We start from the raw sequence: 53244 nt of genomic DNA, 5'->3' as shown, positions 1-53244 counted from the left end.
TGCCTTTTTTTTCTTACAATGTTAAGATCATTTAGATTTGAATATGACCTAAATGTATTTTCCTGCTAGGGACTGACATTTTCAATTTGGCTTCTATTTATTTTTTTCTTTCCAAACAAGAGAGATTCTAAATTCTTAACAGAAGGCTCTGAAGACAGAAACAGCTTATCTTCCCTTCTGTTTATGAAACTTTTTGAGAAATATATTCATGAGTTGGCAGAGACAAAGCCCACACAGCCTGGCATAGCTGATTATCATGTCTTAGCAAATGAAGAGAGCCCTAAGGCATTAAGGACTCTCAAAACCATTAATAGTGGTTTTCCCGCAAGGTAGTTACATAAAATGATAGTTTGGCAAAGGTAGCACATCTTGCTTATCCCTCCACTGATTGACTCTGAAATTTAATTAAAAGTATAAAGTATTTTCATTTACCCACTGTTACACTTAAAGTTCCAGGATTTCATTTTATGTATAAAAAACATAGTTTGGATTGATGATAACATGTTCTTTATTACATTGCAACATAAAATTGTATACTCTGGTTCCTAGCTGTGAAAATATTGTGAAATTGGTGGTTTTGTTTCATAAAAGTATCAGCCATTCAGATGACTATAATTTTTCTTATAAAATGTCTTATAATTAATATGAAGTAAATTTTAGCATTCATCAATATTATAGGGCAGGTGTTCCAAATTGTCTACAGCCTCATTGTATAGTGACTACAAATATTTCTCAGTGATTGTGTATATGATTCTCACAGAAAATGAAACTATTGCTTGAGAAGCACTATAATGACTCTGATATAGAAGCTGGGATTTGAGTATTAGCCAGTACAGGAAAACTGGTTCAGGGTTTGGGTGACATACCCTTTTTAAATTATTTGACTCAGGAACATTTTTGGACAGACCTAATAATTTTTTTTTTTATTAGAGACAGAGGGCTAGTGGGGGAGAAGGGGCAAAGGGAGAGGGAGAGAGTAGGCTCCATGCTCAGGGTGGAGGCTGACATGGTGCTTGGTCTCATGACCCTGAGATCATGACCTGAGCTGAAATCAAGAGTTGGACACTTAACCAAATGAACCATCAAGGCACCCCTTGGACAGACCTAATATTCTTATGGCATATGAATATATCTCAATGCTTTTATCCATCATATGTTTATAAGTTCAAAGATTTTTTGGAATGGCTTTGGACATAGAAACCAAAAACAACTGACAACATCATTCCCACAGTTGGATGGATAGGTTGGATAACAGAATTGGATTTTTTTTTTAATTTTTAATTATTTATGATAGTCACACACAGAGAGAGAGAGAGAGAGAGAGAGAGGCAGAGACACAGGCAGAGGGAGAAGCAGGCTCCATGCACTGGGAGCCCGACGTGGGATTCGATCCTGGGTCTCCAGGATCACGCCCTGGGCCAAAGGCAGGCACTAAACCGCTGCACCACCCAGGGATCCTGGATTTTTTTTTAAGAAATCCAAAGTTGCAAAAAAAAAAAAAAAAAAAAAAAAAAGAAATCCAAAGTTGCTTTTATTTCTTTGCTAATGTAAGAGCAGAATCGAGACAGCAGCTCAGTTCTATAACCCACCCACCCCAAGATTGTTCTACTGGTGGAGCCAAGAACAGGTAGGAGATCTTCCTCCATCAGTGACCTCTTTTATTTTTTAAGATTTTATTTATTTATTCATCAGAGAGAGAGGGAGGGAGAGTGGGAAAGAGAGAGAGAGAGAGAGACAGAGAGAGGCAGGCAGAGACACAGGCAGAAGGAGAAGCAGGCTTCATGCAGGGAGCCTGATGTGGGACTTGTCTTTGGGATCAGGCCCTGGGCTGAAGGCTGCGCTAAACCGCTGAGCCACCTGGGCTGCCCAGTGACCTCTTCTTTTTTTTTTTTTTTTTTTTTTTTTTATAATCAAACTTGATAGACCTCTTTTTTTTTTTAATTTTTTATTTATTTATGATAGTCACAGAGAGAGAGAGAGGCAGAGACACAGGCAGAGGGAGAAGCAGGCTCCATGCACCGGGAGCCCGACGTGGGATTCGATCCCGGGTCTCCAGGATCGCGCCCTGGGCCAAAGGCAGGCGCCAAACCGCTGCGCCACCCAGGGATCCCCCAGTGACCTCTTCTTAAAGCACAAGGACATCTTCCATAGGGCATCGACATGCACCTGTCATGTTGAATGTCAAGAATTTAACTAAAGCTTTCTTGATCCTTCTACATTCTCAGCCAGTAGTATTGCCATCTGAGGTTATGGACTCCAGGTCTGACTCATGATAGGTAGAAGAAAGAGCTTCTTCTGGGTGCAGAAGTGTGGCATTGAAGAATATGACTTATGGACTTCAGCCATCTCCCCTTTTAGCCTGTCCCTCCAAGGTGAACAAGAGTCAATGTTCTCACAACTCCCCTTTACAGGTTTGGCTTTCTTCAAGGTGTACAACTCAAGCCTCATCCATGGGAAGCATACTAGGGTTTACACAAACACAGGACGATGCATTAGTTTCTCCTTGGGCCCCAGCATAGACTAGGCCAGTATCTTTTAGGAGCAACCACTCTAGCACTGTCTAGGCCATACTCCTAAGTCATGAATGAGTTGTTCAGGACCCTCTGCCTGTCCTAAATGATTCCTAAAAGCTTCACAAAGTCTCAGTCTTATTGTCTTTGGTTTCTATTGATGTATAATCCTACCTGTAAAGTTACTAAACCCCTGACCCATGGATGTCACTTTCAGATTTAATATCTTCCTCAAACTTACTAAATGAATTTCTGAGAGCAGTTACCTACCAGCTAATGAGAGAACAAAGCCTAATTTTGTGCAAACCACTGCTGAGATCAGCTCTGCAAGAGGTTAGGGAGGGAGGGCCTGGTGTTCAGGATGTTCTTTCTATTCTATCACACATACCACCCCCCTGCCCACAGTACCCCTTTCTGCCATGTTTCAGACTCCTACACAAGAGGTTCTCTCTCCTGGCTTCCAGTTAGACAGGCAGGTAAAGCTCCTGGACTAAAGACAGACAGCCTGGTTTGCATATATGTTACACCACAGGTCAAGACCCTGGACCACTGCCATGGCATGCTGTGGACCTTCCTGCCTACAGATACTGAACAGAGTTAGAGTCACACCTGGGTTGCTCTATTTATTATCACCTTGGCTGGAAACATTGTAGAGTAGGGAAGGGCAGGCAACCTGATCTAGAGGACAGGTATGACACCAAATCTAAAACTTCTTTGGTGTGCAAGTATCGTGAGGACGTAAGGAGGGGCTCAGAGCTCCATCTTCAGTGATCACTTCTCCAGGGCTCAGGCTGGTACCAGGAGCCCCACACAGTAGAGTCAATACCAATAACCTTCTCACTTCTAAGCAAGAAGACAAGAAGGTGCATGGAATGGAAACAAACACTAAAACGTGGCCTTGGTCATCCTAATGCTGAACTTCCTGGGACAGCCAAGATGTTAACTTAGCTGTTTCCATTTCACTTCCAAGCACTGGAGATGGCATTTTCAGGGGTTGGGGTTTCTTCCCTGTAACTTGGCAAATTTTCCTCATCTCCATGTCGAATCAACAGTTCCTCAGGTACTAGGTGCAAAGCCTCATACCCCAAGTTTTCTCCACAGAACTTACTGGCACAGCCTTTAAGCCACTTCATTTGTCCCATTCCTATTCTTCAGCCTTTTTAGCCCTGTAAGTTTTCTGGATACAGGAAATCCCTGAAGCATGATGAAAAAAAGGGGCCAGGCCATCTTTTACTTCCTGGCAATAGCTGTTCCCCATCTATAGTGACCAAAGGAATTAAAAGATAACAGCCCAGTCCTCTTTACTTTATCATGGATTTGAACTTAGGAGTGCCCAGGTCTCAGCAGGTTACTCAATATCTGATATGGTTCTTAAGAGGGAGAAGCTGCATGGGGCACGTTCTCACATGGCTGCTCAGGGAAAGCAACAGTGATGTCCAAAACCAGCCTTCTGGTACTGCACAACTGTCGGTAGGCCAGGATGATCCAGTTTTCAGCAAAGGGCTCTCAATTCTAACTCCATAAAAGCCCCAGAGCATGTGGATGTCTCCAACCAACTTGGCATGGGGGCGGCACAGACTTCCAAAAGGATCTCCTTCATTAAATGTCGCGAGCAGTCCAACACTGCTACTTAGGTCAAGTCACAGCTAATGCTGGAGAAGAAGTGCCTCTGACTCATGCACAGCCAGATCTGCAGAGGAACCTGGTGATTCTGGGATATAGACCCATAGGTGCCAGTGGACAATGTTTCCCTTGCTGCTAGCCTAATGGTTTCATGAGACCCTGAGGCCCATTCTGAAGACAGATGGCAGGGAGGCAAAAATGGAGGTCTTAAGAGGTCTTCAGACGAGTGGACAGCTCAGCAAGACAGCACGTGTGCCCAGGGCTCACTGCACGGTAGCCATCACCAATCTGGTAAAGGAGGCTATATCGCACAGCAGCTTCAAGTGCTGGAGGCAGGCGCTGCAAGCTGGAGGGCAGAGCCTGGGAGCTGGGCTCTTCTGTTGGGGCTGCTCTCGAGCCCATGGGGCTCAGTGTAGTGATTCGGCTCAGTTGGCCATGCAGTGTCAGAGTAATGGTGGTAGGGACCTTCAAGCCTGATGCTTGGTTAGAGATCTGAGCCAGGCCGGGGAGGCTGCTTGCCAACTTAGCAAGGCCCCCATTGGTCAGCAGCTGGTGGATGGCTGTGGGCTTCCCACCAGGAGTGGCTCCCAAGGAGGAGAGAGTGGTGGCCACAGGAATGGTATGAACAATGGTTCTGGTGCCCATGGTGATGGCATCCAGGCTCTGCATGGGGGTGGGCAACTTCACACTGGTGGCCTGTGGGGCTGGCCCTGGGGAAGGATTTGTTGGGAGGCCAGAGGTCTTGCTGCTGATATCCTGCAAGCTGAAGCTGAGGCTTTGAAGAGGCTGCTGGCTGATGTGGGAGGGAGGGAGCTCCCAGGAGAGGTGGCCACCAGGCAGCTCTGGAGTGTGTGGAAGGCACCAGGTGCTGTGCTGCTGGACACTGAGGAGGCTGGGCTGGCTGAGACTTCCCCTTCAGAAGCACTTGACTTGGTGGTGAGAAGTCCTGTGAGATCCTTGGCCCCAGCTGAAGCCTGCCCCCAGCATCATGGTGATGGGCTTCCCTCCCTCAGCTTCTGGAACTCCTCTTTGGGAAGGAGTACAAGGCCCTCCAGCTGTGTCCCCTTGAGAGATAAGGGACACCTTAATGTTAGGTCGCTTGGAGGTCTTACTGCCAGGAAGAGGACTAGAGGGATGATGGCGCTTCAGCTGGACCCTAAGATCTTCTTTCTCTGCCTCTTCTGTTTGTTCTGATGAAATGGGAACTTGAGCTTGTTTGTGAGTCAGCACAGCTTCTGTCTGCTGCACATGTCTCTTCAGGAGCTGAGAGCTCCCGATCTGACTGGACTTCTGGGCAGAGGTCATTGCGGTCACTTTGGTCTTGGGACTTGAGGTGGGGCTGCTAGATACACTGGAAAGATCCTCCAAGCCTGAGGGTGAGGCAGGCAGCTTGGCAGCTAGCTGGTGAGGCAGGCCGACTGCCCCACTCAGGGACCTCAAAGGCCAAGTGTCTGTGGGCTGCATCCTGAGGCTTCTTCTTAGCATCCTGATCGTGGGGTCAGAGCCCATATGCCCCTCGGTGCAAGTCAGCACTCCAGTCAGAAAGTCCACGATCTCATCCTGAATACACCTGTCCACCATGCTCTGAGTCAGCCCCTCTGATTCCTGCTTTGCTTTATGTATTCTGAGATTATCATCAGCTCCTCCAACCACCGCCAAGCTGTTCTCAGACTGAATCTTCTCCCGGAGATCCTCCATGGCTTCGGGATAACACTGCAAGGAATTCTGCCCAATGGCAAAGAGGACTGAAGTCTTCATATCCACACGGGGATCATCCACATCCCCTCTGGGGCCATCCACGTTAAGTAAAGGGAACCCAAGGAAGACAGCCACAGTGACGTACTCCATTTCTGACACGTGACAGGCCACCAAAGCTCCTGTACTCCAACTAATCAAGATAATAGGTTTGTGGGGGAAATGGCTGTGAATCTCCAGCACTCTGCTTCTCACTGCCGCAATCATATGCTCCAGAGACTGCAGAACTCCTACCCCACTACCATTGTTCAGCAGATGGGTGGCTACAGGGATGACATTGCCTCAGCAGGAGAGCTGAGACTGCCAGAAGCGGTGGCGGCGTGAGGTGGGAAACACGGAGCTAGAAGGCCCGTTCAACCCCAGCTGCCCAGGCCCGGGGCTCTAGCCCCCAGCTCCTGTACGCCCTGGGAGTCCTCCTGAAGCCCTTGCCAAAACTCCTGCTCTCCCACACCAGACCCGCCGGACCCACCACCCTGCAGGAGCTGGCCTTTCCTTCACCCGTAATCCGGAATTGGGTTTCAAGTTAATGTCTGTTGCTTAGGATAAATTGAAGGCTGGCCCCAAACATAAAATACTTATGTATAAGATGGTATAAATACAGCAATTCGTAGCGGTATATTTGTGTATATTGAAATACTCTGTGTATTAACTGAAATGTAGAATAAAACTGTAAGGTAGAAACAAAATTTTTTGTTGTTTGCTTTCACTTTTTAATTAATTATTTCTGTAGATCTTTAATCCTTATTTCCTTAGTCCTAGAAGAAGGCATAAGTAATTTCTATAGGATTCTGTGCAGGTGATATGGTGTCCACATATGCTGCCCTGACTCTCCCATGAAATGCAAAACTAAAATCTGGACAGGATGCATAGGAAAGGTATCTAAGGACTGAAAAATAGATAGAAACTTCTGGGCCAGAGAAGAATGCCAAAATTCGAAGCACTATTAAACCTACATGAGCTTATTTTTAATTTTCCTCACAAATGCCTTTAGTCCACCACATAAATTTAACTGAGCTGGAAGTCTGGTTTGAGTATCAGGATAGAGATAGCTAGAAGTGAATCTTCTTACATATGGCTTAAGGAACAGGAAATGTCTAATGCTCAGAGTGAGGAGAGAAAATCCCATGTAGTTTTTTTAAACCTTTTTCTTTTTCCTCATACCCCAGATCACAGTTTCATGGCATTGAGAGCTGCATTGGTAGCAAGGAAAGAAACATTAGCTTAAGAGGATAAGAATTAAAATTTTTCTCATTAGAAACCATGAAGTCCAAGAGGGAACTGGTGTGCATATTTAAAGTATTAGGAAAAAAATAAAACTGTCAATGTTAAATCCTATACCCAGTGAAAATATGCTTCAGAAATGAAGGTGAAATAAAGATATTCTCAGATGAAGAAAAACTGAGACAATTCATAGCTAGCAAGTATGTTTTAAAATTGTTGGTAAAGAAAGTCTTAAGACCGAAGGGAAATTATATCAGTAGGCAACTTAAAACACTAGAACATCCAGAAGGAGAGGTTAGCAACAGAAATGATATATTTGAGTAAATGAAATAACTATTCTCCTCAAGAGTTCTTTTTTTAAACTCTAAGCTATTTTTTTAATTTGACATGCATTTGATCTATAACATTATTGAATTCCATTTCTAACATGGTGTTTAGACATTGATATACATGGCGAAATTATTATTGTTCCATGTCCAGCCATCATCTGCCACCACACAAAGTTACATATTTTTTTCTTCTGATGAGAACCCTCAAGATCCACTGTCTCAACAACTTTCCAGTATGCTATATGATATTACTGATTGTACTTACTTTGTTGTATACTACACCCTATACTTTATTTTGTAAATGGAAATATAACTCCCTCACCCATTTCATCCACTCCACAACCCCCATTCAGTTTGGCAAACACCAGTTCTTTTCTATGTATCTATGAGTTTTGTTTTGTTTGTTCCATTATATTTTTAGATTACACATTTTTTTTTTAAGATCTGACTGCAAATACTTTCTCCCATTCAGTATGTTGCATTTTTTTGTGCTGTGCAGAAACTTTAGTATCATGTAGTCCCACTTGCTTAAATTTGCTTTTGTTCCCTTTGCTTTTGGAGTCAGAGCTAAAAAATCTACCAACACTGATATCAAGTTGCTACTGCCTATTTTTATCTAAGAGTTTTATAACTTCAAGTCTTACATTCAAGGTTTTAGCCCATTTTGAGTTAATTTTTGTGTCTGGTGTAAGATAGTGGTTTAGTTTCATTCTTTTGCATATGACTATCCAGTTCTCCCAGCACCATTTATTGAAGGGACCATCATTTCCCCACTGGCTATATATTTGGATCCTTGCCATTTGGCTCCTGTGACCATTTTACACATGAGTTTATTTCTGGGCTTTCTATACTGTTTCATTGATCTATGTTGCTGTTTTTATGCCAATGTCATACTGTTTTAATTATTATGCCTTTGTATTATAGCTTAAGTCAGGAAGAGTCATTCCTTCAGCTTTTTTCTTTTTTTTTTCCCCTCAAGATTGCTTTGGGTGAAAAAAAAAAGGAGGCTTTGGGTATTCAGGGTCAGTTATAGTTTCATACAAATTTTAGGGCTCTGTGCTCTATTTCTGTGAAAATGCCATTGGCATTTTGATAGAGATTCCATCAAATCTGTAGATTTCTCTGGGTAATAGTTGCTCATCAACTTAACAATATTAATTCTTCAAATCTGTGAGCATGGTATATCTTTTCAGGTATTTTATTATCTTCAATTTCTTTCACTAATATAGTTTTCAGAGCACAGATCTTTCACCTCTTTGATTAGATTTATTTCCAGGTATTTTATTCTTTTTGAGGCAATTGTAAATGAGATTATTTACTTAATTTCCCTTTCTGGTAGTTCACTGTTAGTGTATAAAAATGTAAAAATTTTTGTATGTTGATTTTGGACCCTGAAAATTTGCTGAATTCATGTATCAGTTCTAACAACTTTTTGGAGGACACACACACACTATATATATATACACACATATATATATATAAAAACATATATATAGTTACATATATCATATATAGATAACTTATTTAGATAATTTATGTACATAAATCTATATATTTATATACAATTATGTTGTGTACATATAGTGAGAATTTTACCTCTTTTTTTCCAATTTGGATATGTTATTTTCTTTTTTTTTCTTAATTGCTTTGACTAGAACTTCAAATACTGTGTTGAATAAAAGTGGCCATGGTGGCCATTCTTGTCTTATTTCTAATCCTAGAAGAAAACTATTCAGCTTTTTTACTTATTGAGTATGATGTTAGGTGTGGGCTTGTTATATATGGTCTTTATTATGTTGAGATATGTTCCTTCTAAACCAACTTTGTTAAAAGTTTTTATCATGAATGAATATTATATTTTGTCAAATGCATTTTCAGTATCCTTTAAGATGGGATTTGTTCCTCTTTTGCTATTTCCTTTAGGTATAAGGTTAAATTGTATGTTTAAGATGTTTCTTATATTCTGAAGTAGGCCTGTATTGCTATATATTTCTCTATCAAAACTACCTTTTGCTTGGTCCTAAAGATTTTTGACTTTTTTGTTTTCATTTTCATTTATCTCCATGTATTATTAAAATTTCTCTTTGATTTCTTTTTGACCCATTGTTGTTTGGTAGCATGTTGTTTAGCCTCATACTATTTGCTCTTTTTCCAATTTACTTTCTTTAATTGACTGCTAGTTTTGTATTGTGGTCAGAAAAAAAATGCTTTGATATGACTTCAGTCTTCTTAAATTTATTGGGAAATGTGTTTTGAACTAACATGTGAACTATTCTGGAGAATATTTCATGTGCACTTGAAAAGAATGTGTATTCTATTTTGTTTTGTTTTGCTTTGTTTTGTTGAATGGAATGTTCTATATATACCTGTTAAGTCATCTGGCTTAATGTGCTGATCAAAGCCACTGCTTCCTAGTTGATTTTCTGCCTAGGTGATCTATTCATTGAAGTAAATGGGTGTTAAAGTTCCTACTATTATTATATTACTGTTAATTTCTCCCTTTATGTTTGCTAAAATTTTCTTTATGTATTTAGATATTCCAACGTACCAACATAGATATTTACAATTGTTATATCCTCCTGTTTGATTGATCCTGTTATCCTTATGTAGTGCCTTTCTTTGTCTCTTGCTATGGTCTTTGTTTTAAAGGTTATTTGTGTTTCTACAAAATATTTTTTCTTTGTGAGTTACTTTGAAGTTCACATGTAACAATCTGTATGTATAACAGGCTATCTCAAAGCAAGTTTGAAAGCATTTTAAAGCTGCATTTTTACTCCCACAGAAAAAGTGTTTTTTTATGTCACATTTTAAATCATTTTGTCAATTATAGTTGTCATTAGTTTTTACTATTTTCCTCTTTTAACCTTCATACTAGCTTTATAGGTGATTAATTTATTATCTTTACTATATATTTGCATTACCAGTGAGATTTTTACTTTTATAAGTTTTTGTGTAATTAGTGCCATTTATTTTCAGCTTAACCAAGTCCCTTTAGCATTTCTCATGAGGCCAGTTTAATGGTGATGAACTCCTTTAATTTTGTTTGTCTGGAAAACTCTGGAGGAGATTTCAGTTCTCAGTGATAACTTGCCAGGTAGAGTATTTTTGTTTGGAGGATTTTGGCTACTCTCTCCATTACCACCACCACTTTGAGTAAATCATCGCCCTTCCCTCTAGCCTATAAAGTTTCCGCTGAGAAATCTGCTGATAGTTTCATGAAGGTTCCCATGTATGTAATAAGCTGTTCTTGTTGCTTTTTTTTTCTCTCTCTTTTTTTTTTTTTTTTTTGTTGCTTGTTGCTTTTAAGATTCTCTCTTTATCTTAAAATGTTTACATTTTAATTATAATACATTTTAGTGTGGATCTCTTTGGGATCATCTTAATTAGAACTCTCTAGGTTTCCTGGATCTGGATGTCAATTCTCAGATTTGGAAAGTTTTCAGCCATTATTTCTTCAAATCATTTTTTTTTCTTTTTGTTAAGATTTATTTATGTATTTTAGAGAGAGAAAGAGAGAGAGTGAGTGTGATCCAGAGGATGGAGAGGGGAAGAAGGAGAGAAACTCAACTGTCTAGTGAGTGGGAAGCCTGACCTGGGACTTGACATGGGGCTTGATCACACAACCCTGAGCTCATGACCTGAGCCAAAACCAAGAGTTGGGCACTTAACCACCTGAGGCAACCACGTGCCCCTCAAGTAAGTTTTCTGCAACTTTATCTTTCTCCTTCTGGACTACTATTATACCAATGTTATTTTTGCTTTTTGTTGTCTCATAGTTCCTTAGGCTATCTTTAAAAAAAAATATTTTTGACACTCTGGGTCAGTTTTACTGCTTTGTGTTCCAGAACACTGAATCTTTCTTCTGTCTAATATAGTCTGCTATTGAACCTGTCCAGTGTACTTTTCAGGCAGTTATTGTATTCTTTAGTTCTGTACTAGTTTGGTACTTATATTTCCTGTCTCTTTTTTGAAGTGCTCACTGTGTTCACCCATTCTTCTCCTGAGTTCTGTGCGCATCCTTGTGACCATTACTTTGAACTCTTTATCATGTAAAATACTTCTCTCCCTCTTTATTAAATTTCTTTTTTTTTCTTTTTTCTTAAGTTTTATTTTATTTTTTCATTTGGAACATATTCCTCTGTTTTCTTATTTTGCTTGATTCTCTGTTTCCTTTTTTTCCCCCTTGTCTTTCCAAGTGTTTATTTAAATTCCAGGTAGTTAACATATTGTGTAATATAGGTTTCAGTGTTTTACAATTTATTAGGTGAAAGAGCTACCTCTCTCAGTCTTGAAGAAGTGGTCTTATGTCAGAGATAAACCTCTTGTTCCATATTGCCATAGTTCTTGGTTGTCTCTCACACCGTTGTGATTATGTAAGAGCCTGATTTATTCTTGATGCATCCCAGTTGTTGGGGGTGTGCCAAGATCTGTCAGAACCTAGCTTCAGAATGATTGAAAGCCAGACCCACAAACAGCAATTTTTAAAGTGTGCAAATTTATGCAGTCTGTGGGACCATGTGCTAATCTCTGCTGGCCTCCAGACCAGGTTCCTGGTGTGACAGTTGCAGAAATCAGGGCTCTGGATATGTGTATAGGCTCCTTTCTGTGAAGTACGAATGAGCTCCAAAAAGGCCAAGATAGAGGGCAAAGATGGCATTCCTAGCCATTATTCCCTGAAAGCACCTTTGAAACCTCTAGATATGTGGCAAACATGAGGTCCAACCCTCAGAGTATAGCCTCAAGACAAGTAAACAGACCTCTTTCACAGAAATACCAGGAGTGTGTTTTAGGCTGCTTTCTGGGCAATGCTCTGAGACTAGTAGCCTGCTAAGAAATGTCTTTTCAATTTTATAATCCCATAGAGCCAGAAATGCAAGCTAGAACCATGTGATCAAAGGACACTCTTGTGTGGACTGCATGTACCCTGTAGTTTTAGCAATGCAGCTGGAGAACGTAGGGCATGGCATGCTTGCCAGCCTTAACATTTCAGCAAGAGAGCACAAGGTTAAGCCTTGCCTGCCAGCTTTTTTGAGACAGCAGAAGGGTGTTATGTACACCCACTGGTGCTAGCAAGGTAGAAGGAGAATGCAAAAATGGTGCCCACCAGTGCCTCCATCCCTGGAGAGAGTTCTAACAGACCTCTGCCTGTGTTTCAGGCACTTTAAGATTAGAAAATGACTCTCTTTTGTATTAGTCAAGGTCCTTTCAAACTGCTGTTCTTGTACTGGGTCCCAGGTTGATTGAGTCTACATGCAATCCATTAAAGAGAAGTATCTCAGTTCTTTAGGTGTAATCCCCATTGATTTGCAAAGCCAGACATTTTGGGGGTTTAATCTCTCTGGTACAAGTCCCAAGGGTTGGTGTGTCTCATGTGGAGCACAAACCCCTTGCTCCTTAAGGAAAAGCTCCATATTTGTGAGTTCCCTCTTTATTAGGGGTAAAGTTTTTGACAAGGTTGTATATCTGCCTCTCCTAATCATCTTCATTTGGCCCTTTTGTCTTTTGTTTCGGAGGGACTGTTCAGCTAGTTTTCAGGTATTTTTAAGAAGGAATTGTTCCATATGTGTGTCCATGGAAAGAGGTAAGTTCAGTGTCTTTCTATGCTTCCACCTCAAACTTCAGCCTGTCCTCTAGAGTTCTTAAAATTTGGTAAGTTGTGTGTGTGTGTATGTGTGTCTGTGTCTGTGTCTGTGTGTGTCTGTGTATGTATGTATGTATGTATGTATATTTATATAGTTGCAAACATGTTTTAAGGACTCTAGAAGAGGGCAGTTAATATATGCATACATACATACAGTATATATATATATATATATATATATATATATATACACACACACACACACGCACACACACACAGACATATATAAAGCATTAATAGGGTTTTCAGTGTATGTAGATATAATCTATAATTTGAATATATCTTTCTTAAAGTGGGGAAGGTAAAGGGAACTGTGAAATTTCTAAACTTTAACCTGGAGTAAAAAATACTGATTTTAAATGGTTTATGAAAAATTAAGTATAAATTTTAAATCCTGGGTAACAACTAAAACATTATTGAAAGAGTCAAAATTATCTTTAACATTTTCCTGTCACCAATAGAACTAGTAAATTAAAGATCAAAAAGGATATAGAGAATTGAGGGGGAAAAACCCAAACACCATCAAGCAACTGTACCTAATTGACGTTTATAAATAATAAATTTCACCTATTAATAGCAAAACACATATTCTTTTTTCTCAAGTGTGCATAGAATGCTTATCTTGGTCCATGAAATAAAACTTAGACACATTTAAAAGATTTGGAATATTACAAAATATGTTCTTTTACCATAATGAAATTAAAGTAGGAATCAGTAATAAAATACAATAGAAAACTTAATGAATACTTCAAAATATACAAAGCAAAACTGAAAGAACTGAAAGTAGAAATAAATGAGTCCACAATTATAGTTGGGTCTTCAACATTTCTCAATAAGTTAAAAGAACTAGTAGAGAGAAAATCAGATTATTCTGCTTGACTTAAGCATATGAGCACAGGATCTCACCTCTATCTACCACCTCTCTCTCTCTCATAATGTCACATCATTTTTTAAAACTTAAATTTCTACTCCATTATTTCTATCACTATCCAAATAAGCTATATAAGTCCCAGCTCAGTTAAAAAAAGTATTGTCCTCAATTCACTCTACAAACTATCATGTTTTTCCTTTTTACAGTAAAATCCCAGAAAGAGTTGTCTATGTTCCTTGCCTTTATTAGTACTCCTATAATTGCATATCAAACACACTTTAGTCAGGCTTAAATCCCCATAATTCCCCCAAAATTGCAGTTCTCAAGGTCAGCATAGGCCTTGACACCACCTAATCCAATAGTGATTCTTACTTGCTTATCTCCCTTTCCTGTTGGAAGCATTTGACAATATCGATCATTTTCTTCATGTGTTTTCTAACTCTCCATCCTCCCATCTCACTTGGCTGCTGCTTCTCTTCCCCCTTGTCTGTTCCATGTCAGATGACTAACCTGTGAAAAAGGAAAGATTCTCCTCACTCAATTTCTACTTTTTCTAAATTTGCTCAATTTGGTGCAGATTCTAATTGCTGTGGCCAAAAAAACAAACAACCATGGTTTCATCTTGAATATCTCTATCTCATCTTTCACATGAAATTCATTAGCAAATCTAGTTTGAAACACATTCTGAATTAGATAATGGTTGTTTAGCCTATGTTCATGTGTTCATGGCACCATAATCTTTTTTTTTTAAGATCTTATTTATTTATTCATGAGAGACACACAGAGAGAGGCAGAGACCTAGGCAGAGGGAGAAGCAGGCTCCTCCTAAGAGCCCAATGTAGGACTCGATCCCAGGACAAAGATCACGCCCTGAAACAAAGGCAGATGCTCAACGGCTGAGTCAAGCAGGCATCCTGGCACCATCATCTTCACTTAGAATTTTGCATTAGCTTGCTGAAAGTTCCTTTCTTTTACCCTTGTTTCTATATCCACCCACTATATTTTCCACATTTTACCCTAAGAATGATCTTTCAAAAACTGAAGTTAGATAGTGTCATGTCTCTGTATTTCTCTTCTTACAATAAAAACAAAGAACTTCCATGTCAAGCAGGTCTCTACATAATTCTTCCCCTACTGACAGTCTATCCTCAGTTTCTCCAATACCATTCCAGCCACACTGGTTATACTCTGCTTTCAATGCATCAAGAATGTTCCAGTCTCAGGTCCTTTGTAACTACTCATCTTTCATCCCACTGTGCTATTCCACATTTGTATCTGTGGCTTTCACTTGCAATCTTATTAAAAATACTATATCTGTCATCACTTTATGACCCTTAACCTTTAACCTATTTTTTCTTTCTTCTAGTGTTTTATACCACTTGCCATATTATGCATTTGGCATAAAATGCCATTCTCATTTTCCTCCAGTAAAATAAAGCATTAATAAAAACAAAGAATTTTTCTTTTATTCTGTTTTACTTATTTTTTCATTGAAATGAAATTGGTATACAGAATTATATTATGTTCAGGTATACAACATAATTATTCCATATTTTTATTATTACAAAATGATCATAATGAATATAGTTAACATCCATCACTGTACATAGTTACAATTTTTTTCTTCCTGATAACTTTTAAGATCTATTCAACATCTTTCAAATATGCAATGCCATACTATATTACTAACTATAATCACTATGGTGTGAATTACATTTTTGCAGCTTACTTGTTTTATAACTGGAAGTTTATATTTTTGACCATCTGTCTTTTTTGTTGTTGTTATCTGTAGTATCCCCATTACTGAAAGTGAAGACTGGCAAGTAGCAAATATTTGACAAATGAATAACAAAATATAAAGGTAACCAATGTTTTTGAAACTTAGAGAATGAAGATCAGAAGGAATAGTGGGATACATATGGAAGAAGAACAAAGGCAATGAGAAGCCACTCCATGACTTGAAGAAGACATATGACATTAACTGAGTTAGAGTGGTAAGTGATCACCTTGTGTGCTATGAGAAGAGTGGATTTTAGGAGAAACAAATTAGAGAAAAGTGAAGAGACTAGTAAATAGTTTAAGAGAGAGCTTTTGGCCAAATATGCATAATAGTGGATTCCAACATTGGCAACAAAGTGAGTGGAGGTTCAATTCACTGAAAACAGAGAAGTCCTCAATAATCCAAGAAGGCAGATTAACATGGGCATCGGAAGATCAGTGCTGGAGATATCTCTGTGGGAATCTCCAGCATGGTGTCTAAAAGCAAAGGATCAGGTGAGATTATTTAGATAAGTAAGGTAAGTGCTTGAGCTAGTACAACAAATGAACTTAGGTATTTGAACACAGCCCAGAAAACAACAACAGGAACAACAAAAGGGGTAGCCCAAAGTGTAAAACTCTAAGCCAATGGTATAATGGCATTAGCTAGAGGAAACTGGTAAGTCAGTAGAAACCAATGGAAATAAAGTGTTTCAAGATGGAGAAGAGCCGTTCCAGAGAGAAAGTATGTTGGTTAAGAATATAGAATCAGCTATTAGATAAACAATGTGAAATTTCATAAAGTTTTCATTGACACAGTGCAAAACAGTGTATTATTATACTTTGGAGTGCACTAAATTTTATGAAAGAAGATAAAGTTACCAAGCTAATATATTCTAGTGGGCAACACAGACATTAAGTAATTGATTCCAGATAAGTCATTTTATAATTTATATTTTTCAAATATACCATTATATAATCATTTGAACTGACCATTTTAATTCAAGGAATTGATTCTACAGATGCATTTGGACACACAAAATATATGCAGGTTATTTATTGTACCATCACTGATTGCATCATTATGTCTGATAGCAAAATAATGTTGAAACAAGAGGCTCTTCCCCAGGAGACTGAGTAAATGTTATGTCAGGAAAGTTTCTATGTGGCTGAAATATGAATGAGGACTGTGTTTATGCACTAATATTAATCGACCACTATGATACATACACAGGCATAAAATATGTATGGATATAAAATGGCTGAGTACGGAATATTGCCAATAATATGATAGCATTAGAATTCCCACATAAGGCTGTGGGGACCTGAGAAATTTCTAGGAATTTCACCATTTACTTGATAAAAACTGGATATAATAGTAATAATATGGCACCCTTGGTGTAAAAAGCAGAAAAAAGAGTACACATTTTGACTTGAATATATATAACATATTTTTAGAATTTTATTCAAAACACTGTGTGTTTTTAAATTTGCATCTAGATACAGGACTAATTATTTGAGGGCACAAGTATGGGACTAGACTTTTACAAGTGTATTGTTTTACAAATTTTAAGTTTGATAACATGAAATATATCACAATATACATACAAAATAGGCATTTAAAATTATAATTTTAATGGGGTGCAGAGTACTATGTGTTCATTTCTTTTTAAAATTGTTGTTTGTTTTGTTTTTATTTCTTTTATCAGTGGTCTAAAACATTGGAGACAATACAAGGCAGCATACCTTTGTGAGAGGTAGGAGGAAAACCCCCTGTCATGAATCCTTCTAATTATATCTCTTCCCCTACCTCATCTTTACAGATTGTTTATAGTGAATCTCTTGTCACTGATACTGATAGAACTGTATCATATCCTTATGTTAAAAAATGATTGGCTCAGAAACATCTTTAGAATAAAATACAAATCACTTATTAAAAAGAAGTCAATATTAGTAACTGTTAGATAAATGATATATTCCAAAGATCTTTGCTTTGTACTGAACTCTATCTTTAGCCAATGTAAGTCTTAGAATTTTTTCACCTGTTAATAATTTAATACCTGATATCAGTTTGTTATTAAATATGTAGATAAGTAAATTCAAAAGAATTAATTATAACATAAACCTAGTAGCTATACACTTTTAGCAAATTTTAAATGTTATCTCCAGGATTCAGAAAACCATCTTACATTTAAAGCATATATTTTCTAAATGAGTGCAGTTTTCCTGCTTGATCTATGAGCAATCAATAGTTGATCAGCTCTCTTCACAGAGAAGATTTCTTCCAATCTTATGTTGGAAGAAACATAAGATTAAGTTTTGAGCTTCTGGGTGCGGAAGTGGCCAATTAGGACAAGGACCCCCAACTGAAAGTAACAATCAAATCTTCATTCATTTACTGCAGTAATGTAAGAGGCCAATTAAGGGAGGTAGGTAGGAATGTTTCATTTTCCCCCATAGACTAGTATAGGGAGAGTGTCAGTCAGATGACAAGTAGTACAAATGGGGGTAATCCTCTCACTGCTGAAGAGCCTTGAATAAAAAGCTCCTGCCATTTCATGGATCTAGGGAGTCTGAAGGAGGGAGAGAGAAAAGAGCTAGTAGTGGAAAAGTCCTGAGTCAGTATGGAGAAATATTTTAGTCAAGACTCCACCACCAAAAGTCTAAGCAGAGCTAGCAATAAAGACATGTTTATGAGCTTGGCAGGCCATGGAAGGAGTGACTTGGTAGAGGGTGTTTGGGCTGGGTCCTAGTCTCCTCCTCCCTCTAAAAAAACTGTAATGCACTGGTTGGACACTCAGTCTAATGTGGGGAAGTTTGCCCCTTTAAGACTTGCCAGGAAAAGCCTTGTGATTGCCTATGGTTAGCCTTGAAAAATTGTACTATGATTTGGCCTAGAACTGGACTCTTTAATAAGTTATATATAGCCATATTTCTGAAACTGTAAAACATTATTTTTATTTCAGTCATACATATTAATAATGCAATTAAAAGCATGAGTATCCAACCAGTATTTCCTTATACAGAGAAAATAATCTATAAAATATTTAAACCTAAAAAATTGTTATTTTATCCTTGGTTTAATCTCCTTTTATATACAAGTACTGGAATGATTTTAATATTAACCAGAAAATAAATTGTCATTATGGTAATAATGGAAAATAGTTAGAAATGATACTTATGCTGAGTAAAATGCAGAGGAAACTTTTCTTTATTGGGAACAATGAGTATTGGTAGGTGGAAATATGATTTGACATCCAAATTTCCTGGAAAATTTGAAGTGATTCTCTGAGCAGGTTATACACAATATTTAAATTTTAAATATTTCTAATATAATTTGATTTCGATTGATTTAATCTGTGTTGTATTATGGTTGTCCGATTCTAGTTGGAAATAGTCTTTGGCCTCCTCAAACAGCAGCAGATGCACTATTTGCATAAGTAGGATGCTTTATGTAGGCTTGTATTTTTTGATGCCTCTAGATTTATGACACCAAATAATGTTGTATGTAAATGGAAGAAAATATGATGATGTAATGGATGTCAGTTTAAAAAAATAATTAAGTTTCCTTTAAAAATAGTAAATGTTTTTACAATTACTCTGGAATATATTTGGATATATGAATTGATTGCTTCATTCGTGGGTGTATGATCTCAAGTAGAAAAATTTTTAAGGAAACAACTGTCTTTAATTTTTAAAAATAGTTTGCTTCCTTGTTCCTAATTTTATTCAATTTTTATATGTTTGAGCTCTTTAGTACCTATGTATTAGTTTTCACTATAAGTTATGGATGTTATCTGCAAACTATAATTATATATCAATTTTAATAATTTAAGGTAAACATAATGACATTTAATTTTTAGAATATATAATTATATATCTTGTGGTATAAAAATGCTTTCAGAGTGAAAAAATTGGGAAAATGAGTTTCCATTTAAAATATGATACACATATATTTTATGAATGTTCAACTCATTTAATTCTAATATTATCAATTAGAGACATGAAGCATAGGGAAATGAGCATTAGCTTTGACTCAAGAATTCTTGGGCTCAAATCTGTGTCCTATACGTATATTGATAAAGCTCAGTGGCATTTAAATGACTAATAAAATCACCACACAATATTATATATTAATATTATATATTTATGTATGTATGTGCCTTTTATGCAGTTATACACATATATACATATATATGATATGTGTGTATATGTGTGTATATACATCGCTAGTACTGAAGATACAAATAAAACTAGCACCCCTTTTACAGAAGGTGATGGAGACAGAGATAAAATGGGGTATTATGGAGAACCAATGAGAGGCAATCTGAGCAGAGTAAAGTGTTTGGGGAAAAATGTGAGGATTGGGTATGACTAAAATCCAGTAGAATTTATAGAAATTTCTGGAAGAAGTAGCATTTCTGGAAATAAGTGACAACATAAGAATAAAATTAAAAATAAAGACTGTGTCAAAGGGGAATATAGTCCACTCATGTAGGAAGCATAAAGAGACAGAAGAATGAAACAAGATTGTGTAAATGGGAAAGAAGTTTTTCTTTATTGTTGTCCATGATTAAGCAAGAGAGAAGGAGGTAAGATGAGGGTGTAGATGAGTAGGAGATTTTGTGTGTCATGGAAGATACTTTGGATTTGGTTTGGTGGGACAATGACTAATATTAATCTTTTTTTTTTTTTCTCAAAAAGTTCTTGTGGAAGCTAGGTGGATACTGGATTTGATGGTTTAAGTTTTGAAGCAGGAAAATAAATTAGTTGATTATTGTCATTTTTAGCAGAGAGGTGATAGAATTCTAAATAAAATATAATGTAAATAGGAAAAATAGGAAACATAAAAATATTTATAAAGTATCTTAAAATTGTTTTTTAAAATATGTATCCCTTAGTGCATTTTAAAATTTCACATTCTATATATTTTTTATACTCTAAACAGCAAGTGCAGTGATGTTTTACATTTCTACACTGAATAAATGAAGACGTAAAATATATTTTTTACACACTTGTCTCTTAGAATCTGGCCAAAATATGTCATATTTCAGACAAACTCATTATATCTCTACTCGTTTATTTCTGTGTTTGTGCTTCTTATCATTTCTCCCTGTGGAAAATATAAATGTAAATCTTCATAACTTTTCTGCAATGTACTTTGAACACTCTATTTAGGCCCTCTGCCCATAATTTAGGTTTTTAAAAAATGTTTACAAATTAAAAAAATATATTTATTTATTCATGAGAGACACACAGAGGCAGAGATATAGGCAGAGGAAGAAGCAGGCTCCATGCTGGGAGCCCAATGTGGGACTCAATCCCAGGTCTCCAGGATTATGACCTGAGCCAAAGGCAGAGGCTTAACCTTTGAGCCACCCAGGCATCCCTATATGTTTTTGTTTTGTTTTGTTTTTTTGGCATCAAGTTGTATTAGTCCATTTTAATTTGATATTAACTACTTCTCAGATATATCATTTACAAATATCTTTTCCCATCCAGTTGGTTGCCTTTTTGTTTTGATGATGGCTCTCTTAGCTGTGTAAAAGCTTTTTAATTTTGATTAATCCTAATAGTTTATTTTTGCTTTCGTTTCCCCTTGCATGAGGAGACCTATCTATATATGTTGCTAACGGTGATGTACAAGAGATAACTGGTTATGTTCTTTTTTAAACGTTTTATGTCTCAAATTTGGATCTTTAATTCATATTCAGTTTATTTTTGTATAATGGTGTAAGAAAATGATCCAGTTTCATACTTTTGTGTGCAGCTCTCCAGCTTTCCCAACACCATTTATTGGAGAGACTGTATTTTCACCTATTTTGTATTCTTGCCTCCTTTCTCAGATTATTTGATCATATAAGTGTGGATTTATTTCTGGGCTTTTTATCTTATTCCATTGATCTCTGTGTCTGTTTTTGTGCCAGCACCATATTGTTGTGCTTGTTATAGCTTTGTAGTATATAAAATCTGAGACTGTGGTACCTCCAATTTCATTCATCATTCTTAATTTTTTTTTTTTGACAATCAGAATTTTTTGTGATTCCATACAAATTTTAGGATTATTTATTCTAGTTCTGTGAAAAATGCTGTTGGTAGCAATAACATTAACTCTGTAGTGTACTTTGGATAGTATGGACATTTTAACCATATTAATTTTTCCAATCCATTAGAATGGTATATCTTTCCATTTGCTTATTTCATCTTCAGTTTCTTTTAGCAATGTTTTATAGTTTTCATTGTGCAGATTTTTACCTCCTTAGTGGAATTTATTCCTAGGAATTTAATTATTTTGGTGCAAATGTAAATAGACTTGTTTTGGGTGCCTTTTATTTCTTCTCCTTATCTAATTGTTGCAGCTAGGACTTCTAGTACTGTGTTGAATGAAAGTGGTGAAAATGGCATCCTTGTTTATTCCTGATCTTAGAAAAAAAAGTTCTGGGTTTTTTGTTTGTTTGTTTGTTTGTTTGTTTGTTTGTTTTTTACCATTGAGTATGATGTTAACTCTGGGTTTTTTATATATTTCTTTTATTATGTTGAGGTATATTCCCTCTAAACCTACTTTTTTGAGAGTTATCATGAATGGATGTTGAATTTTGTCAACTCTTCTTAGGTCAATTGAGAAGACTATATGATTTTTATTCTTTGTTTTGTTAATGTGATATGTCACATTGATTGATTTGTGAGTATTGAACCATTCTTGCATCCCTGGAAATAGCCCCACTTGATTGTGGTCAATGTATCTTCTAATGTATTATTGAATTCAGTTTGCTGATATTTTGTTGAGGATATTTACATCTATGTTCACCAGGGGTTTTGGTCAGTAGTTTCTTTTTTTCTGCAGTGTCTCTCTGTCTGGTATCAGCTCTTCTTTAAATGTTTTCTACAAAACATTCACCTGTGAAGTTGTCTGGTCCTGGAATTGTGTTTGTTGATAATTCTTTTGTTTACTGATTCAATTATGTCACTGGTAATCTTTTCCAATTTCTTTTCTTCCTGATTCAGTTTTGGAAGATTATATGAATCTAGCAGTTATCCATTCCTTCTAAGTTGTCCAATTTGTTGGCATATAATTTTTCATAGTAGTCTCTCAAGTATTTTGTATTCTGTGTTGTTGATTGTTGCTTCTCCTTCTCCTCTTCAACTTCTGATTTTGTTTGTTTAGGCCTTCTCTTTTTTCTTGATGATCATGGCTAAAGGTTTGTCAATTTTATTTATCTTTTAAAATTCAATTCTTGGTTTCTTGATCCTTTGTTTTTTTAATTCACAATTTATTTTTTCTATGATCTTTATTTCCTTCCTTCTACTGAGAGTTCATTTTTTTTTAAATATGACTCTAGACTTTATTCTTTTTTGTTTGTTTCTCTAGGTGTAAGTTAAGATTGAGATTTTAGTTGTTTCTTGAGGTAGGCCTGTTATGTTATTAACTTCTCTCTTAGAAATTGCTTTCACTGCATCCCAAATATTTTGTACTATTGTGTTTTTATTTTCTTTAGTTTCCATGTTTTTTTAAGTTACCTTTTTGGTTTCTTTCTTCATTGACCCATTGCTTATTTGGTGGACTGTTTTTTAGCCTCCACATGTTGGTGTTTTCTCCAATTATTTTTCTCATAGTTGATTTCTAGTTTCATACCATTATGGTCAGCAAAGATGCTTGATCAGTCTTCTGGAATTTATTGAGAATTGTTTTTTGGCCCAATCTGTGATCTAACCTGGTGAATGTTTCATGTACACTTTGAAAGAATGTGTATTCTCTTATTTTTGAATGGACCATTCTGCATATACCTATTAAGTCCATCTAGTCTAATGTATTGTTTAAAACCAGTTTCCTTCTTGATATTCTGTCTGGGTGATCACATGTTGATGTAATGGGGGGACTTAAAGTCTCCTACTATTATTGTATTGCTATCAGTTTCTCCTTTTATGTCTGTTCATGTCTGCTTTATGTATCTTGGTGCCCCTGTATTGGGTACATAGATACTTAAAATTGTTATATCCTTTTGTTGAATTGATCCCTTTATCATTATGCAGTGCCCTTCTTTGTCTCTTGCTACAGTATTTGTAGCAAGCTTATTAATAACAAAATAAAGTATATTTTGTCCAATATAAGTATTCTTACTCCAGCTTCTTCCTTTATTTCTTTTGCGTCTATTTGCATGGAAAATCTTTTCCCATGTCTTTACCTTTAGCTTATATTTGTCTTTATGTCCAAGTGATTATCTTGTAGGCAGCACGTATATGGTCTTTTTTCTCTTTGTTTTTTTGTTTAATTTTATCCATTCCATTGCCCTGTTTCCCTTGATTATAGAGTCCTAAGTCCATTTACATTTAATGATAAGTATATACTTATTGCCATTTTGTTAATTTCTGGTTTATGATGTAGTCTCTTAGGAATCGGTAGTACAGGATTATTGACAGTAATTACAATGCTGTGCATTAGATGTCCAGAATGTATCATCTTCTAACTGCAAGTTTGTACCTATTGACCAAACTCTTCCAAATTCCTCCACTCCTTAACTTTTGACAACCATCATTCTATTCTCTGTTTCATTTGACTTTTCAGATTCTGCATTTAAGTGATCCTAATACAGGATTTGTGTTTCTTGGGCTTATCTCACTTAGCATAATACCTGCAAAGTCCATCCATGTAGTCACAAGTGACAAGATTTCCTTCTTTCTCATTTTCTTTATAATTTGTTGGGAATCTAAGGCTTGGATTGATTGATTGATTGATTGATTACTTATTTATTTATTTATTTTAGAGAGGGAAGTGGGGAGGGGCAGAGGGGGAGAGAGAAAGAAAGAGAATCTTATGTAAGCTTCATGCCAAGTACAGAGTCTGATGGAGGACTTGATCTCACCACCCCGAGAGACAACCCTGAGATCATGACCTGAGCTGATATTAAGAATTGGATGCTTAACTGTCTAACATCCAGGCACCCCAAAAGCTTGGATGTATTATGATAGAGCTCTGCAAATGGTTTCAAAATATTACAAAACTAAAGATTATTTTTTATAATTTTAATTATGATATAAAATTTATTATTTTCAAAAATAGGCTTTTTTAAGGTTTCAAGTTAATCAGCTATTAGTTTGAGTAGGCTTTTTTGTTACTCTGAATGACTTTTTAAAATATTTTATTTATTTATTTGAAAGAGAGAGAGCATGAGTAGGGCATAGGGCAGAGGGAAAAAGAGAAGCAGACTCGCTCCGCTGAGCAGGAGCCCTATATTGTGCTTGATCCCAGAACTCTGAGATAATGACCTGAGCCGAAGGCAGACACTTAACTGACTGAGGCACCCAGATGCCCCACTCTGAATGATTTTGAAGGCTCTCTGTGTTCTGAGAGTCAGAAGATATTTAGAAATATTCTTTCTAATGTCTAATACTTTCTTACCACATAAGCAATGAAGTGAGAAATTGTACAGCAGATTATAGATATGGGTAGACAGATTTTTTCTTCTTTTCTTTTTTCTTTCTTTTCTTCTTCTTCTTCTTCTTTTTTTTTTTTTTTTTTGTATAGTTGATACCATTATTACATTAGTTTCAAGTATACTGGGCAGGTAGGTTTCATTACATGCAGTAATGGACAACATATTCAGTCCCTCCAGAAATTGGTAGGCTAGCCAGTTCTTTTTAAGGGAATCATTTTTCACTAAATAGTGCCAAAATAAGGATGATAATAACTCTTTAATAATTAAGAAAATTTAATGTGAGATTAATAACAGAAAAAAACTATTCTATGGAACCAGAATAGTTTCACTGTATATATGCATTTATTTTTCATATTTGGTATTTTTATTTTCAATTCATGACTTATAGATATTCAAATTAATTAAAATTACTTAAAGCAGGCCATATAATGTTAATGATACAAAACATTATATCTTGAATATTATTAAGATTATATATATTATAATTTATATTTGAAAAGGATTTTAACAGTTTAATTTTAAATTACAGAAGTTTAAAGGGTACTCAGCATTTTACATTTGAAAGTATTTGATCCTAAGTCTAGCATACAGAATTTTCTACAAAGTTTTTATTAATACTACATGTGTCTTTTTAGAGATTCAAGTGTATATTTATTTTTATATTTTTACACAGATACTTTGGAGCACTTTTTCTCCAGCTTCAACATTTTTCCCCCAATGATTAAAAAGGGGATTAAATTTATAACTGACGTATTTTTATATCTTGTTACACACAGACATACATAGACACACACATACACACACACACAGGTGTTCCCCCAAAACAATCTCACCATTGACACATGCCAGTCATACACATGAAGCAATTTTTGTTGTTGTGTTTTACCAGACTTGTAAACAGTATTCATTTAGCTCTCTCAGAGCTGTATTATAGCTGATGTGTAATTGGCAAGAATCATTTTCTTCTTTAAAACCATAATTAGGATCCCTGGGTGGCGCAGCGGTTTAGCGCCTGCCTTTGGCCCAGGGCGCGATCCTGGAGACCCGGGATCGAATCCCACGTCGGGCTCCCAGTGCATGGAGCCTGCTTCTCCCTCTGCCTGTGTCTCTGCCTCTCTCTCTCTCTCTCTGTGACTATCATAAATAAAAAAAAAAAAAAAAAAAAAAAGACTTAAAAAAATAAATAAATAAATAAATAGATAAAAAATAAAACCATAATTATAACAAACAACTTCCAATAAGCATATGAAATGCAAAATAATCTGGGCCAATGAACAAAATATTTTTATGAAGTCCAAGTAAATCCACGTGATGGAGCAATTATCAAAATGCAAGTCTTATGCCAAAGGATATAGATATATTTGTTTGTTTAAAACATATTTAGTCTTTAAACCATTTCAAAGTATATAACATTTTTTGACCTACAAATTTTATCTTAAATGAATATTTTTATATTATAAATAACTTTCAAGGTTAAAAAACACAATAAGGTAGACTTAGGTTAATTTATTTTTTTTCCAAGTGCCTCTAGCAGAAATGTATGATGGATGGTTATCAGGCAAATAGAATCATTTGCAATTGATTATTTCCACTTCTCTTATTTGTTATTATATCTATACATGGTTGCTTATTACACTGACCCATTCAACTATTGCTGAAAGTTCAAAAAGATTCTTCAATTTCTCCTGTAACTCTAGAATTCATATGAGAGCATCAACCAATAAATCAAGCAAAATTCTGGCTCATTAACCTTTTAGGTAAACATTGGAATTTTGATCTTGGCATGTTCATGTTGAATATCATAAAATAATGTACAGATGGCATTGTTACTATTGCATAGTTTAATTCTATATTCAAACATATCATAAAAAGCAAATCTAAGACATTTATCATTCCAAAAAATAGCATTCTATACAAATGCATACCTTAACATACATAAAGAAGTTCAATTTTGCTAAATTTTTCTAGAAAATGAGTTTTCTTTGTAACAATTCGATGTTTTATCATAGAAAGGCAGTTTTAATTTCAAGGCAGGATAACGAGGCTGGTCAAAACTACATTTTTACTGTGCTAAAGAAATAATTAGGTCTAATTATGTATGATATGCTAATAGAATATGAATTGTAAAAATTTCAAAAAGAAAATGCAGAGTGTTAACCCTTATTTTATTAAAGATTACTTGAAAACCACCTTGCATACTGATTTTACTTCATTCTATGCAATGCCAATTACAACATCAAATGAACCTCAAGATAATAAGCTTGAATTAAATTTTCTGTAAAGATTTCCACATTGCTTTGGTAGCAAGTTATATCTGTTAAAGTTATATTAAAGTCAATTTTCACCATAATTTTTTACTTAAATATTTATATATTGTAAGTCAAACATGAATATTTGATCCATTAAATGTCTTGAGACCTTAAAGAAATACACATACAGAAAAGGCTGATGTTTTGAGAAAATAAAACGTTCTAAACAAATGGCATTTAAATTCAAAGCATGGATGTTTCAAGTCTTTACAGCCTACTTTTATTTAGCTGCTTGACATTTATATTCACGAATAAATATAATCATATATAATCAATGGAAAATTAAAACTTTGATGAATTTATATATTCCTACTTTGAGAAAATCCTTTTTTTTTTCTCCCTAAATCACTAGACACTTGGATTTGAATTGTAAGAACTTTTGAGTCACCATACTCTATGTTTTGCACTAAGCCCTTCTTAGCTAGTAATTAGTCTTTTTTTCTCTAATGATTCAAAGTCAGAAATTAATTGCACACATTTCAGATTGATTAATGGAAAGAACAAAATAATGAGTCACTCACATAACCTGATTAATCCTACAAAATCACTTAATATGGCTGTAGAAGTAGCTGAAAAAATGGACAAAATTCACCTATTAAAAAATTGGAATGCGTTTTTATGATTAAAGAAATAAACCTTTCAAAGGAACAGAATTAAATTCACTTCTTATGTCCCTTTAGTGTGATACATTCACTGATATTGATGTATTTTTTAAAACTCTGCTGGCATGACTGTGAGACCAATGCCAGGGAAAAACTTTACTTGCAGTGTAACCTCCATTTCTCCTACAATTTTAGAGTTTTAATACCTACAATATTACTTCTAACTCTATCCATCTACTGGCAAATTAAATAGCACATGAAAAAAATGATGTTATCAAATAGTCTCAGTAGGGAGCTGTTTGTTTTCCTAAAGCATGACTTTCTGCATTCAAACAAAATGTTAAGTTCCATAATTGCTTTTACTAGATTAAAATTATAAATGATAAATATCAAGAAATGCTATTAATACACTCTAATATGCAGCTAAGAACAAAATTAAAAAGACAGTTTTAAAATTTACTGTACTCCTTCCAAACTCAGGGTACAAGTGGTAAATTTTTAGAATAGAACATTTACTCTGTCTGCAATTTATTAAACTAGACTCCTGAAAAGTGTATTCTAAATACTGCCATCCTCACACATAATAGCTAATTAGAATTAGAAGCCACAGTTTCTGTTTAACCTGTGATATGCCTTAATAAAAAGTTCAAGTCTCACTCCTCTAAAGACTCATGCTTAATGCTAAGCATGTGATAGAGTTATACCCTCTGCATCCTTATTATTCACCTTTTATCATCATTATCATCGTTATCCCTAAGAGTTACTATATATATGATCTCATGTCTCCAGAAAGTAAGTGAATAAGTATTATGCTTTACATTTTATATATGAGGAATCTCAGAGAAACTATGCTGTTTGTTATATATCTTCTACTTAGAATTTATTCCTAGAATACATTATCTGCAAGATAAGCAACTTTTGACCAATTAAGCATTCCTTGCAGCTACAGAAACAAGAGCAAAGAACATAACTTTTCATGGCCATACTTTTTTAAGAAAAAGAAAAAGAAAGTAAGCCAAATATTCTCAGGTAATAATGAAAGGCCTGTAATTTGAGCTAACAAGGGAAGGAGGAACCAGTGATGAGCACTAATGATATTAGTTATCTATTACATTGAAATTTCAAATTTTATCTTCCTCAGATCAAAAATCTATATCATATATTTCAAATTGCACTGTGAAAAATAAAGGCAGTATCAAAGCATGCAGCTTGTCATGATCTTTAAACTGTTCTCTATGTGAATCTATAGTTACCAAGTGGATACCATTCTTTAAAAATCTCTGAAGAAATTATCTACCATTATGGTGTATTATTAGTTTAATCAATTTAAATATAAAATTAAGATGAATATATCTTGATAATAACTAAATGGTTTTTATGAATTAAAATTGATATATATAGTAAATTCACATTTTTTAGAAAACCAGGTATGATATTTATTTTCTATAATATTATTTTAGAACTCTGAAAATTAACTTAGGTCTGAAGAAATATGCACACAAAACCACAATTGTATACATATAAACACAAAGATTTATTTATTTATTTATTTATTTTTTATTTATTTATGATGGTCACAGAGAGAGAGAAAGAGAGAGAGGCAGAGACATAGGCAGAGGAAGAAGCAGGCTCCATGCACCGGGAGCCCGATGTGGGATTCGATCCCGGGTCTCCAGGATCACGCTCTGGGCCAAAGGCAGGCGCCAAACCGCTGCGCCACCCAGGGATCCCAAACACAAAGATTTAAAACTGACTTTACATAAACTAAAATGTATATGGGTACACCTATGAAGATCATTGTCCTATGCTTGAATTATATTATGAATTGTGTAAAATTGCTGCATGTAAATAAAGGAAAATGATTATTTGAAGATGTTTAATATTTTGAGTGTATTGGGCTACATAACAATATTTGGTTTATTAGTAAGATATAAACAGTGACCTTCAATTATTTTAGTTTTCAACCAAATCTCTGGATGATATCTTTTTTACATCATATATGGGTCACTCACAAATGAAGCAGAGACATTTGATTCTTAAGCTTCATTCTGTACAACAGCATCAGTTTTGGATAACATTTAGGATGAAATCAGACAGTAAGCTTACATCTTGTTAAAGGTGCATTTTTTTTTTGCCTCTAGGTATTAAATATCTCTCAATTATTAGTGATATTAATTACTCTTGTTAAATAAGCTAAGAATATACTAAATGTTATCAGGTAAGTATGTGAAGACAAAACAAAACAACACTTTATGTACTCTGGCAACATTTAATCTCTCCCCTTTCACATAATACAAAAAATAATAATAAAGTTATATTTAAGTTTTCAGCTAATTTTGAAATCCAGTGTTGTATATGAGCTGAATTAATGTTTCCCACCAAACATATTGCATGGTGGGAAAAAATAGGATATAAGTAAACTTGTCTAATGTTTCCACTTTGAAATACATTTTAAAACATTTCAAATTTTCATTCAAATGCTAATATACTGCTGTAGAAAACAGTAGTCTGGCCATTAGTGAATTTATATGTAAAACAATTTTATTAAAAGTAGGTAATGCCTTTCTGTTCTATGGGTGAATCAATTTCCAAGGGTATGCAATGTAGAAGCCTATCAAACACATTTAGGAGGAAGCAAACAAATGTAAAATACTTTATTACCTGCTCATCAGTAGGTAAAAATATGTTTATAAATTACGTAAATACTGAAAAGATATATTTTGAATTCTTTGGGATTTGCTCTAAATCTTAATTCTATATAAATAATTTGAATTATTTGATCTAATTCTGAGTCACACATTTGATTGCATCTCAGAAAACTAATTCCATGGCAAGGAGCCTCTAATCCTGTTTAGGATCTTCATGGTTCTGAGCCCTGAATGTTCAATTTTTCAGCAGCTATTACTGCCATTCCTTGTGCCATGCACAGGTAATTAACATGATACAATAATAGGTAGGCATGGCTTCCATTTAAAATGATTATTGAAAAAAAAAATAAAAATAAAATGATTATTGAGGAAGATTTATGGATACATAAAATATAGATCAATAGATAGGTTGCATGTGCAATAGTAAAGATGTAAATAGATGTAAATAGTAAAGATGTCCTTCAGTTTTATTTTAGCACAAAAGATTTTTGGAGGAGGTAAGGCTTTGGGGAACAATGCAGCTCTTGCTGTGTTCTATAAACTATGTATATGAGAGAATGTGAATGCAAGCTACAGTAATATGATGAGTCAGAAATCTATCATAGATGTTCAGACAAAGATGATAGCTTCTTAAAAGGGGCTCAAAAGTGGCGAAGGAAAATTTGGATGGCAACTGTAAGAACATGTCAGTGATTTGATTTGTAATGAAGAGTTAAATCCTATTTTGATTTTTGTAAGCTTTTAGACTTCATGTTTGCCTCTTCTTGTGCCCCACACCTGGGCAAGATGATAAAGGAGCCTAAACTTCCCCTTTAGCATCTTCAGGAGATTCAAACCACCTAATTTCCTGCCTTCCTCTTCACCTAGGCCCATCCCCTGATCACAATAAAAGCCCCAGTTTAGGATGCTTTCCTTGCTTTCTCAAGTTGTTGTGGAACTTTTGGAGACTGCTCTGCTTATCTCTGAGACCTTAATTATGTAAGAATAAATTCTTTTTGTACATTTCTGGTGTGTGTGGCATCATGTGTCTCTGTATTCAAACCAAAGTGGGTGGATATTCCTTATGTTTTAAGAAGAGGTCAAGCCAAAGCAGTGTTGAGAGTTTATTGGGCATGATTTCTAGATTTTTGTTGTAAGTTACCAGGTGTTGGTAGAAAGAGCTGGATCATAATGAAATTCATTAGAGGTCACGATGAGTTTTCAGTTTTATACCTATTGAATTTATGGTGCCTGTCTAGTTGTTTAGCCAGGCACCTGGCTTACGGAATTGAAAGAGGGAACATAGAATTCAGGGCCATTTTAGATGGATAGTAATTAAATTTGGGAACTTAGGCTATTTCAGTGACCCAGGGAAGCACAAAACAATAATCTAAAATGAATCTATAATTTTAAAATCTTGCAAAGCCTACCAAAAGGGGGGAAAAAAAGTCACAACATGAATGGACAGAGCAAGCTTTAGAACCAGGTAGGTCAGGGATGTTGAAAGTATCAGAATGGACATTTAACAAAAATGATCAATATGATAAAATTCTATGGATAAAGTAAACATCAGGCAAGACTGGAGAGCAGTGTAAACAGATTAAAATTCCTAGAATGAAAACAAAGCAATAGAAGACCCCAAAATAAAACAAACAGGGATGCCTGGGTGGTTTAGTGGTTGAGCATCTGCCTTCAGCTCAAGTTGTTAACACAGATGTGATCTCACTTAATTGGAGCTCCTTAGTTTAGTTGTCTCCCACACTCTAAACCTCTGGCTACTTGATTTTACCTAAAGCCCTCTCTTTCATTTCCAAATCACTTCGTTGCATCTTCCAGAAATGTTCTGTTTTGGTGTGTATGTGTTGGGAAAACTAATTCTCATCCTAACTTGTCCCTTCTACATTCCCTTAGTCATGTTGTACTGAAACTGGAAAATTCTTCTGTTCTCCGAGTTGAGTAGTTTATTCTCCATTACCCATGGCCCTAAAAACAAGCTGGAAGCCCAGACCTGTGTGATATTTACTGCTGCTTGTAAATGCCCCCCTAACTCCTGCCTTATGTAAAATAGTCATCTTCCACTGATGTTAAAAACCATAAACTACAGTACTCTCTGAGTTCTTGTTTACAAATAAATTCATTTAGTATTGATTTAGAACACATAAGATTTTTGCAGACTTCTGGTTTTGTTTCTAATATCCAAGATCATCTAGTATTTTGGTTGCATGATACCCTCCTACCCACTGGGCTATCTTGCATGACTGTTTCAAGGATATATTACTTTTAATAACATTGTCTTATTACATCTTTGAAATCTCAAATTCAAATTACATCTTTTAGGTCATTTTTCCTCATTCAATTATTTCCACCATATTCTTTGGCTTTATTGAAAACCCTAATTTTGTAACCTATAAATCTAAGAATTTTCTTTTTAAATCTGCTTTTTCATTTGTCCTTTCAGCTATCCAGTAGGGTATTATGATCTGTCATTTCAACTCCTTTTTTCTTGGTATTCTTTAAACTTTTCTAGTAAAATTGTAGTGTGAGAAACTCCAACTATTCCTTCCCTATGCCAGATCTGAGATGACTGAATACTCCTGTATGGATCATAAAAACTCAAGGTTTCTGCTACTCATTTAGAATGTTCAACTCAATTGTGCCTTCATCGTTGCAAGACAACCTTTCATTTGTTTCCTATCTTTCAGCTACTTCTGTAGCTTTCCAGCCCTCTTAAATATTTGGCCATCTAACTCTCAGCATTAACAGCTCACAGTTTCTTCAGAGAAAAGGAAATCGTAGATTGATTGCATTACATTGATACTTTGAATCAGAGTATGATACTCTGATGGTGATGAATAGAGTTAGAAAAAGTTACAGAATTTCAAATCTATTAAGATCACTTTCTAACCTAGCAACATATAAAATAGAAAAATATGGCTTAAGGAAGATTTTGAATAGGTAAAATTTTCAGATTATCTATCAAAATTTAACTTTTATTCCACTGTTCAATTTTAAAGAAATTTAATTGCAAGTGAAATTATCAAATAATTATTCGCTAATCATTATAAACAAAGATTTACTTTGGATATGGAATTCCCCTAATTCCATGAAGATGTTTAAGCAACTCTTAATGTAAACTAGTATTTGGAGAGAAGTAGTAAATTATAGCTTTATTTTAAAAATTTTAAAAAATTATTGTTTTATTTTGTTTTGTCTCTAGAATGTAGAAGAAGAAAGTACTGCATTTTTAGTTCCATTAGGACATAAACTTACTTAAATGAACTTGTTTATAGATTGAATGTCTAACTAATGAATTATGGGAAAATACCACTTTTATTAAACATCTAGCTTCACTACTTATATATGCTTTTAATTTAAATTCATGACTTGAGCTTGAAATGACTTCAAGACTTGGTTAAACTTGAAAATACTTGTGTAGTAAAACCAGTTAAGAATCTATTTCAGACATACTTTAGGCATGTATGATATCCAAGGGATTTTTTAAACTTAAGACTTGCTATTGCACTACACAGCAAAACTTATGAAATATTTGATCAAAGTTGTTAGTCAAATCAACAAAAAAATGAATCACTTCCAATTAGCTTAAATTAGTATTTAATTTGAAAATACTATTTTTATTGTTTGGTTGCATTGTATATTTATTAATACCAAACCTAGAAATATGTCACAAAGGTATAACTCATTTTACTATTTTATACATTTTTATCTCAAGAGTTTTAGTTCGAGTTAATCAAATACATATGCTTGGTGTCCCATTTCTAAGTAGTTTAAACCTTTGTACTCTGGATTTGATCATTGGACCAATGATGTCAAAATCATGGACTTGGCTGCTATTGTTCTAATATTCTATCATTTAGAAATGATACTAATCATTTGGAGTAGTGTTGGCTCTAAATACATTAATTCTTCCAGGAAACCTTTCATTGTCCTTGGAACACATGATTACCTACAGGAATACTCAACTTCCTTTAGGTCTAAATATTTTTGCCATAGGGCTTTTGGGTAATGAGCCATGACTTTACCTTGAGGGCATTTGTTGTGATGAGCATTGAGTGTTATATGTAAGTGATGAATCACTAAATTCTATTCCTGAAACTAATATTACACTATATGTTAACTAACTGGAATTTAAATAAGAACTTGAAATGAAAAACTGTTCCACACTGCCTGATCTCTACTTCATTTCACTTTTTTAATACAAAGGAAGAACATAATTCTTAACTCAGGGAAGAATCATTTTTGTGAAGAGAAGGGGATTATCACTAAATCTGGCATTTCTCTTACCGAGAACATTTTATTTTTTTGGACTTTAGCTGGTGAAAGGCTAATGTTTGCTTTCATAAAATATTGTTTTGGTTTGGATTTTAAATGTAATTTTTCTATAGAATAAAATATCAAAAGGCATTGAAAATTTTAAAACTTGGGATTTGCTAAGATAAATATGTGAACTGGCTTAGCATAATTGCACTTTTCTGTCTTAGAGTTCTTTATTTCTGCTTCTGATGGTATTTTTTCTTTAATAACCAGACTCAGTCATTTGTTCCTTAATAAAAATATATTTTATAAAATAAGTGCCTTATTTCTTTAATCTTTTTAACTTAGATATTTCTGAGCAAATCTATTGCTGTTATACTTTCAGGTATCAACTTTAATGAACTTCTATCATTCAGAATTTTAATTTTGCCCCTTCCTGGACATAGTTCATTCATTAATATTTTGATCACTAGTTATATACTATGGTATCTATCTGAAATTAAAATTTGTGAATAACCACAGGGAAAAATGGAAGGGTGTGATTTCAAGGACATTACTCATCTTACTGTTTTGTTTTGTTTTAATTAAATGAAACCTTTTACTGAAGTTGTCCAGAGCATTTAAACTATAGTTCCATAAAGACATGCCAAAATTCATTAACATTTTTCAGGAGTTTGGGGAATGATCCAGAGCTCCTTTGCTAGGGATCAGGTACGATAGTTAAAATATTTAAGTTGAAGCTGGAAAGTACCTATATTATTTAGTACTAATAGAATAATTACTTACTAAGCACACAATATATAGAAGTATACTATTCTTGCAGTTAAGAATTTAAAAATTTGTCATAGCCAGTGCCCTCACAGGTCTTGGTCTCTTCGATCTCTGGAAGGGGTGTGTGTATGACCAAGGGTTAGTATTTGTACTGTATTGTGCAGTCTTATATACATATATCACCCCATGTTTGCATGATGAAATGATTATCATTGTGGGAATTGCATTATTGTGAAGAAAAATAAAAACTACGTTTACATTTTGGACAAGAAGAAACAATGTTAAAGTTTTGTTATCGGGGTACCTGGGTGGTGCAGTTGGTTAAGTGTCTGCGTTTAGTTTGTGTCATGATCACAGGGTCCTGGGATTGAGTCCAGCATCAGGCTCCCAGCTCAACAGGAAGTCTGCTTCTCCCTCTTCCTCTGCCTGCCGCTTTCCTGGCTTGTGCTCTCTCTCTCTAATAAGTAACAATTTTTTTTAAAAAGATTTTATTTATCAGACATTTTTAAAGAACTCTGATTTGGTTCTTTGTTTTTCATAGAAAATGTTTTTCCATCTCTTGGTAGCATAATGAGGATGATCTCCCTAAATACCTTCAGCTATACTTCAACTCTAGTGTTATTAACTGGTACAGAAAAATACTCTTCCTTAAAACTTACACAATCTTGCTGTGGTTGCTGAACTGCTAGATATAGGCCCAAGAAGAAGGGATGTTATTCCCCTGGGAAGTAACACTCTTAGAAATTTCTATAGGTGGGGGGATCCCTGGGTGGCTCAGCAGTTTGGTGCCTGGCTTTGGCCCAGGGTGCGATCCTGGAGTCCCGGGATCGAGTCCCACGTCAGGCTCCTGGCATGGAGCCTGCTTCTCTCTTCTCCTGTGTCTCTGCCTCTCTCTCTCTCTCTCTCTCTCTATCATAAATAAATAAAGCTTTTTAAAAAAAAAGAAATCTCTACAGGCAGTGAATGAGTAACATGAAGGAAAAATTCAGTCGAAAAAGATACTACAAAAACCTGAAAAATAACTTTGTTAGAAACTACAGCCACTCCTGAAGACTTCAGTGTTCTTGGTCTTAGATGGGAGTATTAATTTTCAGTTATCAATATATGTTTTCCTCAGAATACATGAGACAGCCCTGTCTGTATCACCAATCAGTCTGTCCTGAACAGACCCTGATATATTCAGAAAATATTTTAAGTTCTCAACAGGGATTCAGAAAGACAAATGAGACTAGGAAAAAAACAATGCATAAAAATACTGAGGATGAGCAAGGGAATGAATGTTATCTAAAGTCAAGGAATATTTGAATATTTCCTTCATAAGATGAAGCTCTCCATTTATACAGGTATTTTAAAGGATAATGGATAAGCTGCCTTTGAATTATTTTCATTGTCCAACTTTTGTCTCAGGGTGACAAAATTTTGAAAAATAATATATCAAAACACCAAATAAACTTAGTGGGAAAAGCAATCAAAACAAGTTTTTTGTCTTCAATCAGCCTTTTTTTGTAGCCACAAAATTTTACATTGTTCAATTGATACTTTGAGAACTAAGTGCAGTATTGCCTTTGCTCAATTTATCCACTTTTTTTTAAAGATCTTATTAATTTATTCATGAGACACACATACAGAAAGAGGCAGAGGGAGAAGCAGGCTCCATGCAGGGAGCCTGATGTGGGACTTGATCCCAGGACCACAGGAATATGACCCGAGCCGAAGGCAGATGCTCAGCCACTGAGCCACCCAGGCATCTCAATTAATCCACATGTTTAAATTTCTTTCCTTTGCAGAAGTCAAATGAAGACTTTTTCCCCCCCTAAAGTAACATAAAATTGAATAACTAGTTAATGAGGACAGTGAGAGCTGGTCGTCATTATGAATGAAGTGACCCATAGTGAATGAAATTTTAAGGTGTAAAAAAACCTTTAATTTGGAAGTGAATTTTTCTTCCAAATGATAAACTACTCTTGGAATTGATCTTAGTAAAATGTAATTTTAATGTATTTATTTAAATTTCTTGTCTCTTTTTGAATGTCAGTTTATTCTCCATGTTTTTTTGTGTGTGATAAATGTCAATTTTTTCTTAAATTTTGATTCCTACAAGAATGTGCTCCTCTACTAAGTTCATTTAGCTTTCTTAAGAATGCTTTTTGTTTGGGTATAACACACTTCTAGAATCTTAAGAATGTTTTTTTTTTGGGGGGGAGTATAACACACTTCTAGAATCATACCATATACATTACAGACTCAAATTCTAAGAACCTCCTATAACTTGTTTTGCTTTATTGTTTTTTCTAGACTGTGCTCCTTGTGAGTAGAAAGTGAACAAGCACCAGTAACAGAACTTGGATAACTTGGTGCCCTGGGAAATATAGTTGAATAAATGACCACAAGGTACAGAGTATAATTAGTTCCTGACTTGATGTTAAGCAACATTCACTAATATTCTTGTCCCAACTTTTGTCTAGCAAGACCTTGAAAGTTTTACAAGTAGTAGCCAGAAATTCCCCTTTGTCCTTTTCCACTGAAATACCAAGTAACAGATAGGAATATTTATAATATTGAAAGTTTATTTTGATTTTTTCTTAGATAATCTCATTTACATAACACAAACATTCTTTATAGAATATTTTTCTCACCATGAGTGAGATTATTTTGCTCATTATAAAGATGTAAGTTTCTTAACTTTTAGATTGAGAAACTTTATACTCTATATTATTGTTTAGTATGTATCTATTTTTAAGATAACCAAAGACTTAAGCAATTTTGAAATACTATGTTAAAGTTGTATATATTCTTCAAGTCATTATATTTATCACATGCAGATTAAATTTAAGAATATATACAGAGGAAAGCCAAGACTGCCCATAATGAACTATGTATTCTAATGACTCAGTGATTCAGCCTTTTAAATTTATAAGCATCTTCTACAAAACTATTATGATAAAAGCTATATATCAAATATATAAATAGCAGGTGTTATGACAGGCTGAAATTTCTCTCCTCTCCACTAAAACTAGATGCTCAAATCCGTATATTCAATTAAGGATAGAGAAATATTTTTATTTTAATACCTTCGAGCTGTGTTCTACAATTGTTACATATAAAGCATTAACAATATGGAAATTAAACATGTATCTAAGTTTCCTTGATATGGAGGATTCACATAATTTTTATTTTTATTTTTTTCACATAATCTTTAGCACTTGCAGTAACAGATGGTGAATTGTCTACATAATCGCTTTACAACTTCAAGTGTGGACAGTGATCATTTTCTGTTTTGCAAGTCAGAAAAATAATGCATTTTTAAATGTCTAAATGCCATTGTAAAATGTCTTTACCCAAAAGTTGGAGATACAAACAATATATAAAAATGATACATGTTTATTTTCTTTTTAAAATAAGTTTTGTTTAATTCAAGTTAGTTAACATACAATTTAATATTAATTTCAGGTGTAGAATTTAGTAATTCATCACTAACATATATCACTCAGTACTCATCACAAGTGCCCTCCTTAATCCCCATCACCCATTTAACCCATTCCCACCCCAACCCACCTCCCCTCCAGTTTGTTCTCTATAATTAAGTCTGTTTCCTGGTTTGTCTCTTTTTTTTTTTTTTTTTTTTTTTTACCTTCTATGTTCATCTGTTTGGATTCTTAAATTCCACATGTGAATGAAATCATATGGTATTTGTCTTTCTCTAACAGATTTATTTTGCTTGGCATAATACACTCTAGTTCCATTAATGTAGTTGCAAATGGCAAGATTACATTTTTTATGGCTAATATCCCATTGTGTATATTGATACCACCTCTTCTTTATTCATTCATCAGGGGATGAAAATTTAAACTTTTTCCATAAGTTGGCTATTGTTGACAATGCTGCTATAAACATCGGGGTTCATGTGTCCTTTTGAATCAGTATTTTTGTATACTTTGTAGTAGTGCAATTGCTAGATTGTAGGCTAGTTCCATTTTTAACTTTTTGAGGAACCTCCATACTGTTTTCCAGAGTGGTTGCAGCAGTTTGCATTCCCATCAACAGTGTAAGAGGGTTTCCCTTTCTCTACATCCTTGCAAACACTTGTTTACTGTGTTTTGATTTTAGCCATTCTAACAGGTATGAGGTGATAATCTTATTGTAGTTTTCATTTGTATCTCCCTGGTGATCAGTAATGTTGAGTATCTTTGCCTGTGTCTGTTGGCCATCTGGATGTCTTCTTTGGGAAAGTGTCTAGTCATATCTTCCACCCATTTTTTTAATTGAATTATTTTTTGGGGGGTGTTGAGTTTTATAAGTTCTTTATATTTTGGATACTAACCCTTTATCAAATCATTTGCAAATGTTTTCTCCCATTCTTTTGGTTGCCTTTTAGTTTTGTTAATTGTTTCTTTGCTGTGCAGAAGGTTTTTCTCTTGATGAAATCCCAATAGTTTATTTTCGCTTTTGTTTCCCTTGTCTCAGGAGACCTATCTAGAAAGAAGTTGCTACAGGCAATGTCAAAGAGGTTACTGCCTGTATTCTCCTCTAGAAATTTTATGGTTTTAAGTCTCACATTTAGATATTTAATCCATTTTGAATTTATTTTTGTGTTTGTAGTGTAAGAAAGCGTTTCAGTTTCTTTCTCTTTCATGTTGCTGTCCAGTTTTCTCCACACCATTTGTTGAAGAGACTTTTTCCCAACAGATACAAAACAAATAAGGCTATTAATCACAAAGAAAATTCTTTTTAAAAGTATCAATGTAATATATGCTGATATATACACATAAGGATAATTGAAAGGAAAAAAAAGCATGATTCTAACATGTATCCAAGATCTTATTTAACTTATTAATTTAGATTATAATCCAAACATTAAAAACACATAGATGCCTGGGTGGCTCAGCGATTGAGTGCCTGCCTTTATTTAGCCCAGGGGATGATCCTGGAGTCCTGGGATTGAGTTCCACATCAGGCTCCCTGCATGAAGCCTGTTTCTCCCTCTGCCTATGTCTCGGCCTCTCTCTCTGTGTGTCTCTCATGAATACATAAATAAAATATTTTAAAAATAAAATAAAAACATAAAATGAGTCAAGCGATATATAAAATATAAAAATATATAAGTATATATAAAATATAAATAAAATATATAATATATATGTATTTGGAGGCTATAACTAAAACACAGTACAGAATTAGGTTATTTTTTTTAAAGATTTTATTTATTTATTCATGAGAAGAGAGAGGCCAAGACATAGGGAGAGGGAGAAGCAGGCTCCCTGAGGGGCATCTGATGTGGGACTTGATCCCAGGACCCCAGGATCACAACCTGAGCCATAGGTAGATGCTCAACCACTGAGCCACCCAGGTGCCCCAGAATTAGGTTATTTTTAATAAAGCAGTTTGGAGTTTTGTTTACCTTAAAGCTCATTTTTCAGAAATGGCATGCCACCATTTCACTGTAAAGGGAAGTTTAGATTAAAAATGTACTGATGAAATAATAGGAAGAGATAATATTTTAAATTTATTATTTTTTTCTCAGAAGGGCAAGCTTCTTCATGCTTCCAAATTAGAACTAAAAAAAAAGGGAGATCAGGTAACTAAACTACATCACTATACAGAATTTTGAACGATGTATGGCCTATGCTATCTTTGAGTGAGAATATGAATACTTAGTGCACCTCAAATACAGCGAGTAGGAGAAAGCATTTTCATATATGTAGTAAACATAAAAACCCAGAAAGAATGGTGCCTCGGTTCATCTCAGTTTGGATACCACCATAAAGATAAATGCAATTTGATTTTCTGGAAATTAAAAGTATATCAGTTATACATATAGTTAAATGACAAATACTTGGCAATAAATATTTCTGGTTCTAATGTAGAAATCAAAGTGATTAATTTGCATCATCTAAAATCATATGAGACAAGGTATATCTCAAATATTTAATATATTAAGTGTGTTTTCTAACTTGTCTCTCTCTCAAGGGTCACAGTTCCTCTTTTATACCAAGATATATACATATTCCAAGAATACCATGATCCAAGTGCCAGACCAGGAGTTTTGCTTGTAGGAATAAGTTCTCTTTTGATGAACTAGATAGGAGTGAGTCTAGGAGGAGATTGAAGAGCAATTGAATAAAAATGGAAGAGTAAATATGGTTGTCTGGTATGCAGAAAAAGGATCTTCCCTTGTAGTGGATCAGGGAGCAGAGTTTATAACACAACAGATACATGTGCCAAAAAACTTGATTTAGTTTTGTGTGTGATGTAACTGAAAGACACATTTATATTCTAGTTAGGTACTGGTGCCAATGTTTTCTTTCAGATAACTTATTCATGGTCTGAATTAAACCAACATCTTTATAATTGTTGAATTCTCTTATATCTGCTTGATTTCCCGTACGTGTCCTGTGATATATTTTCTGTTGCCCTTAGGGCATATTGATCACACAGATTTTATTATGTATTCTGCTAGCTGGTAATGCAAAATCCCTAACCTAATCTTAGTTTTAGTTTACTGTATAATCAGATATTTTAGAATTTTTTTATTTAAATCCCAGTTAATATACAGTGTACTACGAATTTAAGGTGTGCAATATAGTGATTTAATATTTCTATGTAATACCCAGTGGTCATTGCAAATGTACTCCAGATTTTAAGTTTTTTTTTTTTTTCTAAGACTGAGAGGCAAAGTTCTGATTAGCATCATTCAAATTTATATCACTTGAAAGGAATACACAGGGAATAGTGAAACATGGTATATCTTGCTCTTTGTTCAGACTTTGTTTCACATTTAAGTATCACTTCGCAGTCTTCATATAGGTCTCTTGATACATACTTTTCTAAGTACTTAGACTTATTTTCATTTCTGAGTACTATTTGTTCAAGTAGATCTGTTTTTTTTAGAATGTTTCTAACAGCCACCTTATCACATTTAAAAAAATACTCAATTTGTAAAATTATATTGTATTGGTCAGGTATAAAAACAGACCAGCAAAAATTGATTATTTCTTTGACAGGTTATTTCATCTGTGCTTGCATATATTTGCCCAAAACCTAGACAATGTTAAATGATGGCAATGTATGGTATTTATCCTAAGTGAAATGATTTCATTAATTTTCTGTCAGTCTTTAGGAACCTTTCTTTTTTTTTTTAATAATAAATTTATTTTTTATTGGTGTTCAATTTGCCAACATACAGAATAACACCCAGTGCTCATCCTGTCAAGTGCCCCGCTCAGTGCCTTTAGGAACGTTTCAAGTATCATGTTATACATAGGATTCTATTTATTTTTTATATAACATGATTTATATTTTTAAAATGCTGTTAGTTATTATATATAACTTTTTAACACTTATTGTTGTTATTAAAAGTCCTGTCAGTTTGGAATGATGTACTATCTTCATTAATGCATTTATTCAACTATTTCATTGTTGTACGTGATCTTATTTTTCAGTTTAAACACTTTTTCTTACTTCATATTGTGTTAGTATTATTCCTATTAGTTTCCCCTATAGTCAGAAGAAAACCTGATGCCCTAAAGTAAAATTGACTTTGTTTTACTATCCTGCATGATCCTATAGTCTCTAGGATCCAGGCACCTGAACACCCAACGAGGAGCTCTAGTCTCTTTCTCACTCCAGCCATCTTCATCCAAGCCATACAGTGGCCTTACTTTTGGATTTTTTTTTTATTAGCTTTCCATTTTCTACATGAAAATTAGGCTCAGTCCTTAAAACCTAATCTACTTTTCTGGAATCTCAGTGTGTTCAGAACTTGATTTTGCCTGTGCCCACACCCCTCCCCCAACCCCACCAGAAGGCTGTGTCCTCAATCCATAAACTAACACTTTATTTTAGATTGAGCCAATTATCAGATCTAAAGCCTTCAATAAGCCTACATATTTTACCTCAACCTTATGACAAATGAATTATCTGTTCTCCATCTTCATCAAAACTTACAGATCATAAGCCTTTACCTTTCAAGTAAACAGCTACTATTTTCGAGGTTCTGCTTACTTGGCCCAATTCATCTAATCTTCCTTAACTTTTCCATAAAAGTATTTTGAAGTTATCAAAGGTTATATGTTGGTGAAGAGTTTCCATGGAAAATAAATTCTTCATATTAAAAAAAAATTCTTTAGACTTATTTTACCTAAATGAAATATTAACTCAATCCTAAGCATGTTTTAAAAAGCCTGTAACTCATGATTTGCACATATTAATGCTTTTTGTTAAGTACCTACCATGTGTCTTGCCCCATTATGTCCTAGAAGCTGATCTTACAGCAGTGAATATTTGCTCTCATGATACCTAAATTGGGAGAGGAGAGCAAATTAGACATGTAAATAGACAAATTGACATTTCAATGATAAATGCTATGAGAACATAAAAACATGGAAAAATGATAATGTGATGGAAAATTTCAGTTGGCCTACTCAAAGTTGTTTTCTACAAAGAAGTGACATTAGAAATGATATCAAGGGCAGCCCGGCTGGCTCTGAGGTTAGCGCCACCTTCAGCCCAGGGTGTGATCCCCAAGACCCAGGATCGAGTGCCACGTCAGGCTCCCTGCATGGAGCCTGGTTCTCCCTCTGCCTGTGTCTCTGCCTCTGTGTGTGTGTGTGTGTGTGTGTGTGTGTGTGTGTGATTAATAAATAAATAAACAACCTTTAAAAAAAAAGAAATATCAAGAAGCAGCCAAACACATGTAGATTTGAGAACTAAGAATTCTAGGAAGAAGGATATCCAGGTTTAGAAGAAATCTAATAAGCATATTGCACATGAAAAACAAGATGACCCCTGGCTAAAACTTAGAAAAGAGGAGGAACAGGTCCACCACTCTCAGGACACACAGGTGATAGCAGGAAGTTTCAATGTTTTTGCAAAGCTAATAGGTATTCTTTAGCTAACACGATTCTTGACTTTTATATCTTAGTATTAACTTTATATGGAAAAATACAATATAGGAGAGTATCACATGAGTTGTCTCCATATTATGTGAAAGGTGCTATTTTTTTATCTTAGACTTGGATTTTTTAAAAATATAAATAATTACACATTCTCCATTAGTTACTGCATAGGTCCATTTATCACCATTTTTAACATACTCAGTTGACACAGACCTTGTATATCCCGACAAAAAAAATTTCTCAATGGGACTCTCATCTTTTCAGTTTTTCATGTCTTTGGCATATACAACAGAACGTTTGGACATTGAGTCTTTTTAGGAGGCTCAGTTAATCTTTACTATTTGGCTTCTCTAAGATGGAAGAATGTGATATAGACCTTGGTAACCCTCTACTTTCTATGTTCTGTTGTCACCACTGAGATCAGGTGACCAATTGTGATGTTACCATAACTTGTCTTTAGAGAACAGTCTCTGCAGGGCATTCTAGGGGTGCTGATATTTCAGTAACCAATGAACCATGCATACCTTGTTATAAACTATAAACTAAGTCTTTGGATGGTGTGGAGTCAATCACATAGATAACACACTCTTTAATATCCCTATCTTTATAACTGCATTTCTTCCTATCTACTGTACAAAGTAAGAACTGGTATTGTAAATTGGTATACACTTGGGTAGTTTCCAGTCAACCAAGCAAGCTGTTAGTCACTTCACACTTTTCTTTTTTCTTTTGTTTTTTTTCTTAGAAAATCTTTGATTAAATATATTTTTAATTTCTTTTTTTTAATAATAAATTTAATTTTTATTGGTGTTCAATTTGCCAACATACAGAATAACACCCAGTGCTCATCCTGTCAAGTGCCCCCCTCAGTGCCCATCACCCATTCACCCCACCCCCCACCCACCTCCCCTTCCACCACCCCTAGTTCATTTCCCAGAGTTAGGAGTCTTCATGTTCTGTCTCCCTTTCTGATATTTCCTACCCATTTCTTCTCCCTTGCCTTCTATTCCCTTTCACTATTATTTATATTCCCCAAATGAATGAGACCATATAATGTTTGTCCTTCTCCGATTGACTTACTTCACTCAGCATAATACCCTCCAGTTCCATCCACATTGAAGCAAATGGTGGGTATTTGTCCTTTCTAATGGCTGAGTAATATCCCATTGTATACATAAACCACATCTTCTTTATCCATTCATCTTTATTTTTTTTAAGATTTTGTTTGAGAGTGAGAAAGAACAAGTTGGGGGGGAAGAACGGAGGGAGAAGGATAAGCAGAGTCCAATGGGCATAGAGCCCATGTGGGGCTTAATCTCACAATCCTGGGATCTTGACCTGACCTAAACCTAAAATCAGGAGTTGGATGGCCAACTGTCTGAGCCATGAGGTGCCCCAGTCACTTCACTCTTTCAGTATCACACAAATTCTATTCTTTGCACTATTAACATAATTAGATATACTTTTGTTCTTTGTCTATGACAAGCAGCTTCCTCACACATTCACAAGGTAGATATCTAGAAGTATAAATTGACCAATTTTGCAATTATTTTACTGAGTATGAGAAACTTCCACCTGAAAGGATGGTCTGTATGACTCCTGGGTCTGAAAGGATAGAAGTATGAGCCTGAAAGAAATGAAATTTGGTCAAAGTGTGTCCCAAGAGGAATCGGCATCTCATACAAGTAAACAATCAGATGAGATATTTGATTTTTAGAGTATAGCTGCCCTATAATGTATTTCAGATGTACAACATAGTGATTGAATAATTCCATGTTACTCAAAACTCACCATGTCTCCATACAATATGACAATGTTTTTTACTATATTCCCTATGCTGTACTTTTACATCTCCATGATTGGAAGATTGTATCTCTTAATCTTCTTTACCATTTTCCCACCTCTCATCTACGTCCCTTCTGGCAACCATTAGTTATCTGTGTTCAAGAGCCTGGGGGGGGGGGGTTGTTATTTCTTTCTTAGATGCCATGTATAAATCATATGGTATTTGATGTATTTAAATTAGCATAATATGCTATAGGTCAATTCATGTTGTAGTAACTGTCAAGATCTAATTTTTTTATAGTTGAATAAAATCTTCCATTATACATATATAATGGATATATATATATGGATTTATTTATATGGATTTATATCCATATAAATACAGTGCTTCTTTCTTTATTCACCTGTTAATGGGCACTTGGGTTACTTCCGTCTCTTGGCTATTATAAATAATGCTACAATTAATATAAGGGTACATATATTTTCAAATTAGTGGGTTTTTAAATTTTTTATTGGAGTTCAATTTGCCAAAATATAGCATGAAACCCAGTGCTCATCCTGCCAAGTGCCCCCCGCAGTGCCCATCACCCAGTCACCCCAACCCCTTGCCCACCTCCCCTACCACTACACCTTGTTTATTTCCCAGAGTTAGGTGTCTCTCATGTTTTGTCACCCTCACTGATATTTTCAATCATTTTCTCTCTTTTCCCTTATTCCCTTTCATTAATTTTTATATTCTCCAAATGAATGAGACCATATAATGTTTGTCCTTTTCCGATTGACTTATTTCACTCAGCATAATAACCTCCAGGTCCCTCCACATAGAAGCAAAAGATGGGTATTTGTTATTTCTAATGGCTGAGTAATAGTCCACTGTATACATAGACCACATCTTCTTTATCCATTCATCTTTTGATGGACACCAAGGCTCCTTCCACAGTTTGGCTATTGTGGCCATTGCTGCTAGAAACATGGAGGTGCAGGTGTCCCAGTGTTTCACTGCATCTGTATCTTTGGGGTAAATCCCCAGCAGTACAATTGCTGGGTCGTAGGGCAGATCTATTTTTAACTCTTTAAGGAACCTCCTCCACACAGTTTTCCAGAGTGGCTGCACCAGTTCACATTCCCACCAACAGTGCAAGAGGGTTCCCCTTTCTCCACATCCTCTCCAACATTTGTGGTTTCCTGTCTTGTTAATTTTCCCCATTCTCACTGGTGTGAGGTGATATCTCATTCTGGTTTTGATTTGTATCTCCCTGATGGCCAGTGATGCGGAGCATTTTCTCATGTGCATGTTGGCCATGTCTATGTCTTCCTCTGTGAGATTTCTCTTCATGTCTTTTGCCCATTTCATGATTGGATTGTTTGTTTCTTTGCTGTTGAGTTTAATAAGTTCTTTATAGATCTTGGAAACTAGCCCTTTATCTGATAGGTCATTTGCAAATATCTTCTCCCATTCTGTAGGTTTTCTTAGCTTTGCTGACTGTTTCTTTTGCTGTGCAGAAACTTTTTACCTTGATTAAGTTCCAATAATTCATTTTTGCTTTTGTTTCTTTTGCCTTCATGGATGTATCTTGCAAGAAGTTGCTGTGGCCAAGTTCAAAAAGGTTGTTGCCTGTGTTACCCTCTAGGAGTGGGATTCCCACACTATCTTGATCACAGCTTTGTAGTACAACCTGAAATCTGGCATTGTGATGCCACCAGCTATGTTTTTTTTTTTTTTTTTTTAATATTCCCCTGGCTATTCGGGGTCTTTTCTGATTCTGCACAAATCTTAAGATTTGTTCCAACTCTCTGAAGAAAGTCGATGGTATTTTGATAGGGATTGCATTAAATGTGTAAACTGCCCTGGTAACATTGATATTTTCACAATATTAATTCTTCCAATCCATGAGCATGAAATATTTTTCCATCTCTTTGTGTCTTCCTCAATTTCTTTCAGAAGTGTTCTGTAGTTTTTAGAGTATAGATCCTTTACCTCTTTAGTTAGATTTATTCCTAGGTATCTTCTGCTTTTGGGTGCAATTGTAAATGGGATTGACTTCTTAATTTCTCTTTCTTCAGTCTCAGTATATAGAAATGCCACTCATTTCTGGGCATTGATTTTGTATCCTGCCACACTGCCAAATTGCTGTATGAGTTCTAGCAATCTTGGGTGGAGTCTTTTGGGTTTTCTATGTACAGTATCATGTCATCTGCAATAGGGAGAGTTTGACTTCTTCTTTGCCCATTTGAATGCCTTTTATTTCTTTCTGTTGCCTGATTGCTGAGGCTAGGACTTCTAGTACTATGTTGAATAGCAGTGGTGAGAGTGGACATCCCTGTCATGTTCCTAATCTTAGGGGAAAGGCTCCCAGTGTTTCCCCATAGAGAATGATATTTGCTGTGGGCTTTTCATAGGTGGTTTTTATGTTACTGAGATATGTTCCATCTATCCCTAGATTTTGAAGAGTTTTGATCAGGAATGGATGCTGTATTTTGTCAAATGCTTTCTCTGCATCTATTGCGAGGATCCTATGGTTCTTGTTTTTTCTCTTGTTGATATGATCTATTACATTGATTGCTTTATGAGCATTGAACCAGCCTTGCATCCCGGGGATAAATCCCACTTGGTTATGGTGAATAATCTTCTTAATGTACTGTTGGATCTTATTGGTTAGTATCTTGTTGAGAATTTTTGCATCTGTGTTCATCAGGAATATTGGTCTATAATTCTCCTTTTTGGTGGGGGCTTTGTTTTGGAATTAAGGTGATGCTGGCCTCATTAAACAAGTTTGGAAGTACTCCATCTCTTTCTATCTTTTGGAACAGCTTTAGTAGAATAGGTGTGGTTTCTTCTTTAAACATTTGATAGAATTCTCCTGGGAAGCCATCTGGCCCTGGACATTTGTGTCTTGGATGGTTTTTTATGACTGCTTCAATTTCCTCCTTGGTTATTGGCCTGTTCAGGTTTTCTATTTCTTCCTGTTCCAGTTTTGGTAATTTGTGGTTTTCCAGAAATGGGTCCATTTCTTCTAGATTGCCTAATTTATTGGCATATAGCTGCTCATAATATGTTTTTAAATTCCTTTGTATTTCTTTGGTATTGGTGATGATCTCTCCTTTCTCATTCATGATTTTATTAATTTGAGTCTTTTCTCTTTTGTTTTTAATAAGGCTGGCTAATGGTTTATCTATCTTATTAATTCTTTCAAAGAACCAACTCCTGGTTTTGTTGATCTGTTCTAGATAGAGTTCTTCTGGTCTCTACTTCATGAAGGTCTGCTAGAATCTTTATTAACTCTCTTCTTCTGCTGGGTGTAGGTTTTATTTGCTGCTCTTTCTCCAGTTCCTTTAGGTGCAAGGTTAGCTTGTGTATTTGAGTTGTTTCCAGTGTTCTGAAGGATGCTTGTATTGCGATGTATTTCCCTCTCAGGACTCCTTTTGCTGTATCCCAAAGATTTTGAACGGTTGTATCTTCATTCTCATTAGTTTCCATGAATCTTTTTATTCTCATTAATTTCCATGAATCTTTTTAATTCTTCTCTAATTTCCTGGTTGACCCTTTCATCTTTTAGCAGGATGCTCTTTAACCTCCATGTGTTTGAATTTCTTCCAAATTTCTTCTTGTGATTGAGTTCAAGTTTCAAAGCACTATGGTCTGAAAATATTCAGGGGACAATCCCAATCTTTTGGTGTTGGTTAAGACCTGATTTGTGTCCCAGTATGTGGTCTCTTCTGGAGAAAGTTCCGTGTGCCCTTGAGAAGATTGTGTATTCAGTTGTGTTTGGATGTAAGGTTCTGTAAATATCTGTGAAATCCATCTGGTCCAGTATATCATCTCTTGTTTCTTTGGAGATGTTGTGCTTAGAAGATCTGTCATTTGTAGAAAGCATCGCGTTCCAGTCTCCGAGTATAAGTGTACTATTATCTAAGTATGTCTTAACTTTGGTTATTAATTGATTGATATACTTGGAAGCTCCCACATTAGGAACATAAATATTCAGGATTGTTAGGTCCTCTTGTTGGATAGATACTTTAAGTATGATATTGTGTCCCTCTTCATCTCTTACTACAGTCTTTGGGATAAACTTTAACTTATCTGATATGAGGATTGATACCCCTGCTTTCTTTTGAGGACCATTTGAATGGTAAATCGTTCTCCAACCTTTCATTTACAGGGTATAGGTGTCTTTAGGTCTCAAACGAGTCTCTTGTAGACAGCAAATGGATGGTCTTGCTTTTTTATCCAGTCTGAAACCCTGTGCCTTTTGATGGGGTCATTAAGCCCATTCATGTTCAGAGTTACTATTGAAAGATATGAATTTAGTGTCATCTTAATACGTATTCAGTCCCTGGTTTTTTGGGTTATTTCTTTGGGCATCCTCTTTCTTTTACAGAGTCTCCATTAATATTTCTTGCAGAGCTGGTTTGGTGGTCACATATTCTTTCAGTTTCTGCCCATCTTGGAAGCTCTTTCTCTCTCCTTCTATTCTGAATGAGAGCCTTGCTGGATAAAGTATTCTTGGCTGCATGTTCTTCTTATTTAGGACCCCGAATATATCCTGCCAGCCCTTTCTGGCCTGCCAGGTCTCTGTGGAGAGGTCTGCTGTCATCCTAATACTTCTTCCCATAAAGGTTAGGGATCTTTTATCTTTTGTTGCTTTAAGAATCTTCTCTTTATTTTTGGAATTTGCAAGTTTCACTATTAGATGTCGAGGTGTTGAGCGGTTTTTATTGATTTTAGGGGGGATCTATGTCTCTTCTGGATCTGAATGCCTGTTTCCCTCCCTGAGTTAGGGAAGTTCTCACCTATAATTTGTTCAAATACACTTTCTGGACCTCTGTCCCTTTCGGCATCCTCTGGAATCCCAATTAAATGTAGATTTTTCCTTTGAGGCTGTCATTTATTTCCCTTAACCTTTCCTTATGGTCTTTTAATTGTTTTTCTCTTTTTTCCTCAGCTTCCTTCCTTGCTATCAACTTGTCTTCTATGTCACTCACTCTTTCTTCTACCTCATTAAGCCTCGTCATTAGGACCTCCAGTTTGGATTTAATTGATTTTTAATTTCGGCTTGATTGGATCTAAATTCTGCAGTCATGAAGTCTCTTGAATCTTTTATTCTTTTTTCCAGAGCCACCAGTAGCTCTATAATTGTACTCCTGAATTGGCTTTCTGACAATTGTAATCCGATTTCTGTAACTCTGTGGAAAAGAGTACTGTTTCTGATTCTTTTGAGGTGAGTTCTTTCTAGTAATTTTGCTCAGAGTGGCTAAAAATGAGTTGTAATGGAAAAAAGAAGAAACATCAAACAACAAAAAAAAACAACCCCCTCCCCGCCCAAAAAAAAAAAAAAAAAAAAAAAAACATGGAGGGGTATCCTCTGATTCTATATACTGTAAATCCTTCGATGTCCCCTGGAACTTTCCAAGCTGCTCAGTCAAGAACTTGCTCTTCCCATATTCTTCCAGCTGGTCTTCTGGGGGAGGTGCCTCTGTGCTGAGTCTCAGGTGTGTGCACCTGGGGGAGCTGCCCCACCCCTGCAGGTGCGCGGCTCAGTGGGAGCTGTTTATCCTGTGAGGCCCCTGTTCCCTGGCACCCCGCTCCGTCCCAGCCACAGGGTGACACCAGGAGGGACAACAGTGACGGGGCCAGCTCTCCAGCCCTGTAGTCAGTTCCCGTAGTAACTACCGCAGCTCCCAGTCCACAGCGCCCTGGATGCTCCCGGGGCGGGGGGCACCGATCTACACAGCTCGGGGCTGCGTGGAGGCAGGAGTGTCCTTGCTGTCCTGTGTCCTAGCTTCTGCCTGTCCCGGGGGGAGCGCCAGATCTTGGGGTGTGTCCCCCAGTGCCCTGGGCTCCGGGGCCTGTGCCGCTGGGATCGTGCTCCCGGGACCGCGCATTACCCTCCGCGCGGGGCCGCGGCCGAGCCGCCACCTGAGCTGCTCCCGGCCCCGCCCGGGCGCGCGTTCCAGCCCTTTAGGGAGCTCGGCCCACGTGCATGCACGCTCTCCCCCGGGTGCACTTCCTGTTAGTGCCCCTCCTGGGATCCTGCCCGAGCTCCCTGCGAGCACCTTTCCCTCCGGGAAGAATCCGGTGAGGATTTTTAAAAGTTCCTGCTTCTCCGGGACTGGGCTTTCCTGACCCAGAGACTCTTGCCGCCCCCCACCCCCGCCTTAGCCCAGCTCCTCGCGGGGCCCCTCCCCTACTGGATTGATTGATTATTATTAATTTATTTATTTATTTGTTTATTTATTTATGTATTTATTATTTATTTATATTTCCATCTTCCTACCTTGTTAGAAGTGCAAACTCTTCTCAATGTAGCATTACAGCTGTTTCTCTTTAAATCTCAGGCTGAATTCGTAGGTTTTCAGGATGATTTGAAAGTTATCTCGGGAAGTTGGTGGGGACAGGTGACTTGGGGACCCTGCTCCTCTGCCATCTTGCCCCGCCCCTAGTTACAGGCTTTTAATTCTACTTTTACAATTACCTTAATATTTCTTATAGATTGGTGATAACAAACTCCTTTAACTTTTGTGTGTCTGGGAAACCTTTTTTCTAATTATTTCTGAATGATAACCTTGCCATAGAGTATTCTTCATTGTAGTTTGTGTACGCCCCCATCACTCTGAATATATCTGCCACTTCAAAATTTGTGGTGAAACATCAACTGATGACCTTATGGGGTTTCCCTTATACTTAAATATTATTTCTCTCTTTTTCTAAGATTCTCTTTATCTTTAATTTTTGGCATTTTAATACGTGTTTATATGTCTTACTGTAGGCCTCCTCAGGTTTGTTGTGTTTGGGGTCCTCTCTGCTTCCTGGACTTGGGTATCTATTTTCTTCTCCAAGTTAG

The 53244-nt window shown here is 35.6% G+C and overlaps 1 protein-coding gene and 2 long non-coding RNA genes across 3 annotated transcripts; 1 reads left to right on the top strand and 2 right to left on the bottom strand.

Annotated features, from left to right (window-relative positions):
* Positions 1-4329: 4329 nt before the first annotated feature.
* On the bottom strand, positions 4330-7787 carry LOC100687509 (KAT8 regulatory NSL complex subunit 3-like). The gene is given in 6 exon segments (XM_038582450.1): positions 4330-4918; positions 4921-5113; positions 5115-5534; positions 5536-5627; positions 5630-6269; positions 7761-7787. Coding segments are annotated over 6 exon segments (1950 nt in total). The 3' UTR covers positions 4330-4340.
* A 3209-nt stretch (positions 7788-10996) lies between these two features.
* On the top strand, positions 10997-17625 carry LOC106558141. Its single transcript, XR_005382606.1, has 3 exons — positions 10997-11134; positions 15836-15944; positions 17418-17625. It is a non-coding gene; the product is annotated as an uncharacterized LOC106558141 (long non-coding RNA).
* LOC111093623 lies at positions 14219-45018 on the bottom strand. The gene is made up of 3 exons (XR_005382605.1): positions 44831-45018; positions 43952-44018; positions 14219-14460 (listed from the first exon to the last, which is right to left on the bottom strand). It is a non-coding gene; the product is annotated as an uncharacterized LOC111093623 (long non-coding RNA).
* Positions 45019-53244: the final 8226 nt, after the last annotated feature.

This window comes from Canis lupus, chromosome 32 (assembly GCF_011100685.1).
Source record: "Canis lupus familiaris isolate Mischka breed German Shepherd chromosome 32, alternate assembly UU_Cfam_GSD_1.0, whole genome shotgun sequence".
Taxonomy (NCBI): domain Eukaryota; kingdom Metazoa; phylum Chordata; class Mammalia; order Carnivora; family Canidae; genus Canis; species Canis lupus.
The sequence above is the reverse complement of the archived record's forward strand: the minus strand, read 5'-3'. Positions and strand labels throughout refer to the sequence as shown.